Genomic DNA, 60,948 nt, shown 5'->3' with positions numbered 1-60,948 from the left:
CTAAATACTATTTGGGGAAAATATTTAAAAGATAGAAAAAATATCTAAAACACACTTAGTTTGATCTAGTGTGTTTCACAACCATGGCAACTGTAAAATAGTTGAACTGAATTCTGGAATTGCAAGTCCATCCCTCTTAAATTTGCCAAGATTTGTCTAGTGGTTACGGCACAAAGTTAAAATCAGGAGACTGTGAGTTCTAGTTCCACCTTAGGCATGAAAGCTGGCTGCATGTCTTTGGACAATCACTCTCTCATTCCAACTTCATAGGGTTGTTGTTTTGGGGAAAATAGGAGAAGGAAGAGGTATTAGATATGTCCGTTGCCCTGAGTTATTTTTAAAAGTAATAAATAGAATAGCATAATATATGTAGTTCTAATTCAATGGCACCTTGACTTTTAAAACATGTTTGTTTGTTTGTTTGTTTTAAAAGTCACAGTGCCATTGAATTAGAACTGCAGTAATCAGAGGTGGGTATTCCTGATATTTATTTGTAGGAGGCTGCCTGAGAATCTTAATTGATTTTTGTCTTTATTAAAACTATATTAGTGTTTATATTATCAATTTTCACTTTTTGTCACTCCTGGCCTGAAACTTTGCCATACATATTTTGGTAATTGTGCTAGAGAGGGTCTTCTTATACAAAAGCGAATCCATATGTAAACCCTGGATTTGCAAGTTGTTCATCCCTGCTATTAAAAAAACCTCTGTGATTGGATCCATAGCAAATTAAGCCAAAATCAAATTAAGCCAAAATCAAACAGATATGACTGCAATGTGTGAAACCAGTAGTTGACTAGGTTCACATATTGTGCTAAGCCATGGTTTTTAAGCATGGCTTCTTGACTAAACTATAAACAATGGTTCACAAACCATAATGACAGTTTAAACTGAAACCAGATAAACTGCATTCTGGCTTGCTAGTATATGCGATTAGAATCACTGTATATCTTTAGGAGCAAGGTGTAAAGTAACATTTTACTAAATGAAAATGATATATTTTCATACTTAAAATTCCAACGTACACAAAAATATTTACCTTTAGGTTTTATAATCATCTTAAACATGATCAGGTGCACTGATTTAGACTCTCCCAATAAAATGAAACCATTCAAAAGGTATACATTGAGGCAGTGGTGGGATTCAAATAATTTAACAACAGTTTCACTCAAGGTCAGGTTGGCTTTCATGGGAAACGTTGCCCATCCCTGTCCTTGCTATCAAAGTGGATTGTGGGCGCTGCACTAGGCTGCAATGGAGAAATGCAGCCGGCACAAGAGAAGGAAGAGCCGGCACAAGGGAAGGAGGAGAGAAAGCGCCTTCTTCTTTTGTCACTCTGGCTGCTCCATTGCCCATTTTTTCATTGCAGTGAAGCGCCCACGATCCACTTTGATAGCAGGAAGTTGGGTAATTTGACAACCGGTTCACATGAACCAGTACAAACCAGCGGAATCCCACCACTGCATTGAGGACTGTTGTAAATTATCCAATGCATAGCATTTCTTTACTTCCCCCCCAAAATATATAATAATGGGGGGAGGTCTTTCATCTCCCTCCACCCCCACTCCAGTCAGGTAAATTTAGCTCAGATGGCAGTTTTAGCAGCCAAGTCTGCTCGCCACGGCCGATCCAGGTAGCTGAGTACTTGGCGGATGGGGCCCCGTTTGGTAGGCTCTAGGGCTAAAAGATTTTGTAACATAGCAATGCAATCTTGAGACAGAGGACGCCAGTGAAATGGCAGATCTTCATCTGAACCTGATTCTTGCCATATCACAAAGTCATCAAAAAAGGAATCCTCGGGTAGAGTCTTTTCCCAAGGAAAGTAGCCAGTAAGCAGGCAGAAGATCAGCACCCCAAGAGCCCAGGCATCAAGGCTGGCATTGATGGGTAGGCCTGGGGTGCCAGCAGTGCCACGGCTTAGCTCAGGTGCAGTGTAAGGGATGACCCCAGTCACAAGCTGCAGCAAAGTGCCCTGGGGTCGGGTCAATCCAAAATCTGTCAGTTTGATGCAGTGGCAGTGACGGTCGAAAAGCAGGATATTCTCTGGTTTAACATCTCGATACACCAAGCCCCGGCTGTGTATAAAGTCCAATGCACTCACTAGTTGCTTGGCACAGAGCTTGGCTGCCTTCTCAGGAATGCCTGCCTAGATGGATTAGAGAAAAACATGTTTTTACTCCATTAGTTCTTCTCAATGGACTATGACAGTGTTTCTCAACCTTGGCAAATTTAAGGTGTGTGGATCTCAAATTATCAGAATTCCCCAGCGGGTCAGAATTTTGGGAGTTGCAGTCCACACACCTTAAAGTTGCCAAGGTTGTGAAACACTGGTCTATAACATTTAAAACTCAAGCCTTTTTCTTTTCTTCAACACAGAATCCATCCCAATCACAATTAAAATTGGACATATTCTTAATTTTTTTCAGTGTCACATGATCCTGTTGAAAATAGCTTTAAAAACTCTTTTTAAATTGGAATTAGGAATCATCATCTTTTATGGTCAAAGTTCAAAATTTCAAGTTTTGAAGTTCAAAATACCTCATGTCATAGTTTATAACACCTTCTGTGTTGATTTGTTGACTTGTTTCTAATTGATTTTGGAAAATTAAACTTTATATACTATTTTTAAAATGTAATAAGTTAGTAAATAATTTATTGAATAAATCTCATGATTATTTTAAGTATTCTATAATCATATAAATACATACATATCTTAAAATGAAACAGAACATAATAACAGAGTTGGAAGGGTTCTTGGAGATCTTCTGATCAAGTAGGAAGCCCTATATCATTTCAGACAAATGGTTGTCCAATCTCTTCTTAAAAACTGCACAACTTGTGGAGGAAAGTTGTTCCCCTGATTAATTATTCTAGCTGTCAGGAAATTTCTTCTTAGTTCTAGATTGCTCCTCTCTTTGATTAGTTTCCATCCATTGTTTCTTGTCCTGCTTTTAGGTGCTTTGGAGACTAGGTTGACCCCTCTTTATGTCCAATCCTCTAATCTTTTGGTTGCTCTTCTCTGCACTCTTTCTAGAATCTCAACATCCGTTTTACATTGTGACCACAAAAACTGGATGCAGTATTATCAAGGCATTATAAAGTGGTATTAACACTTCACATGATATTGATTCTATTCCTCTGTTTATGCAACCTAGAATTGTGTTGGCTTTTTTGGCAGCTGCAGCACACTGCTGGCTCATATTTAAATGATTGTTCACTAGGACTCCAAATCCCTCTCACAATTACTACTATAGAGCCACTTCTACTAAACCTGTGCATTTGGTTTTTCTTGCCTAAAATGTAGAACCATACTTTTCTCATCATTGAATTTCATTTTGTTAAATAATGCCCAAGCCATTATTATTATTATTAAAATCTAAAAGTAACAAATTGCAGATGTTAAAATATACAGTAAATCTAAAATCTATTAATAATACAATTTTTTTAAACCTTGAAATGTAAAAATATGCCTTACCTTGGGCTTGATAATGGAGATAAGATCTCGATGCAGGGCTGCTTCATAGAGAAAACCATAATGCTGACTGGACTCTATAGCAATGCCAAACATACCAACAATGGCAGGATGGGCAGAAAGTGAGAGTGCCACACAATATTCATATAAGAAATTCTGAAGCTTGGTGCTAGATTTAGGTAGTAGCTTGAGAGCCATCGGGGTCCCTGAGAGAAGTTGGGAGGGGATATAGATAAAACCAAGATCATCAATTTCCAATAATCAGAAGGCTTTTCTGTCTTTTGATCATTGTGCAATTTCAGGCAACTATTCCAGCAATGCTTCCTGTATGCAAAACCACCAAAATGTAGGGTCATTGTGAAAGGTAGTCCTCAACTTACAACCATAATTGAACCTGGAATTAAAGTCACAAGTTGTTACGGTCATAAGTCGAGCCATCACATGACCAGTTTGAAGTTACGAATGTTAAGTGGAAACATGGTCGTTAAGTGAATTCATTTTCCCTAATGGGTGTTTTTGCCAGAAATCAGAAATAAATGCCAGAAACTGGCAAAAACAAATTACAAATCAGAGTCATGTGATTATGAGACACCGCAAACGATCATAAAGGTAAGCCTGTTGCCAGGCATCCAAAATCAGCCTTTGGGGTTTGCGTGGGAGTCATAACTCTGAAAATGGGTTGGAAGTATGTAGGGAATGTCTGCTGTAACTTTGAATAGTTGTTAAGTTGCAAATGAAGGAGTACCTGTATATCCTATATCAGTGATGGCGAACCTTTTTGGCATTGAGTGTGCCGAAAAGGCAGCATGTGCGCAGTACTGAGTGGCAAAAAGAGAGCGCTTTGCATGCACGCTCGTTGGGGCTGTGACCAGGAACCGGAGCTGCCCAAGCGGCATGTGCGTGCCAGAAAATGTACTTCTGGTTTCCGGTGAGAACATGTACGCCAGCCAGCAAGTCTTCCAGTTACTGCCATGCATGCACATGAACCAATCAGCTGGCTGCCATGCACACTCATGCTGTAAAACGGAAGACCAGCTCTTCCACTTTCCAGCACTGACACACGGATAAAGGCCAGCTGATCATCATGTGTGCATGTGCTCTAGAAACCCGAAAGAGGAACTGGTGATGCTGCACATGCCAGGTGACATAGCTCCACATGCTACTTCGGACACGTGTGCCATAGGTTTGTCATCATGGTCCTATATCAATAAATGCATTTGACAAGTACAGTCTATATTTTTCATTTGAATTCAAAATATGGTAAGGTAATTCTAAAATTACATTGTTTTAAAATGTTGGTAAGAGACTGAATTTATTCTGGTTAAGTCCAGGTAAACAGTGGTTAGGTTAATGGATCAGCTAACATAACCAAATATTTCAGCTCTAAATCAATAAGTATTTTTAAAAAGACACTATTGTATATAATTATAATTTGCATGGGGGTGGGGGGCAGAGGGAAAAAGTTAGTAAACGGTAAATGATTGCAGCTAAATGTTAAGAATAACACTAAGTGCTAACAATAACTCAAGAAAAACAAATTTGTTTTCACACTCATTTAGAGACAACCTGTTTCTTAACAATTTCCTTCCTCTTTCTGTAATTTTGTTGTTTCTTCCTTTTTTCATAACAATGCTAAACATAATTTTTACTGTTATATATATTTAAATATACAGTAAAATTGCCCATTTTGTACTGGTGTGTGTACCATGTGTGTGTGTGTGTGTGTGTGTGTGTGTGTGTGTGTGTGTGTAAAAATGTTAAACTCTTCCAGGCTCTCTTTAAAAAAAAAAAGAAATTATGCCTGAAATGTGTATGTTGATCAGATCCCTGGGACGAAGTGGAAACAGCTATCCAATTGCATTCTTCTCTAATGTACCCCAGGCCCAGTGTTTGAAGAGCCTAAAATATAGAATTCTGTACAAATCCTTACAAATGTGATTTTATGCACTATATTAAATATTTTCCCAAATCAGGGAAACCAGTTCGGGGGCATGGCAGGCCCGGGTTTTCTGCCGGTTCCAGCGACCCAGGCCGCCATACTAATACCGGTTCGGCCGAACCTGTAGGAACCCACCTCTGGTACAGATGTGCTGTTCTAACCAAAACCTGGCTCATCTAAAGCAACCAAATCATTTGAAGATAGAACATAGTTTTATTGGAATGCATATAAGCAATCATATACTATATACCAGATAATCAGTAAAACGTTGATACTTTACTGAATGGCCATAAGCAACAGTAAAAACAGTGTGTGTGTGTGTGTGTGTGTATATGGGTGACCTATTTTGTTTATTTGAATCTCATATTTATGATTTGTACAAATAGCTCTAGGCAGCAAACATGCTCAACACCCAACCTCATGGATGTCAAACTTGAGGCGTCACATTGCCATCACATGTTTTGTGATGTTTTCCCCATTTTTTGGAGCTGAGGTGGGCGTGGCCAGTACGATATACATCTGGCCATCAGTTTGACACCTCTGCCCTACTTCCTCCTATTTTCCCCACTACAACAACCCTATGAGGTGGGTTAGGCTGAGAGAGAATGACTGGCCCAAAATTATCCAGCTGTCTTTCATAGTTAAGGCAGGACTAAAAGTCACATTTTTTAGCCTGGTGCCTTAGCCACTAAGACCAAACTGACTCTGTCTTTTTCTACTAGGTCAGCATGACAGCCGCACTATCTCAGTTAATAGGAACAATTAGGATTACTGAGCCACAGGTTCCTGACTAAGTCTTCTCCCTATCACTACTTGGGATCCATTCAGCTTGCTATGAATATTTTCTTATAAGGGCACTTTAAGCACTTCATGTGTATTGGAGGTAGGGGGGGGGGGCGGGGAGATTTGAGTTTGGTAGTGAATGTACTTTACATTTGTATGGTGGGTGGGAGATACATTTACTCTGACCATGGTAGACAATTGCAACTGTCACGGTTCCAAACCAAGCCAACAAAAGAAGAGGCTACACTGTGAGCAGAATGGGTCTCTCTACTGGAGTCTCAGCTTGGTACATGGTGAACAATAGCATAAACTGGTTTTTAGTCAGCATTACTGGCTTCTGCTAGCTAGCTGGCTATATGGACTCAGCACACACCTCCTTCCTGTTCCTGGTTGCTCCTGGCTGGCTCCAGCAAGTACTTGTTTGCTCCAGCTCCAACAAGTACTCTTCGAGCCCGATTTCTCTCTGGCTGGCTCCAGCAAGTACTCTTCAGGACTGGACGAACCAACTACAGCTGGCTTGCCTTCCTGGCTCCTCTCCCAGTGTGAGTCCCATCACCCGACACTCCTCTGTGGCCCCCAGGCATCCCCCTGCCCCTATGCATGTGCGGCAACTCCAAAACGCACTGTGCATTGTGGACACTTTGAATGGCGCCCTGTCTCGGATGTTGACAGCCACATTATTTAGTTTAAATTAAAAATTGGCTCAAATAAGTGACAGCTCATAAAATTAGTGGGTGTTTGTCAGGAAATATTTGTTGATTTTATATTTGTAATGATATTGTTTCTTTTGAGAATAAATTATATCACCATAAGCCACTCTAGGATATTGACTATTAACCAAATTGCACAAGATATTAGAAAAAGTATCATTAATCCAAATATCAAAGATTGGAAATATAGAACTGATCAATTTTCACTTATCAAAAATGATGTTTCCTTTTCGTGCAAGATTCATATCTTAGAAATATAGACAATGTTTATATCTAATTTACTACATTGTTACTAAATGTATACGTGATCATGGATTATATCAATTTAGCTTGTTAATTCTTGAGGTGTTTTATTTGTCTTTTAATATTTTAAGTTAATCATTAATATGTTGTGTGTGTTCATATTATCACTTTTTAAAATTTGTCTTTGCATATTGTCTTCTCTGTGTTTCGATAGACACAGAGAGAAAGAGAGAGAAAATAGATATAGTCAGAGGTAGGATTCAAAAATTTTAGCAATCGGTTCTCTGCCAGTTGCTGGGTGAACATGGCCATGTGGGCATGGCCTACTCAGCCTCCTGCACCGAGACGGTGGGCATTTTTTTCCCTCTTCAGGCTCTGGAGGCTTTACTTGAGCCTCCTGGAGGGTGAAAATGGCCCAGTCGCTTTCTCTCAGCCCAACTCATTTCACAGGGTTCTTGTTGTGGGGAAAATTTTTATATTCTGAGGCGGCAATAAAAGATGAGGCTGCTGTGCAAATAAACGTTCATTAACTTAGTAACTCTGACAGAATGGAACAGGGAACACCCCCGTCTGACAGCTATTTATATGGGAAGCTGTCAGATGGGGAACCAATAGGGAACCTGTGTTTTTCCCGCCGGCCGGCAGGTGCATCTAAGCCAATCAGAGGTGACTCGGACAGCACCATCTGCTGGCCACGCAGGTTAGAACACAACACCCCTTTCCCCTGGCACGCACAGACGTAGTCTCGAAGATATTCGGGCCGTCTGCGCATGCTCTGGGATCCTCTCTCCAAAGGCATGGCCATCACCAAAGAAGGAGGAGTGGCGAGCCCGTCGTGCTGGCCCATCGGCGCTGAAGGCCCCACCCCTAGCATGGTGCCAACTCTCGGAGGTAAGGCAACCGATGAGAATGTAACGGGAGGTGCGGACTCGGAGGTAGCGTTTTTGTGACTGTCTGGTCGGCAGGCGGCGTTGGTAGGGTCTGGTTGTCTTGGAGCGCCTGTGCTGTCCGTAGGCCTCTCTTGGTTGCACCGGCGTAGTTGGTCTATATGCTGCTGCCAATGTCTCCCATCGTCGAGGAGGACCCTGTAGGAACAGGGCCCCGTTATCTCTGTGATGTGACCAGGTAATCATTTTGGGTCACCTGCAAAATTCCTTGCGAAAAACCCCTCCTCCACCAGAAAGGTCCTAGGGAGTTTAGGGTGGGGAGAAGAGAGAGGTGTAGAGGGGGTGTAGGCGGTCTAAAGTTGTGCGAAGCTGCTGTCCCATCAAAAGTTCAGCAGGGCTCTTTGTGGTAGTTGGGCAAGGTGTGGTGCATTGAGACCTCAAGTAGGTGGACACCCTGGTAGACCAGGGCAGAGGAGCCATGCGGCTGAGGGCTTGCTTGGGGGAACAGACAGTGTGTTCCACCAAACCGTTCCCTGCAGGGTGGAACGGAGCAACAGGGCATGGTGAATGCCTAAACTAGAGAGGAAGTGTTGGAATTCAGAAGAGGTAAACTGGGGACCATTGTCAGACACTAGCACATCAGGAAGACCGTGGGTAGTAAAAAGGGAGTCTATGACTTGAATGGTGGCCCCAGAGGTAGTGCTTTTCATAGGGATTAGTTCGAACCATTTAGACCAGGTGTCGACGTTGATGAGGAAGGTGAGACCAGCCATAGGACCCATGAAGTCGATGTGGATGCGACTCCACGAGGCCATAGGCTGTTCCCAATCCCTGGGCAGGGAGGAGGGAGCAGCCGCCTGCACGCTTTGGCAGGGCATGCAATGGTCACCCAGGCCACGATGTCAGCATACATGGAGGGCCACCAGACATAGCTGCGGCCCAGACTTTTCATCCGCACTATGCCTGGGTGTCCCTCGTGGAGATGGGTGAGCACAACATTGCGAAGGGAGGTAGGAATGACAACGCGGTTGCCACAGAGGAGGCAGCCCTGGAGAACAGAGAGTTCCGTGCGGCGGCGGAAATAAGGAAGGAGCTGGGACTCTCGGGAACTAAAGGGCCAGCCCCTGCGGACAGCGTTTATGACAGAGGAAAGTACGGGATCAGACAGAGAGGACAGAGCGATGTCTGAGGTGGACATGTGTCGGTGGAGGTCCTCAATGAGATAGATGGAGTCAATGGGGGCAGGATTGGAGACCTCAATGGGCAGAAGGCAGCAACTTAGGGCATCTGTATGGCCCATATGGCAACCTGGCTTGTGAATTAGGGAGTATGAGTAAGCAGCCAGGAACTCTGCCCAGCAAAACATTCTGGGGGAGAGTATAGGGGGAGTTGGGCAGTCTCCGGCAAGGATCCTCAGGAGTGGCTTGTGGTCAGTCACAAGGGAGAAGGGACAGCCATATAAATAGTGGTGGAGAGGTTTCACTCCCGCAACGGCGGCCAAAGCCTCTTTATCCAACTGGCTATAGTTGTACTCAGGTTTGGATAAGGTGCGGGAATAAAACGCAATGGGGGCCTGTGAGCTGTCAGGGTAGGAATGACTGAGGACAGCACCGATGCCGAAGGGAGAGGCATCACAGGCAAGGAGCAAAGGAAGGCGTTCGTCATATTGTGCTAAAACGGGGGGAACAATCAAAGAGTGTTTGACAGCCGTGAGCGCATGCACCTCGTGGATTGGCGAGGCCCATGGAACGGAGCTGTCCAGCAGCCTGAGGAGTGGCTTTGCCAAGGAGGCCTTATGGGGGATGAAGGAGGAATAGAAATTAAGGAGGCCCAAGAAGGCTTGCAGTTTCACCTTGTTCGTTGGGGTAGGGGCAGAGAGAATAGCGTCCACCTTAGATGGGGAGGAATGAATGTCATGCTGGTCTATTGGGTAGCCCAGGAATTCAACGGCAGGAACCTCAAGCTGGCATTTGGATTTTTTTAAGCGGAGACTGGCTGCGCAGAAACGCAAGATGGTCTGGAGTGTTTTGGCGAGTCCTGATCGGTCACAGGCAGCGATCAGGATGTCGTCAAAATATGGAATGATCCAGGAATTCCTTGGAGCAATCTCTCCATTAAGGACTGGAAAATTCCTGAGGCCACACTGATGCCGAACTGCAGTTGACGGCATTTAAAAGCCCCGCGATGCGTGACAATTGTTTGCGCTGCCGCAATAGCGTCATCAACTGGCAGCTGTTGGTATGCCTGCGCGAGATCCAGCTTTACGAAAATTTTGCCATGGCCCAGAGAGTGCAACACATATTGCACTACGGCAGTGCTTCTCAATTATTTTCTGTCATGCCCCCCCTAGGAAGAAGAAAACATTTCGCGCCCCGCCCCCCCCGCGCGACTGTAAATAGTATCATTTGTCTATAAAATTGTTGTAAGTACACCTCTGCATAACATAGCACACCGGTCTTTCCTCGTCTCCCACTGTAGTCACATGCTTTCTTTCCTCTTTCCCTCTTACTTGTCTATCCTTCCTTCCACCCTCCCTTCCTCCTTCCCTTCCCTCCTGCCTCCCTTCCAGTTCCCTCCTTCCTCTTTCCCCCTGCCTGCCTGCCTTCTTTCCCTCCTGCTTATCTATGCTTTCTTCCTTCCTTGCACCTCCCTCCCTTCTGCCTGCCTGCCTTCCTTCCTCTTTCCCTATCCTCCTATCCTTCCTTTCTCCCTCCCTCCTTCCCTGCCTCCCTTCCAGTTCCATTCTTCCCTCCTTCCTTCTGCCTCCTTCCTGCCTGCTTGCCTTCTTTCCTCTTTCCCTCCGGCGTGTCTGCTTTTCTTTCCTTCCTTCCACCTCCCTTCTGCCCTCCTGCTTTCTTTCCTCTTTCCCTCTTGCTTGTCTATCCTTACTCCCTCCTCCCCTCCCTCCCTGCCAGCAGCTCCTCCAGCATCCCAGCTGGAAGCAGCAGCACAACAGTCACCGTTATCAGGGGCGAAGGGGTGGCGGTGGCAAGATCGGGCGACCACCGCCCCTTTGTCCCTTCCCCAACAGCGGCTGTTGCGCTTCCGCTTCCAGATGGAATGCTGGCGGTGGAGCTGCTGGCGGGGAGGCGAGCTACGCGGTGGCGAAGATGGGCGGTCCCATGCTTCCCTCCCTCCCACCCCCGCCCGAGCAGGCTTCTTGCACAGCTCCAGCCCGCGGCTCCAATGAAAATCCACAGTCCGAAGTGCTGCCACTTCCAGGTGGGATATATTATGCTTCGCCCACGCCTTCGCCGCCGTTGCACCCAGATGGAAAGGGAGCCTTCGCGCCCCCCTTTACGGAGCCCCACTATTTGAGAACCGCTGCACTACGGGCACGGGGTAAGGGTGGGCTTGCAGGACCTTATTGACGGTAGATTTAAAGTCCGCGCAGATCCTAATGGCTCTGTCGGACTTTAAAGGAACAACTATGGGGGTTTCCCAAGGGGAGAAATCCACCAGTTTTGTTTATTTATTTATTTATTCTTCGCATTTCTAAACCGCCCCCTCTCCCAAAAAGGGACTCGGGGTGGTGTACAGTCCACACAACAAATAACAGATAAAAATAAAAATATAAATATAAATATAAATATAAATATACGTATATATATGGAGGAGGTTAAAATTAAGAGCACTGTACAGAAGAATAAAATATGGCTCTAAAAGCCCTAAAATCAATTAGAATTAAAACACTACCCTTAAAATAACCAGTTGAGAGTATACTTCCAGGAGGTAACAGTTGTAACATTTATAATTAATTAGGCCAGGCCAGCTAATCGAAACAGGTGAGTCTTCAATTTTTGTCGGAAGGAGCGGAAGTCCAAGGTGGTTCTAATGTCGGGGGGAGGTCATTCCAGAGGGTTGGGCCCATCACAGAGAAGGCCCTATTCCTTGGCGCCGCCCGCTGGCATTGCCTAGTAGACGGCACCTGGAGAAGGCCCTCCCTGTGAGAGCGGATTGGCCGCAGGGATGTATGTGGGAGGATGCGATCCCGCAAGTAACTAGGTCCTGTGCCATGGAGCGCTTTAAAGATAGTAATCAGGACCTTGAAACGCACCCGGAAAACCACAGGCAGCCAGTGCAGCTCGCGCAGGAGCGGTGATACGTGGGAGTATCTAGACCTCCCCATGACAACCCGCGCGGCCGCGTTCTGGACTAGCTGCAGTCTCTGGGCGCGTCCCAAGGGAAGCCCCATGTAGAGAGCATTACAGTAGTCTAGGCGAGACGTCACCAGCGCATGAGTGACTGTGCGTAGGGCATCACAGTCCAGTAGGGGGCGCAATTGGCGCACCAGGTGAACCTGGTGGAACGCCCCCCTTGCCACGGCTGCCACATGGTCATCCATTGACAGCCGGGCATCTAGGAGGATGCCCAAATTGCACGCCCGTTCCACAGGGGGCAATAGCTCGGCCCCTATGGCCAGCAATGGGGTCAGCTGGCTGAACCGAGGTGCCGGAAGCCACAGCCACTCAGTCTTGGAGGGGTTGAGTTTGAGTCTGTTGTCCCCCATCCAGACCCCGACAGCTTCCAAACACCGGGACATCACTGCGACAGCCTCGTTGGGGTGGTTTGGGGTTGAAATGTACAGCTGTGTATCATCAGCGTACAGATGGTATTCAACCCCAAAACCCCCAAACCACGGATGATCTCACCCAGCGGCTTCACATATGCATTGAACAGAAGGGGCGAGAGGACCGACCCCTGTGGCACCCCACAAGAGAGTGGCCTCGGGGTCGATCTCTGCCCCCCTGTCAACACATATTGCATCCGGCCGGAGAGGTAAGAGTCGAACCACCGTAAAACGGTGCCTCCGACTCCCATCCCCTCCAGCCGGCGCAGAAGGATACCATGGTCGATGGTATCAAAAGCCGTTGAGAGATCTAATAGGACCAGGATAGAGGAACAGCCTCTATCTCTGGCCCTCCAGAGATCATCAACCAACGCGACCAAGGCTGTCTCTGTTCTAAGACGCCCTGAGCCAAGAGCTTGTCAAGCTCAGCGTCCACCTTAGTTTTTAGAGCAATAGGCAGGCGTCGAGCCTTATGGCGAATGGGAGCTATCGTAGGGTCTAGGTTTAAGGAAATGGGAGTCCCTGTATAACATCCCAATGTAGGGGAGAAAACATCTTCAAATTCAGAAAGGAGAGAGAGAAGGTTGTCCCTGGGAATAGAGGAACAGTGGGTGGAGTGGATACCAGAGATGGAGAGACCTAGTGCTGTAAACCAATCTAAGCCCAGTAAGGAAGCTAGGGGACTTTGCATGATAAGGAGGGGCAGTCGCCTCCGGAAAGTGCCATAGCTAATGAGGAAGTGGCCACAGCCCAGTAATGGAATGGGGTTTCCCTGATAGTCCCAGGAGCCAGCTGGTGCTGGTGTAGGTGGGGCAGCAGAGAGTGCAAGGTGTCCCAGGACATGATGGATCGTGCGGATCCCGTGTCCAGTTCCATGGAGCAGGGGTGGCCTTCAAGGAGGACGTTGAGATGTAGCTTACCCCAACCCCCTACAGAAGAAGAGGCCGAGTCGATGGCCCAATCAGGGCACGCGTCATCGGTGTCCCCAAGGGAGAGGCAGTTATTTCTTTTTAGATTTCTTTAGATTTCTTTAGTTTTGCTGACAAGATGAAGGAGGTGCAGATGGGCGGCAAAAAGCCGCAGGCAGGTCAGGCGAGCAATGGTCAGAAGGGTTGGAATGGCAGACTGAAGCCAAGTCACCCTTCTTGCCGCACCTTCGGCAGACGGCGGAGTGGAAATGGCAGGAGGAGTGGAGATGGCGCCCTCCACAGCTGAGGCAGTTCTGGCCATCCTTGTGAGAAAGAGTTTGTAACCGGTCAATGGCAAGGTCTAATTCCAACTTGAAGTTGTCGGAGGCTTGCTGGCAGTGAACCGTAGAGGCAGGAAAAGGTTGAGCCGGAGACTGAGGAAGGCGGCGAAAATCAGGCATGGACTGGTCAGCCATTTCATAGGCATGGGCTTTGTCCACAGCAATCTTCAGGGTTAGCTCTGAGCGAGAGAGAATGCATCTATGCAGATGGACATCTCTGAGGCCGTAGATGAATTGTTCTAATAGTGCCTCATCGAGATCGGAGAACTCGCAGCTAATGGCAGCGGCCCTGAGCGCAGCCACATAGTGGCTGATTGACTGTCCCTCAACTTGGACACAGCGGCGGAAGAATTGGCGCCTCGCAAACGGGGACAGAGCAGGCTCGTAGTGGGTCTTGAGCTTAGTCAGGAGCAAGTCCCACGGCAGAGTGTGGACTGAAGTAGGAGCAGATAGAGCGCTAGCAGTAGCAAACATCTCCGGTCCACAGTAGTTTAAGAAAATGCCCCTTTTCCTGTCCAGAGAGAGGCTAGTGAGGTCATGGGCTAAAAGAAAATATTCAAAGCGTTCAAGGAATGCGTCCCATGCCTCAGCCTCAGGGCAGATAGGAGAAAAAATTGTCATGGTAGCCAGAGGAATAACGTGGTGAGGGTCCGTTTCGCCCGTCTTCGTCACCAGTTTTATATTCTGAGGCAGCAATAAAAGATGAAGCTGCTGTGCAAGTAAACGTTTATTAACCTAATAACTTTGACAGAGCGGAACAGGGAATACCCCCGTCTGACAGCTATTTATATGGGAAGCTGTCAGACGGGGAACCAATAGGGAACTTGTGTTTTTCCGGCCGGCCGGCAGGCGCATCTGAACCAATCAGAGGCTACTTGGACAGCGCCATCTGCTGGCCACGCAGGTTAGAATACAACAAAAATGGGAGATGGAATATATGTAGTAGATATCTTTGGTGCCTTGAGTTATTTGTAAAAATAACAAAGAAACAAGCAAACTAATAAATTTAAAATGGTTTAATGAGAAAGGGAGTGGGATTGTTTGACCATAAAAAGTCATCTTTACCTCTTTGCCTGTGCATCACCAGGACCACCTGGCCATATTTTCCCTTGCCCAGCTCCTTGATGATTTGGTAGTGGTCTGCTACTTCCATGTGCACCAGGCTCTGGGCAGTAATCTCCAACATGTCTGTGAGACGAGCCTGTGCCTCCATCCCCAAATTACGGTTCATGGTGAAACCCTACAAGAAATGCAAAGAACTTGGTGAATATTTCTTATTGCAATGGTATGTGAAAATGACCTCAGGGGATGAGAAATCGAGATGCTGCCTAGGGAATGATCAGACAAAAGAGGGAGGAAGATCCAGTGCCTTAATGGTCAGAGAGGAATTAGACCCATCCTAAATCAGCAGACAGGTATAGTGGCAGTCAAAGATTTGTACTTCAAGAAAAAGTTTAAAAAATGGCATCCATCCTCTCAGGTAAATCAGATAATGGGAAATATTCTGGGGAACAAACTTAAAAATGACACTATCAGTTGCATACAAGGAAAACCAATACAAAATGTTTTATAGATGGCACCTGGCACCAACAAGGTTAGCTAAAATCTCAACAAATACCTCCCCAAAATGTTGGAAATGTGAATTGATACACGGAATATATTACCATTTATGGTGGACCTGTGAGGAGGCTAAAAATTTTTGGAAAAAGATCAAAAATTGGCTGGAGACAATAACAGGGGTTAAAATAGAATGGAAACCTGAAATTTTTTTATTAGGAATAATGTCTGCGAAATGCAAAAAAGAAATCCAGTATTTAATACTACATATAATTACAGCGGCAAGGATTGCCTTTGCCCAGAAATGGAAAAACAAACTAACTCCAAGTGAAGATGAAATAATAAGAAAGGTTATGGATTGTGCTGAAATGGACAAACTAACTAAAGAAATTCAGGGAAAAGAAGAATCAGAATTCTACCAGATATGGGATAAATGGTATAGGTTGATGGAGGAAAGAAACAAGAATCAATGAAGGAATGTAACAAAACTCAAAAATAATAGTTATGAGTAAAACAAGAGAGTTATGAATGGTGAAATCCAAATGAAATACAATAGAAGGGGAAATAATATAAGATGAGCCGTATCGATTGATAATTGCTACTAGAAAGAACAGGAAGCTCCTGTTTGTATTGCATTGTGTAAATGTTTTTACGTCTAAGTTTTGTGTGTGTGTGTATTTTACATGTTTGTTAATAAAATTGAAAAATTGAAAAAAAAAGAAATCTTTTAATTTTCTTTGTAATTATAATTTTATTTATGCCTTTCTACTTGCATTCACAGGGATGTGGTAGCTTAGTGGCTAAGACATTGAGCTTGTCGATCAGAAAGGTCAGCAGTTCAGCAGTTCGAATCCCTCTACTTGTCCCAACTTCTGCCAACCTACCAATTCAAAAGCATGTAAAAATGCAAGTAGAAAAAATAGGAACCACCTTTGTTGGGAAGGTAACAATGTTCAGTGTGCCTTTGGCATTGAGTCATGCCGACCACATGACCACAGAGACGTCTTTGGACAGCAGTGGCTCTTCGGCTTTGAAATGGAGATGAGCACCATCCCCTAGAGTTGGGAACAACTAGCACATGTGTGTGAGGAGAACCTTTACCTTTACCTTACTTGCATTCAATCCTACAGAATTGCAAAATGACAAAATGCACAATTTCCCTTACCGTGTTCTTTATATTAAGAACATTAATGGCACCAAATGGAACTTGAGTGAAGTATGGTCAATTATCACCCATAAGTTTCTTTTCCTGAAGCCCGTGTGTGTGTGTGTGTGTGTGTGTGTGTGTGTGTGTGTGTGTGTGTGTGTGTGTGTGTGTGTACAGAAATGGTTTCCTGCCTGGAAGGCTTCTAGGGTAGAGCTGAAAGGCAAAAGGGAAGCAGTATACTCCCTCCCATATTTGGGCATACCAGGTGCTTTGACATAACACTTACTTATTTCTTTGGCTCAGTTGATAAGGGAGAAGAGCTTGTGGCTTAGAGGCTAATACAACTGCCTAACATGTAAAAACAGCCCAGGTTCGTAGCTGATGAGAGCTAAATAGCTTGAAATAGATCTATACTAATCTCCCTTTATTTATTTATCAGCACAAATGAAACACACATACACACACACACACACACACACACACACACACATTTTGGTTACTATTGTTGTTTGGTTTTGCCCTTTGCTGCTACTTTCTATCCAATAACATGGATATTGCTCATTTTTACTAAGCTTAGATTCCTTTGGCAATACAAGAGGGAAAGAAAGTTGGTGTGCTCTTCCAACTTTCCAGCACATTGCAGTGAAGCATCTACTTTCTATGTTGTCTTACTTCAGAAGAGGCAATAAAAAGAGTCAGAGCTACAGAGGCCCCTGGGGAACCTGGTTTATGACTTTCTTGGCTTTTCCCCAATTTCCTGAGAAACCAAAAGAGGAGAGCACCTTTTCTGCATTCTCCTTGTAGATGTTCAGGTTATTTGCTACAGATTGACCAATAATAGTTTCAGAGAAAAAAAGCCCCTTGTGATTGATAAACATATGCAGTTCTCCTTAACTTGATCTCTTCCTCTTATGTGGAAAATATAAAACTTGGTAAACTCCAGTTCTCAGTTTGAAAAGGGAAAAGGGGATTACCACTTTTTCCATGTGAATGCGACTTTTCTATCTAAGAGGTGACTGCATTATTTTTCACTACGAAATTATTCAATATATATTTATATAGGACTGGGTGAATCAATGCATGAATTGAATTAAGAGCCTTAAAGTTTTTCAGTTGTTTTCCTAGTCCAAACCAATCCATCAGCAATAATAATGGAAATGCATTGGCGGAGTGTTTAGAGGTAACTTTGATTTCCTTGAAAGTTTTTGTCCTACAATCTCTATGTGCCAATCATGGGGAGCTTGATATGCAGGTAGCTGTTTTCATGCACCTCTATATGAACCAAAATTACAATCCTTCATTTGTGTTGTCTTAGAGCACCGTGTCCCATGGGGGGGTCTCTCCATGTCCTCGTCCCCATTTCACACAGGCAAACCTCATTCCAAATTTAGCAAGGCAGAATTTATCAGGTTCACTAAGTATATCACTTTTCCATTTGCCATTTGCAGAATTTTGTCCTAGTTGCAGAACTAGGAAATCCTGGAATAAAGGGTGGAAAATATTTCAGAATTGGGCTTTTTTAGGCGCACTCTCACTCCTCTCCAATTTTAGGGTAGCAAAATCATTGCAAACTGGACCTATGTCATGTTTCTTTGTTATATTTCTAGTGACCCATTGAAAATGAGCACAGTCACTTTCAGCCTCCTTACTTGATGGATCCCAGTAGACATGGCTTCTGATTTCATGCCAAGTGTCCTATCCTACATGTTACAAGGGTTACTGGAATTTGGGGCTCAATTCAAGTGATACACTCCTAAAACACCTTAGAGAATCATAATTAAACTTCTTTCCCTATCCATGAATACTTTTTAGATTTTTTTTCATAGGGACATTGTTACAGAAATAACTATCCATCATGATATATGTTATTATTGTTCTTGCTATTCTTATGACACACTTCTTATTTGTGAGTTCTGTCTGGTAAATATTACAAATAAATGTCACAATATAAATATCAAAACTTACAGCACTTTTACAGCTAGTTATGAATGTTGCATCTTAACTTTCAGTCTTAGACAAATGAAGTCTCTTGTTCCATTAAATACTTAGAAATGGTGGTACTTCCAATTTCTGGAGACAATGGTAAAAGAAGATAGCTCTACAAAACTTGAGCCAACAACCCTAGTCTAATGAAGAATTGGTGAATATAGTAGCTCTTTGTAATTCTTCTCCAGACAAAGCAGACTGGAGACTATCCACAAGATCTCCAGATAGTTGTTCCTCCCAAGATGTAAGATTGTTGTAAGATTGTAAGATTTAGAGCTCTAGGAGATGAGGGAATAACTTTCTTGCTCAACCATCTTTGGCATCTTTAAACAGATTTTAGGTTCTCATAGTTCCTTTTCATCACTTTGGGAAAATGCTAGTTAACTGCTTTTCAGCTATTAAAAATAAGAATGTTTTCCATATGAAAATGCTTTTGTCTTTTTAAAAAATATATGTAGGAAGAAACTAAAGATTAAAATTAAAAGAGAAAAGCACATGTACTTTACAGATACAGAATGAAGCAAAACTTAACATTTAACACTGGACATATTGAATGATATTTTTGAATGATGAAGCCAGAATGTAACTTTTGTTAACTCTTAACTTTTAGTGACTGCTCTACAGATGGACCGCATTTAAACAATGTTATAAAAGAAGAACAATTTTACCTGATTAAGTTGAGACTAATCTGAAAGTGAATTTAAAAATGACAGGTTACAATAATGACTTGGAAAAAGATGTCACACTGGACACTGAAACCAATTGATGTTGTAGTGTTTAAAATGGATATACAATTAACAAACTAAGAGAGTGACCTGGATAATTTGTTTATATTGGATTTACAAAAGAGGCTTATTAGACCTTTGAATAATTTTGTGAAAATGGACAACAAATTAAAAGAAAGTTAGTTTATTTGAACATGACTAAAATAAATGTTGATATCTCTGGCAACCCTTAATGGGCGTTTTGCTGAAATGCTTCTTCAGTAGAACATTTGAGAGTAATCCTCTTATGCCGAACTTCTAAAAGAAAGCTAGATGTGAACTTTGCTGTTCCTTGCTCACAATAAAGTATCTATTTTGTACATCTATTTTCTAACCCAACTATCTTTTTTTCATAAATTTCTAATTCTAAGACACTGAGGTCTATGGTGAGCAATCTGTGATCACACATATATGAAAAAGAAGTGTGCATTTTGCATGCATGAACTTGATATAAAAATGGTTTTTTGTGCAATATTCAAAGAAGACAAATTCAGCCTACAAATCCACTCTTCCATTTTGAATGGGTGGCATCATCTGAATCTATGGTACATCTTACTTGGCAATTTGATTTCCCAACGTTGCTTCAATTTGTATCGGCTCCCTCACTGAAAAGACATGTACAGTATCTGGCAATACATGTAAAGCTGCATAAAATTGGAAAACTTAAAAATTCTTAATTTTGTCTTTATTTAAGCAAAAGGAAAAAAATCAGTAAGAAGGGGCCAAATATACATTCCTTTTTAAAACAGTATTTCAAAAGGGCCAGGCTTGGTTTAGGGCAGAAATGAACAACCTGACGTTTTTAGACTTGTGTCTCCAAGTTGTTATGGCTTCACTTGAAGTACATTGCCATTTTTAATGTGACAGAAGGAAGACATTATTCAATATTACTGAATTATTAAAATGTGGTTGGATTTAAAATGATTAAAATTGTTGGTAATTAACTTAGCTATTTAATAAATTCATTTATATTTTAGTGCAAATTAAATTGTATTTTGAGTTCATCTTTTTCTCTCTTTTTTGCTTCTGAGTCCACCTAAATTATGCACTGTTGCTCTAGGACCTCAGGAACTTTGCACCCATTCTATCTCAGGCCAAAGAGAATGAAAATAATACCTTTGAAATTGCAAAAGAAAGAAAGAAAAATCTATTCTCCCATTTTTCCAGTAGATTTTAATTTTTTTTATTTCATTTTGTTTTGTCTAGAAGGCTTAAAAAACATGCATCCTTGGGCTAAAGGTTGCCAAATTAACACTGAATAAGGAATAAATAAAATTCAGGTTAAATGTTGTTTTACCCTTCAGCATTTGACAGTCCTTGAAGTGAGATCCAGTCCGTACTATTTATGATGGCTTGTGCGACCTTTTCACCTTTTTCACCTACTTTTTTCTATATATATATTTTAATGAACCAAAACAGCTTCTTTTTGATCCATGAAAATGAACACAAACAATTAATTGTAGGTGACATGACATGTTATAGGACAGGTAAGTTGGTCCGCACCTAAAGCAAAATTTCCTCACCTCTGGTTGCGGTCCCTACAATTTTTCTTTTTTAAAAATTCTGAGGTTAGTATGAGAGAATTCCCCCTCCCTCCCACTTTTTTTTTTTAAACTAAAGGTAAAATTCAGGCCAAAGTACTCATTCTTAATCCCGAAGTACTGAATAAAATTGGATTTCTAAAGTCATTTCAGAGAATTAATATTTGCAAAGGTCAAATGCTTGACCTCTTCAAGTATTTCTTGATGCCAAGATCTTTAAGAAGCTGTGAATAAAAATGAAGGAGCAGAAAAAGCCATTGTGATTGTCACCTAGTAAGGACAGTGGTTCTTTGACAAGAATGTTGTGAGAAAGAAAAACATCCCTAGGTTATACAGAGACACCACTAATTAACTGCAATTTTCCTTCCTCATAAACAATTCTGATTAAATTATCAATTAACCAAATTATTTTACCCACCCAACTGACACCACATTAGTCTTTAAGGCCCAATTCACACAATAGATCTGAGCAAGGCCAGATCTGAATCTCTGATGATGATTTAGCCAGGTGCTTTTAGTCAGTACTAAGTCATTATTTCTCAAGACCATATGTCTCATATTTAGCCAGCAAGAATATTGTTCTGAACTGATTCATAAACTAACTAATTTGAATGACAAAATGGGTGTATGCATTCCAGAAGAAGCCTTTATTATATATGTTACCCTGTTTTAATTCAAATGTTGGGTTGCTTTTAAATCAAATGCCCATTCGTCTACTAAAGTTTTGGTTATATATTTGTATATTCTGATTATTATTTATATATTTATTGTAATATATATGGAACCAATTGGTTGATTGATGCAAAAAATTAAACAGACTCTTTTGCACAAAGACTTTTGTACAAAGTCTTGAATTTTTTTGCTAATCCTCAATTTAAGTGTTACAAAATCTCCAAAAATATAAGAGCACCTCAAGTGTGAAGCAGCCTCTGACAATTCCATTTTATATTTTGTTAGCATTGGAAAAATGTAATGATTAAGCAACTTAGAAACAAAGATGGACATAAAGCATCTATTCCTCTTTTTATTAATGTTCTACTATCTGGACACTGTGTTAGACAGACATAAGGCAACATTTATTGTGAGCATTGAATGTAGGGAGAATCTTTCACATATTTATGCATTTTTTCCAAAGTCCTAAAATTTTGTAAGCCATTTCTAAGTAAAAGTGGACATTGCAAGAGACTGTTGCTGCTCTGTGTTTATTTTTCCATTCTTCCCCCATGTAATACAGCATATGTGATCATATACCATTGCTCTTTACTGTTAATTCTGTGACTAATTGTGCAGGTGTGCTGCAGGTCACAACAAGGAAATAAAATGACATCTCAATGCTTCCCATGTGACACCACAAAAAATATAACTCAGCGCAATAACTGATAAATAATTGTTTTATTGGAATTCAGCATTAAGCCATTCATTCACACCTGCCCATTTCTGCCCATTTTTGCTGCTCTTTGTAATTTTTTGCATACTGGATGCCTGGATGAGAGCCCAAACCATTTTTTAACAAACACTTTCTGACAAATATGCAGTATCAATAATAGATATATGATTAGACATCAAGAGACAAACCCTTTGTACTAACCTTGATTGCTGCATGGAGACGTTAGCTCACTCTTCCATACATCATACACTTTTGCAAAATGTCATAATGCATGCATAAATTTACAGACAAAAGCAGTTACATAAATTCAATCCCACTTGAAGATTGTCGTGTCGGGACCCCATCTTTGCAGCCCAGGTAGCAGAGTCCTCACTGTGGTAACTGGCACCACAATGGCATCAAGAACTTACCCACTTCCTTTTGTGCTGAAGAACCTCTGGGTTGTCTAGTCTCTCTCTCTCTCTCTTGCTTCTGTTGCTGTCTAATGAGGCTATGTGAAGTGCAGCTGGGGTGTCTGTTAGACATTACTGGTCTAAGTGTGACGCTCCGCCTCTTCTCCTGTGCCACACACCCTACGGAGCTAAAGTTTGAAGAGGGGGATTGGTTGAAAATGCAAGGGAAAACCCTATCTATCTTTCCCGGACAGATGAAAGAGTGAGCATGCCAGGCAGCCCGCTCTATTCTGTTGCATTCAGCCCTAACAATGACATCTGCCAATATAAATAATCCTCAGGAAGATATTGGACTCCTCTTTCTGGGACTTCAGTAGCCTTTCATTTTTCTCCCATGCTCCTTGACCATGCCCCATAATCCTTCATCTTGTACTTGTGATAGAGTGACATCCTGTGTCCATCTCTTTTCATTGCATGGGGGAGAATTGGTGAAAAGAACATGAGGGTACCCCTCTCTGAACCCCCTTTGACTGTTGTTGTGTTTTTCACATTGTTCATGCTCTTTGTGCCGCAGCTTGTTCTGGTCTGATGGCTGCCAACAACCTGCCAGTTCATCAATGTGAATCCCATGGAAATCAGGTTGTTATGGTATATTTCTCATATAAGAACATTTCTAGATGTCTACAAAGCTAATTTGGAAGTTTCAAGAGGAAATAGTCTGAACAGAGTAGCTTCGAGTTTTTACCATTCAGAACAAAACATATTTTATAAATAAATATAACAATTTAAATATTTATGATTTAAATATAAATTAAATAAATAAACTAAAATGGAAGCAATTGGAAAAGATGACTGCACTTATGAATATAAGGAATTGTACTGAATGAAGAATATTAAAATGGGATTTGTCAATCAAAAGAACTGGCATGAGATTTAGGATCAACAGTTTGTCACCAAAGGTGACAGAGAAATCTGAAAATCAAAAGCCAGAAAAAGAATGCATTTCTCTAATTGGATTAATGCAGCGTGTATGAAGATGCTGAGAAATTCTACACATACCCAATGAAGATTAACTGAGAAATTCTGCACATACCCAAAGATGCACACCCCTTTCTACCAACAGACGTGTATATCTGTAGCTCAGTGTTCAACTGTGGAGTGCTTGATGGTCTCTGAACATGTTTATTTTCTTGCAGACTATTTATTACTCGGCTACGCATTGTTGCTTATGCAGATAATCAAATATCTGCAAGGAAACAAACAAGTTCAGACACCCCCAAGGACTTCACAGATAATAAAGCTTTTTAGAGGAAATCCATGAATTTATTTGTCACTTTCATATATTTTAGTGGTAGGCTCTGCTTCCTTAGAATGCAAGTGGACTTCTGCCTTTATTTTACTTTCTATTTTTCTACCACTAAGTTGGCTAACTTCAACTACCATTTTCTCTTCTTCTGTTGGAAGATGCACTCTGTGATTGTACATCATGTATTGCCAGCCCTTGATTTTACTGCCATATGTCCTGGGGGGTGGATGAGAAATGTTGAAGTACACAATATGAAATATGGACTGTGCATCAGATGAAAGACCAGTAGCTTCTAGGTGAGGCATTTCACATTTAACTTCACTCCTTTCTTTCCTTCTATCTTTTTTTCCTTGTCAGAAAAGAAATCCAGAAAGGAGGAAGGAACCAAAAAAATAATCATGCTGTATTTTCTGATTGACAATATTATCAGCCATTTTTCTGAAAGTATCTAAAATTCCAATCTAGGACTAGAGATTTAGTCTTCTGAGCTCGTGCTGAAGACATCCTAGGAAACTTCTCTCTACCGGAATGTACATCTAAAATTCCCCTTAAAATGTCACAAATGTATATAATAAGAAAGAAATGTCTTTTCCAAAATTTCCATCAGGGCTTGAGATGGCATTAGCATTTGATAGGTGGATTATTTTCTTCCTATACAGAAATCGGCTGTTTTTCAGTTTCATCCTGGCTTTTGGAAGAGCAGCAACTATTTCTCACTTCTAATCCTTAGAACCTATATTGCTGGTTCTCAGCACTCTTGGATAAACCAAACAGGAAACATAATGAGATGAGTTCATTCTACTTTTTTGGGAAGACTACAGAATCTTGCAAGTCTGAAGATACAAACTTCCTGCTGTCACTTTTAACTGTCTGATCAATTAGGGCTGAGCTTTCCTAGGTTTCTTCCTCTGACTGTTAAGCCCTGGGCCCTCCTTTCTCTTCTCTGATTGTTTCATAGGCAGTATCTTTTTCCCTCATCCCCCAAGGTCATCCACACATTCCTTCAGGCTGGCAGTCTTGTTGGTCCATCTCACTTCTATCCTTAGCTCAGATCCCCTCCCATTTTTTTGCTTTGCATTAAAGCAGGACACAGTCTCTCTCAAGAAGTGTTAATCCTATCATTCAGCTGGTTAACACAACAGCAGGTGGATGGACATATTCCCAAGGTGCAGAGTGTGGGCAGATGCTTCTGTCCATGCAAGAGGCCCAGAAAAGTAGTGGTCGTCTTTGAGGAAAACGTGATTTGGCTAAAAGAAATAGAAGTAAAACTTTAAACTTAAATGTCAGTGACTTGGCACAGTCTTTGGTTACTCCTTCAGTTTTAAATACTACTGTGTCTTAGCAATGCATTCCACTTTATGCCAAAATGCAATAGTTCCAGCTTTGGAAACATATTTTCATCCCTGCTCTTATTTGGAAACAGTCTAACATGCAAGTGTAAGAGACTCTATCACAATAGTTCCAATGTAGTTTGTTGTCTTTTCTGATATTATGACACAATTAAAGGTTCTATTTCAGTCCAAGAGTGAAACTTATTCTAGGAAAGCATGCAAGAGAGGCTAAATCTCAAAGTAAGCAGCTATATCCTTGTGTGAGTTGTGGCCTTCCTCATTTTTTTGTCCAGACACCTGTGATTCACACACTTCAGTCTTTCTTTGTCCTATATAATAATCCATTATACCCATACATATATACCTACACACACACAGAGCTCCCCAAATCAACAATTTTATCCACTTTTATTTATGAGAGAAATGGATATTAGCTAGTGATTAGAAATGTGTGTGTGTGTGTGTCCCTTCAGTGCATAAGAGAGAGAATTTAAAAAGGAATTTCTGCCTTCATATAATGAATTAGGTATCAGTATAGAGCCTAACTAATCTAAAAATGTACAAATCTGCAGATAGGCAGATTCTGTATAATTTGTTTACCTGGATTATTATTCTCAAATTGTATACATAGATAACCCTCATTTTATGACCACAATCAACTCATTGGTCACCATGGTGATTTAAGAATGAGTCACCACAATTGTTAAACAAAATACATGGTCATTGAGTAAATCGTGTAGTCCTAAGTCTGAATCCATCTTATCAAGTGAGTGTTTTTTGCTGAAAATAGCAATATATGTGTGTGTGTGTGTGTGTGTGTGTGTGTGTGTGTATGTATGTATGTATGTGTGTGTGTGTGTGTTACAACCCCTGGTATGACTAATACATACTATTTCCCTGACTCAACTGATAAGGAAGAGAGCCTTTGGCTTAGTGGCTAAAACTCCTGCCTAAGATATATACAGCCCGGGTTCAAATCCCAGTAAGGGTATGGCTAGCTGATGAGAGCTAATTAGCTCGAAATAGATCTATACTAGTCTCCCTTTATTTATTTATCAGTACAAATATATATATATCACAAAACATGATCAGGTGACTATATAATGTGGCAATCATTGTAAATTCAAGCCAGCTGCCAAGTACCCCAAATGTGACCAGGTCGCCATGAGGGATGGTATAGCGATTGTAACTTCAAGGATGGTAATAACTTTTTTGAGTCAATTGTAACTTCAAATGGTCATTAAGCAACCGGTTGTAAGTTGAGAACTATCTTAGTTGCACTTGTCTGCAGAAAGAGTTTCAACGTGTAAATAACACAGTACGTGTGACTTCATTATTCTAGCCCACTCTAGATATGGACAGAGCAAGAATACAGGCATGGATCTAACTCTAGTTTCTTTATAGACTCCATATTACTGTCCCTTGTAATATACTATATCACAAGTCCCATTATCTATAGTCAGCCTCTGAATACAAGTAAGCTGAAGGACAGATTAATTTGCACTTTTCTTTTTGTGCCACCAAATGTTTGTGTCATGATGCCTTCATGACAAATTATATTAAAAACATAAAAACCTGACTTGCTTGCAACTCTATATTTAGGGATTCTAATTAAATATAGTGCTCTGAGTAAGGCAGAAGATGTAGAAAGAATATAAAATTATGCATAACCTAAGAAAATACACTCATCCAACAAAGTTACAGTAAATGGAGAAAAGACAATGACATTCTGAGAAGAGACACTTTAAATCTGATTCAACACAGATGTTAGGGTGAGTTTTATTCTCATCCTGGCTACAGCCCAAGTATCTGTCCAAGTTCTTCCATTCTCTCATAGAGGACATGCCATATAGTATTAACACAAAAGAGAGTTTCATTAATTAGCTGAGAAATATAACACCATGCCTTCACACATTCATCCTCCTGCTGCCCTCAGAGCTGAAAGAATCTTAGTAAAGTTACACATATGTTGCATAAAGATTTGTAATTAATCTCATAAAATGGGAAACAAAAACTATAGTACAGGCCAAAAGTTAGAAGATAGAATCATCTATGTCATTTTTGTAGATGACTGTTAATTAAATTATGAATCAAGAAGAATGTTAGGTTTTTTTAACAGAGTGTAAGATTTTGTAGGTCATAATCTGTATTTCTTTTAGATTATAAGTATCCCCTTTCTTACTATAATGCCAAACAACATCTATAATGTACCTAAAGAGTGCTCTTTCTAAAATTTGGGGGTGAAGGTTCTGCAACTAGACTTTCATAGATCTCAGTTTCAATAAATCCTGAATCAAAATGCCTATGGAACAGGGACTTTTCCCAACATCTGAATACTGTCAATCAAGAGATATTAGGCAATGATTCCATTTTCCCAAATTTAGCAAGTGTTTTTTAATGTTTTGAGATTTCTATAGGAAAATAGTTTGTGTGCGCGCATGCATGCACACGGAGGAAGAAAAAAGGAAGATGCTGTGGAAAAACATGTAGTTATCCATGAGAAATGCCATCTAGATTCCTGTTTCTTTACTGTTATGATATCCATATGCTGAGGCACCCCATGTTTCTGCATTGTTGTCTTCATAATAGTTTTTTGTTTCAGAGTACCATATCTTTGCTTTTGATACTTTTATATGCCTTCACACTTGCCTTGAAACAAAGTAATTTCTTGTTGATCAACTTCCATTCTTTTTCAGATTTTTGCTTTGCTTGTCTTTCATGGCCATTGTCAGCTTCTGTATTCATTACCCATTAATTTACCATATTTATATCGAAAGTTTATTTTATTTTCCAAATACTATCCAGATCTTTTTCTATGGCTAACAATGAATCTGCAGGCTTCTCCTTTCTGTGCCTCATCAAATTTAATTCCTGAAAGCAAAGACAGTTTCTGAGTTCTCTATAGCTATAAATTTTATTGGAATTAAATAAGCATAAAACAATGGTGCATTAGTCAGAAAATATAATGCCCCAAATCAGCCATTTAAGCTCAGTAGCAGAGCAAAGAATTAAATTTGTTTTCATAAGTTCAGAATGTTATACTGCAGCCGGATATCTGTTGCTATTGGAGTATTATCAGTTGCATGAAACTAAATTTCAAGTTCTGAATAAATGCTAATAAGGTAGTTCTGAAAATCTCTGCCCCACCGTCACAGTCATACCCTCAAGCTGAACCTTGAAGAATACAATTTAATTCTGTGTAATACCCATACATTAGCAATTTGAATGCTGCATTATTAGCTGCTATTCAAAAATGTAAAAGATTCTTCCATCTTGTATGCATATTTCCCAGTTGTTGCAGAGGGGGTGAATTGGCTCTGGAGGTTTTCCTGAGCCAGTTCACGTTTCCAGAATACTTTTAAAACATTGCTCTTGGTTTGACATTTAGTGGTTGAGATTAAACTGACATTGTGCCAATAGAAAGTTTTGTATGTTATTTTGTGCTCCTTGTTTTGCTTTCAACTGTTGCTTATCCACCTGGATCTGTTTAATAAGGTTACTATATACATTGAATTAAATAAATATTAACCAACATTGAAGTTTACTAATATCTGGGAACACCTTTTCACATTTTTGCCGTGCGTGTTCGTCATTAGGGTCACAAGGGAACAGCCCTTTTTCTTGTCCCATCCCTTAATCACTGAGGGAAAATACTGTAGTTCCATCATAGACCTTCCTCAACCACATAAAATGCCCCAAGCTAAACCTTCCATTTAGTTCAGGCAGATTAACTCGATCACCACATGGAATGTGTGACAGTCCAGTGGGCTGTTTGTTGATCCATCAGTAGCTGAGGTCACTGCAAAGTTTTTCAATTAGCCATTGAATGATCTGGATAGTGTGTTACCCTGACAGCTGTCTTGACCCGGGTTGGGTGTTGTTGCAGAGGGAGTGAACTGGCTCAGGAGGGTGACTGAAGTTCTGTTCCCAGTGTTATAATCACATCTAACGTGATGTTTCCCTGTCAACATTTAAAACATGCATGTGGGGAAGCAAGCTCAGAAATGGTCAAAAGTGCACATCTTAATAACAGATGGAGGGCCCTGGGAAATTTCCCTGCATGCAATTTTTCAGAATGGACTTCTACTTACGTTAAATAATCTTGGTCCCTATGACTTTGGAGTGGATTGCTACAAGGCACAGCAAAAAATTAAACACCATATTATAAAGCACCAAACCTTTAAAAAGTTCCAGGAATTTCGTGAAGGATCTCTGTGTTGCAATAGGAATGGACTCTTGCTCTTTTTCCCCCCAATAGTTTTCACTGCCAGGGCATGCACCAACACTTATGTTCATTTTTTCAGCTCCTTGTTATCAGGGCTTTTATTTTCCTACCAAAGATGCTCAGGTTTGGTTATTGATCAGTGGTCGATTTAAGTACGCACTCTGATGATTCCAGGAGGATGAATTAATATTACATCAGTTACCAGATTTGTTTTTTGCTTAATTTCATGGCAGCAAAAACATTTTATATATGAGAATCTAACACTCGTGACAGATAATAAAGAAAACAGTGCATATAAAACAAACCTAGAGCCAATAATTTCTTTTTGGTGCCTTAGTTTGATTAATAACAGATTTCATTCAGAAAATAGGTAATAGGCTCTACTACCGGTTTGTATGGAGGTGGCTAGTAATGATGAAAAACTAACTAATGTTGCTTTCAAGACTATTATTACAGTTACTTTGCTTTACAACTAGAAAAGTTTATTTATTAAATTTATCTTATTCATTCATTTATTTTATGTCACCCATCTTCTCTGCAAAGTTTGGAGCTGTTCAGTTTGTTTGATCTAAGGAGGGGTTAGACTTTTTTTTAAAATAGAACCTGGCTGAAGTTTTGCTATGGGAAAATGTGTGGATGACAATGAGCATCTAGTGCTTTTAAGGGTGTGTTTGAAAATGTAGGGACAACTGAATTTCCAAAAACTGAGAGTGATCTATAAAACTTTTTTCCTAAGTCTATTTTTTCCTCAGATGAATTGGACCTGCAAATTTAAAATTGCCAGAAAGGTTATGGGGGATTATATATATATATATTCGGCCAACAGATAATTTATCAGCATATGAGGGTGAGCTCACTTGTTATGCCTGTACAGATTTCCCCTGTTGCAGGAGAGGAAATAGCATTACAACAATTGAGATATTGGGCAATTGTTATCTCTGGCAGTTATTATTTTGTGAAATATAGCATGTCATTTTCCCTTGCTGGCCTTAATTTCCTACTCACTTGCTCAAAGGGAGCATTATAAAATGTTAGCCTAACTCCAGTAAGGTTCTAGGCAGGGAAATTCTAGTTACTTGTTTAAATCTGTGCAGTGTCAGGCCGTGTTATGCAAAGCAGTCCCTTTGTATGCCAAGTATCTAATGGAGGTTTCCCATCCCCAGATTTCCCACTGTGAATTCTATATGTAGATAACTTGTGACCATAGAGGTATTTCAGCGTGAAATCTGAGTTGTGTTCTCACAGTATGGAATTTGCATACTAGTGGACATAAGGTGTGACCATGTTCTGAATTACACACGTCCTATGTTTGCAATATAGGTGGCAGTATTATCAATGTAGATATTAATTTTTTTAATCCTCTCTTTCCCCAGTTTAAATTAACAACACAGTTCCCGCTGAAGATCTGCATCTGTTATAAATTGTTTTATCAGGAAGATATGATCATGTCTGTAACCTGATGAACTATACTTTGTAGTATCAATAGCCATTTATAACTTCAACTATTAGAAGTTTGTTGTCTTTAAATATCATTCTTAAGGAAGAAGAGAAAGAGGGTGCTCCTGCTTAATGGAATTTAGATCTGACCTTTTGATATAATCTAGCAAAGTTTCTGTTAATTTTTCAAAAATGCACATATCTCCTGTGCCATCTACATTCATTTTTTTCTATCTGCCTGTGTTGGCTGCTTCAGTGATATATCTTTGCCAATGGAAAACCAGTGGTGTTGCAATTTCATGCACATACTATTTTCAGCACAAATAGTGAAGTGGAGTTATACAAAATTCTAAATTTTAGGTAGTAGATAGTACACAATAACGTACCTAAATCAAAATAAATATTTCTTGCTTGTTCAGTTTTTCCTTTGGTCCTTCCCTCCCTCCCATCTACATTTTAGTTAATTTTTGTTCAAATTCTCAGAAAAATATAAATTCCCAGTCATTTATTTCAATAACTGACGGAATTGACTGTAGCACCTTATAAATTCACAAGTGAAAAGTAAGCACCATTAAAAAAAAAAAACCTTGCTGAAAAATGTAATGCCTACACATGTGGCCGTGGAACAATTTTTTAGGAAATTATTTCTACAGCTTTGGGATGATTCAATATTTCAAGTATAGATAAAGCAATAAATAAATATATTTCAAGATGAACTCTAATTTTGAAGATATTTAATTGTGTTTTTTTTAAAAGATATGTAATACTGATGTGCGAGTTTGTATTATTGTGTTGCATTAATACATTAATTTCCTTGGAATATTGGATAGAATTATGAATGCTTTATTGTCTATCTTTCTCTAAATCTAAATAATTCAATTTAATCTAAATTCTTAAATAGATTCCGATGAAATAAAAATAAAGAAATTAATTAAGCAAGAGTTTTCTGCAACAGTTAATATAATTTAGCTATCTATTCATAGAGAGATATTAATAGCCAGATATTAATGTCATGTTTTAAATGTAGTATTAATATCATCTAATGGTATGAAGCCATAAAGGATAGCTTTTTAAAGTGGCCTCTTGTATTTTGGACCAGATTCTCACGTTCACTCCAGATAGGGTAAGCATAGCATCTTCCTTTTAAAGCATTCCAAAGCCTTCTCTTACCTCCTGCTGATAATAAATCACCAGCACACACAATAAAGTGCTCTCTTCCACCTACCCCCTTCCCATCTCATCCTTTTCCCTCCGAGCAGGTGCTAAGGGGATGAGAAGAACTGTGGGGGTGACCTAATGACTCCTTTTAGGATCCTTTCTGTAATTGCCAGCTCTTGAATATAGCCAGCTGCTGCTATTCCCAACTGAAAGTGCCTCTTGCCCTCTGAGGTCATCTCTTTGGAGTCATTGTTGTGGAATTTCCTGGCTTTCCTCCCAAGCTCTTGGCTTCTGTAATCCTACCAACACAAGCCTTGAAGATTTGGGCTTCTAGTGCAGCAGGATATGAGCTTCTCAGCTCCATATATGAGCGCTTCTTAGGCTTTCTGGTTGGGTAGCCTTTAACACTATATGTTCTTTGTGTAGATGGGACTTCAATTGTCATTCTCATCAAATAAATTTCTTTTTTTTAAAAAAAGATTTTTAGAAAGGAATGTGGAAATTTTCATTTAGGTATAACTAGGGACAATAAAATAAGTGTCAACAAAAAAAGAGACATGTCGAAATAGCAACTGGAACAATTCCTTCATTTTGTACTTCATATGACTATTACTTAACAACATGTATATTTCCAACAACAAAAGTGAAGACTGGTTTGAACAAAGCTGTGAAAAGATTTGCCATAGTGGACAGGCAAAATATTATCGGTTTTACCAGCCCAAATAAATGTATCTGGTATACTAAATTTAGTTTGCTTTTACTTGATTTAATCTAGTTACTATTACATCCCAACTATTTAACAATTTGTTTATTTCTCTCCACAAAGATAACATTTTGGCAGCAACTTTTGGTAGTGTTGGCATTTTATGAACTAAGGTTTAATTTCTACAAGACATGTAATCCTGCATTATGTTGATTATGAACAGATAAATCTATGAGCAACACAAATGCACGCGCGCACGCAAAGAGTGAGAGAGAATTGTGCCTTCTTTTTCTGAAGAAATAATTCTGAACCAAGATCAATCCTACTAGTTAATGAACAAGCCAACATTGAGGTAAGAGACATTTGTTTTATCAACACAACTATTTTCAACAATAAATCAAAGCACAGCAAATATTTATTTCTATCTTTATTACCCCAAATAGTACACACATTATCTATAATTAATATGAAACAAATATTAACCTGTAAAATGTCATACACACACACACACACACACACACACACACATATAAATGCACAAATATGCACACGAGCATACATATTTACATTTAATTTTTATTACACTTTTAAAACAAAAGGATAAACATTAATGCAAACTAATATAAATTAAGAAAGAAAGAAAAAGAAAGTAATCAAAGAAAAAATAAAGGAAAAAAACAGAAAAGAAAGAAAAAAGCTATGGAGAAGTAGATTATATTCTTCATAGCACTTATAAGTAAAAAATAAGTTTTGTCTCTAAAGTTGCATCATATTACTCTTTCTATAATCTGTCCTATTTTTAAGATAAAGGATAGATTTATTTGTATCTAAAATTTGCCATCCAAAATGGCAAAAGTGACTATCTCCAGGTTGGTGAATGAAGGAGAAAAGATTGCATACTGTCCCCCACTCCTCCCCATTTACTTAATTTATATGTGGAATATATATAGAATTCAGATGCCAAGGTTTATCTATACCTACAAAGATCAAAATTGTGCAAGCAACGGCAATGTCTTTGACACTTAAAGAAGCTAAAGTTGGACTAAGATAGAAAAAATGTTGATGCTTTTGAACTTTTGTGTTCAAGAATATCATGGACAGGCAAGAAAATAAACAAATAGATCATAGAAAATTTCTCAACCTGAAGTTCTCATTCAACCACCAATGATCAGACTCAAAAGATCAGACAATACTCGGGACACATTTAGCAAGCTTCTTGATGTCTGGAGAAATTTAATGCTGGGCAAAATGAAAGATAAGAGAAGATATGTGGGGTTTTTTCACATTTTTTAGTAATTATATTTTTAATGTAAATTTTGTTTTATTAATTGTGGTAAGCTGCCCAAGGTCACTTTTTAGACTGAGACTTAGATTTAGAATAACTTTAGTGTCAATTCGAATGTACACTAATCAGCATAAATTAAAATGAAATTTCACTGCATAAAGCTCTAAATCAGCGATGGCGAACCTTTTTTGGCTCAAGTGCCATAAGTGGGGGGAGTGCAGGGGGGTCGTGTGAGGGTGTGCACCCATAATGCAATGTGCGACCCTCCAGTGCACATGCATGCACTACAGGCGCTTCCCCCCCATTTTTACATGCTTTTTTCGCCCTCCCCCAGGCTCCAGAGGTTTTATAGGAGCCTGGGGAGGGTGAAAACAGCTTCCCCCCCGGATGCCCTCCAGAGGCGTCAGGGAAGCCTCCGGACGGTCCCTGAAGCCTTTGGAGAGCTCAAAATGACCCGCCAAAGGCTTCAGGGACCGTCCAGGGGCTTCCCTGACACCTTCAGAGCACTCAAAATGACCCTCCGAACAAACCAGAAGTCACTTCTGGTTTGCTCGGAGAATCATTTTGATTGCTCCAAAGGCTTCAGGGACCGTCCGGAGGCTTGTGCGAGCCGAAGCATGAAGCCGAAGGCACCAGCCTGAAGATGGCAAGTGGGACCTCGTCGAAACGTTGCAAATATACTCTCAATCTTACACGGGAAAAGACCTGAATACGCCAAGACCTGCATACCAGATGGCTCCCTAGACACACCATCTACCAGAAAAAAACACACACCAACCACTGCTTAAATGCACAATCCTATCACCACCCTGTACAGATCAATTCTGTAGTCAAGACCCTCATCTTAGAACCAAATGCCTATCCGACAAAGACCACCTGAAAGCTGAATTACACACCCTCTCAAATGTATTAATTTCCAATGGATTCCAAAAAAACAATTACCAACCTAATCCAAAGGGAGACATCCCCCAAGAACCGAGACACCGAACAGGACAATGGCATCGCCGTGCTCCCTTACATCAAATGCACCACAGATAAAATCAGCAAAATTCTCCACAAACACAATATCAAGACAGCCTTCGGCACTGACCAAAAAATAGGCAACATTTTAAGAAACCCCAAAGACAAAATCCAGCTAGAAAACGAAAGAGTCTACGAAATACCATGCAAAATCTGCCCTGCAACATACATAGGACAAATGAACAGGAGAATAAATGCACGGTTTTCATGGGTGTAGGTATGCTGGTCTCAGGGCAGGATTTAGATGAAAAGAGGCCCTAGGCTATTCCACTTTTGGGGCCCTTTCACCTCCCATTTTTAAGTTTGTAAATTACATGAGAGATAATATAATACATCATTACTGTGATATATATCAATATATTAAATGAAACATGTTGTAATTGGTACTAACCTTTATAAAAAATGTGGCACGGATAAATAAAAGGCCACTCTTGATCTTGAGGCCCTAGGCTGAAGCCTTGTTAGCCTATAGGAAAATCCGGCCCTGGCTGGTCTTGTTGTTTTCGGGTCTTTTCCCTTGTAAGATTGAGATTGTCTTGGCAATGTTTCGGCGAGGTCTCACTCGCCATCTTCAGGCTGATGTTTTCGGGTTTGTGTGAGTAAAGTGTAGTTGGAGCTGCCACCTTTTTATAAATCTTGGTGGGTGGGTGTGGAGTGTTGGCCTTGTTTCAGTAAGTTTTTTTTGTTTCTTCAAAATTAATTTCATGTCCTGTAGCTTTAAGGTGCTGGAAAATGAAGTTTTTTCTTTTTTTTTCTTACTGCGTTCTTGTGTTCTGCGATGTGTGCATTTATTCACCTGTTAGTTTGTCCTATGTATATTGCCAACTTCTTAAGAAACCCCAAAGACAAAATCCAGCTAGAAAACCAAGGGGTCTATGAAATACCATGCAAAATCTGCCTTGCAATATACATAGGACAAACTAACAAAAGAGTAAATGCACGCATCTCAGAACACAAGAACGCAGTAAGAAAAAAAGATAAAACTTACTCCCTTTTCCAGCATCTTAAAGCTACAGGACATGAAATTAATTTTGAAGGAACCAAATTAATCTCCAAAACTGAATACTTCAACAAGAGAATAATTATGGAAGCTATCGAAATAGAGAAACACCTCCACAACATGAATAAATGTGATGATACCTCCCGCCTACCAGACATCTGGAAACCAGCCCTAGTCAACAAATGAGCCCCACCCACCACCAGGCCATTACAACACAAAACAACAAAGGACACACAGCCAGCACCAATCAGCACCAATCTACCAATCATGATACAACCACACAGCCAATCAATCCACTTACTGAAACAAAGCCAGCACTCCCCACACCCCCCACCAAGATTTATAGAAAGACAGCAGCTCGGCCACACTTTATTCACACAAACACGAAGCCAAAAACACCAGCCTGAAGATGGCGAGTGAGACCTTGCTGAAACGTTGCCAAGACAATCTCAATCTTACACAGGAAAAGACCCGAATACAACAAGACCAGCATACATACATACATACATACCAGTGACGTGCGGTGAGGTTTATGACTGGTGAGGCACTGACACAGTGCTGGGTTTCAAATATTTTTAGACTTGTGGACTTCAACTCCCAGAATTCCACAGCCAGGCATGCTCAGTTCCAATTTAAAGTGACAGCATTTGTTTTTCTCCTTTGCTCCTTCTTTCTTTTTCTTTTTCTTCTCCTTCCCCTCCTTCCTCCCTCTCTCCCTTCCTCCCCCTCTCTCAAACACACACACACACACACAGACACACACACAAGTTGGATTGGACTATCTCTCCTACCCCTTCCCTCTCTCACTCACTCTCAAACAAACACACACACACACACAAAAGTTGGATTGGATATCTTTTCCAGTGGCTTGAAAGCAGCTCCTCTGCCATCCCCCCCCCATTCCCCTGCTGCCTTTCCCAAACACCTCCACCATTGCAAATGCAGCTTGCTGTCTGGGTGGGAAATGCCTGGAACACAATAAAGCCCACCCACCACCTCCTGCTGGCAGGCTGGGGTGAGAGGAGAGGCAGAGAAGCCAGAGGGGAGCCGAGCCTTCCAAAAGAAAGAGGCTGGGGGGAAGTGTGTGTACTACAGCATGGCTCTTTGCCTGGCTTCCTGCCTCCTCCTGTGGTCTCCTCAGTGCTCGCTTGTGCTCTCCCTCCCCAAGTGTAGTTTGATTGCAGGTGGAGCCACTTGCCTTTTCAAACTTGTAATCAGTGAAGCTGGGCTAGATTTTTATATAGTTTTATCCAGCTATGTGTGTGAGAGAGAGAAATGAATGGGGGCCTGGGGAGGAAGTCACTACACTTGGGGAGGGAGAGCACCAGTGAGGTTAAGCAGAGTTGATTGCAGGTGGAGCCACTTGCCTTTTCAAACTTGTAATCAGTGAAGCTAGGCTAGATTTTTATATAGTTTTATCCAGCTCTGTGTGTGTGAGAGAGAAATGAATGGGGGCCTGGGGAGGAAGTCACTACACTTGGGGAGGGAGAGCACCAGTGAGGTTAAGCAGAGTCATCCACGGTGAGGCAGCAACTAGCTCAGCTTTTTCCTTTTACTTTTTTTTTCATGATGAGAGTGGTGAGGCTGTGCCTCACCTGCCTCACCTGACTGCACGTCACTGATACATACATACATACATACATACATACATACATACTTACATGCATACACACACACACACACACACACATCACCATTCTAGCCATTGTCTACCCTCTTCTGCATATTTCCAAACAATATGGTTATATCTATCTATCTATCTATCTATCTATCTATCTATCCATTTTTGTGGAACCTTTTAATTTTATAAATTGAAATCAGTTGTACCTCCTTGAAGTTGGTATTCACTGCAGCTAATATTTTCAAGATAGAGAGGAGTTAGTGTGTTGGGCTGAGATAGAGCAACTGGCCTAAGTCACCTGGTGAACATCCATGGCAGCTAGACTAGAAACTTGATTTTTCTGTCTGAGTTGTACATCTTAACTACTCTACCATGTTCACCCTTTACTTGAGTCTGTTGATGCAAGGACCAAGTATATGATACTTTTTAAGTCATATATGTGGATATTGCTGAGTTTTAATTCTTGGACATCTTAATGACTTACCAATAGAAGAAAGTGTGCTAAATGATTATTTCCATGCTGGAAACTCTAAGCCTCAAGAAACATTGTTTATCCACTTCACTTTTGTTTCCTTAATAAAAAGTAATGGTAAGAAAATAGATGAAAGAACTGGATGGAAAATAAAGGAGGTCAGTAAGCTGAAATTAAATTCTCCTAGAAAGCATAGCATGCTTTTGAGCAAGCCAACATTAAATTTAGAATATGCCTATTCCCATACAATTGTATGAATGAAGCAACAATCAAATGTTGAACTTATACAGCTTATATACGTAACAAAATTGTTATGCCAATTTGTGCCACACGAGGGCAGTAAGTATTTTCATACATTATACTATCTTATTTACTGCACACATTCCAACCATATATATATATATATAAGCAACAAGCTAAAGCAAGGAAATGTGTCTAAATGCAAGATAAGAATCATATTAAAAAGAGACCAGTGATGGAATATTGCCTGTAATTCAACACTTTAGTGTAGCAGGATCTACACTGGAATTCCTTTTATCTAAAGTGATATTCACTCTTTTTCTTCAGAGTACTATTACTCAAGATATAGAATAAGAACTTTTTTATATGGGCTCTTTCCATTGTTTCAGAATTATCTATTTACCATCAGTTAGATGAGATTGGCAAGGAAAGAAAGGAAGAAAGAAAGAAAGAAAGAAAGAAAGAAAGAAAGAAAGAAAGAAAGAAAGAAAGAAAACTACAAACTTGTAGTGACCCTACTCTACACTAATGGATATCAGTGATTTTTTAAAAATAATGCATTAATTAAATCATCCTGATTTCCAGGTTTATATAGACAAACCTTAACAGCTCTCTCACATGGTATCTTTTTCCCCCCATAAAGCAAAAATGGAGTACCAAACGATAATAAAATGTATCTTTATCTAAAATTGGGACTTTTGGGTGTATTAATGGAAAAATTACCAGTATGTGAAGCTCCTTCAATGAATTCAGCATAATGTCTGTTGTTATTAAAAATGAAAAAAATGGAAACCTGATTTTGACTCATGGCAACTGCCTTGAAAAGCCCTTGCAAAAGATTTCAAAAGTAGTTTGCCATTGCCTCCTTTCTAGGATTGAGAGTGAGTGACTGGCCTGACTCAGCTGTCCTTGTGATTTATTTGAAGAACTAAAGAGGATCTGTAGTCAAAGAAAAGCTATAGCTTCTCAAAATCTCAAATTATTTTTGTGGCCAATTTTCTTCTGTGTATATTACAATCTAGCTTATCTCTACTGAACAAAAATAGAAGAAAAAAGTTATAGCCTATATTGTCATCTTCCATTTGATCTCCCTTGCTTTCATATAGATTCTTTCACATTTTCCTTCTTTCCAGGCAAAATATACATTAAAAAGAGGAAAAGGCCTGAAGATTCCCTTTTTTTAATTACAAGTGCTAAAATTGACTAACTGAAAGATAGTTAGGATAAAGATTGGTTTGTTAAAATAAAGTGCTGAAAAGAAAAATGGCCAAGCATGCAATTTGAGTATTATGATTAAGAGGGGAAATGAATTCTTAACAGGTTTTGACTCCTTTTCTGGCACTTTTTAAAAACTAAAAATCTCCAAATTACCAAATTATGCAAATGTTTAATGGTGTCTGTGGATGTAGATTTCACACTGCATAGATAAGATTATCAGGTGGTTTACAAAATAAATAAGTGTAATAAATAAATGGAAAACCAGAACAAATATGTGTTTCCCAGATCCATATTATGCATCCCACAACATTGTAATTTACATTTCTCCATTAATTGCATTTAATTCAACTTGAATTTTATCATATTTGCTTTTACATGGCAGGGCTGTAAGAATGTTCTTATAAGACTAAGTTATTTGCAGGTTTGCTATTGTTATGGAGAGGCTAAGCAAGCTATAAGGTTCCTCCTCTGAGGATCTCAAGGAGCTGTTGGTATGGTAAAAATTTGTAAGGTTATCTAAATATGTCTGTGTTTATGTTCTGCTGCGATGACAGTCCCAGGATGAGACAGTAGCTCATCATTCGTCATTCATTAGCTCATATTATATTTCAAGGGAATTCTAGAAAGTTTAGAGCTTCTGTTCTCTTTAGATCAGCAAGCTGGGGGATTCCAAGTGTTGAACTTCACACAGCTTAAAGTGGCTGAAGTTGAGAAACCCTGCTTTAGATCAAGGGTAGACAATTGATGTTGGCTTAAGAACCAAACTGCATTTCATTCAGCAAGCCAATAATTATACTTCAAAAGCAGGCGCAAGTTTGTGTTTGTATATATACACAATATATATTTTATATTTGTTTTTGTTTTTTGAAATTGTTACGCAAGATTGTTCCCAAGGTTTTTTCCTTTATTATTAGAGAGGATACCAAGAATCTTTTCCCAGTGTTTTTGCTCCCTCTACTGTGATGTCCTTCTCTTTGGTTCAGTCTGAGCCAAGAATGGGTATTATGGAAACAGATGCCTGACATGGAACAGACAGACCCTTCCTTCCTGAAACTTGATTGCAAAAGCGAGAGTTTATGGTAGACAAAGCTGTTCTGGATAATATTATGGAAAGTCTTTATAATATCCATAAGACCTTCTTTGTGATCAGCTGTCATGCCCTGGCCAGTTTCTATCCTCTTTTGGGATGAATCCGGTCACGTACTGTCTTTTGGCTGAACAAGAGGACACAATGATCCTGCTGTTTATGGAACATGATACAAGCTCTCAACCTGTCATCATCCAGCCAAGCCAGTAAAGAGGTAAAGAGGAAGGCTTATCTAAACTGGCCTAAAGGTCCAGGGCCCCAAATTTTCCTTTGGACAGTATCAGCAACATGGTGTTAGGGATCAAGAGATTTAAGTATTTTATGTTCTGAGACCATGGTGTGATTTTATTTATACTGGCATCTGAAGAGCCTGATTTAATTTTTGTTCCATTTTTACTTCAGAATCTTGATAGTTCATGGTAGTCCCTTTTCTAATATATTAGTCACAAAAGCATCTTTCTTGCTTATTGCCCAGCTGATAAACCAGATTTTGTAACAAAACCAACCAAAATAGATGCATGTACAAGTATCTGAGCTGCTTCAGTCCATCCTAAAAACATTATCCAATATACTTATTGTTTCATCACTAAGACACAAGAAGATGAAGTTTCAGGTAATACATATTTTAGACCTGAGTTTGTGAAATATGAGATCGTTGAAAAGGTATTAAGTGTCAATTACAGAAAGAACTTTCAGTACATATGCAAGATTATTAACAATTAGTGTCCTTAGATCTGATGATGGGAAAGGTTGAGGCCTCTCTTGTATAAACTTCCCATGAATCCTATGCTTAGAAGTCAGTCGAGATTTTCCAGAGGGGAGAAATTATGAAAAACAAATTATTTAAAAAATATTACAGAAAAGCCAGTACCAGCAAAATGTAGCAAATAAAATTCTTTAACTTGGGGAAAAAAGAATAGTCTACACAAATCTACAAGTAGGCCAAGATAGTAAGATTTGAAATAGTTGATACTCCAAATGAGTGGTGATGTTTGTGTCCTAATTTTGACACTTCAGTTGACTTGGTCTAGAAAAAGCTGATAATGGTATTCTCCCAAATTCACAGTTGGTGAGCTAGCGTATCTCCAAGCATGGAATACAAAAGAAGGTATTTGTCTTGAGTGAGTTTAACCTATTATTAAATTACTTTAAAAAAATTAGTGCTGCTAAAAAACCAATTAAAGGTATAATAGAGGAAATACACCTAACGAAGAAAACAGAAGTTACACTCTTTTTCTCTCTGTCTTGTGGACACGACCAGGGTGAAACCCAGTTATCTCTTTTCATAATCTCATCAACACAAATTTGCCTTATCTTTCCTGCCCCCAAACAAAGCTGCCTGCAATCCCATCAAACAAAGGTGCAGAAGCCAAGCAACCAGCTCAGAGTATAACCAAGGACAGGCTCCTTGAAACCTCCAACCCCTCCTCCACCAACGGATGATTCCAGCATTCCATTTACCTCACAATGAATTTTCTCAGCTCAGCTGCCCATTTTGAAGGCCAAATTGATTTTTTAAAAAATAGAAGTAACCTCAGATACACTGACAAAGTCCTGCCTAACTTCCCTAAACTAGCCAGCAAATCAATCCCAAGATTCCTGCCTTGCAGATTCAACTTCCCAACTTCTTCTCTTCTTCTTTTTCTCCTCCTCCTCCTCCTAGTCGTATGCATTTCCTCTTCTCAATAGTAATGATACCTTCCTCACACCAAAAGCAAGTCCATGCTTTTGGATGCAAGTATTAGTAGATGACAATACCTATCATTAAAGGCCTTCTATTCATATAAGTGAACCATAACATAGATTGTGGGAGTGGCATTTTAAATTAAAGATTCTGTGAGACTTAACATTCCCGTTTTGAATTTGAAATCATTCCCATATTGCCAACACTACTACTCTGAGCTTAATATTTTCTACTTCATTCCCAGCGCTATAATCTTGACCCCACTGCTCTCCCTCTGTATGGCCAAGTAGCCAGAAAATATTGTCTCTATGAGTGTTGAGGCCAAATATGATGCATTTGGTTCTGGATTAGCATGTTCTACATATCCTAGCAACTGTAGCTTATACATCACAATGGCAATGGCAATAACACTTAGACTTATATACTGCTTCAAAGTGCTTTACAGCCCTCTCTATTGGTTTACAGAGTCAGCATATTGCCCCCAACAACCTGGGTCCTCATTTTACCCACCTCAAGGAAGGATGGAAGGCTGAGTCAACCTTGAGCCTGGTGAGATTCGATCTGCCAAACTGCTAGCAGCTGGTGATCAGCAGAAGTAGCCTGCAGTACTGCCCTCTAACCACTGTGCCACCACAACTCTTGTTGAGTTGTGAACAGGTTGTGGTTCAGCAAATATGTGCAAAAATTGTGGTGCTAGGGAAAATCCTTACCAATCTGACAGCGTATGAGAGATTTAATTATAGACTGTTCATTTTAAAATTTTATTTTAAACCTGGAAATCAGTTGAATTGCCAGGTAAAATAAATTATTGCAATAGTGTGTGTATTAAATCTGGTCAGGAATATCACTGGAGTTCTGATGACTGCACTCATGCACATATCCACCATATCCATTCAATAGTCTTGGCAAAAACATTGAAGTGATAAAATATTGTTTTTCCCCTCTAGAGTTTATAAATCTCTAATCCAACCTCTGTTTAATTTTTTTAGGATAACTGAAGGTTAGCTATGTGTTGCCACAGCAGGTTACAACAATTAATTCATCGAAGAATAGCATTTATGTTAGTACTCAGTTAAAATTTTGTCTTGTCCACTCACATTTTCTTTTCAACATTGCCTTTAGTGATTTTTGATGTGTCAATATATTACAGCAGGCCTTGTCTTGATGCAAGGAGAAAGTTGAAAGTGTGACTGCTCCTGCAATGCATTCTTTCTGTAGCCTCCTTTGTTGGAGGACAGTACTGTGTGTGTTATATGATAAAAAAAGAGGCGGGCGACACAGACCAGACTAACTGCCCAAACTGCATTCTGGATAAACTTCTGAAACAATTCTAAACAGCACTTATCATTGCTTGGAATATTGCTAGGAAATAAGGAATTGCAAGTGTATAGTATTTTTTAAAGAACAAGTTCAGTTGCTATTCTAGCAGAAAAAGAGCAATAGGTTCCAGTGTAGTTTATACTATGCTAGCTGGATACCCATGCTCCACTAAGAAACGGTGTGATTGATTTGCTAAACCGACACTTACAGCTTGAAAATTAATGAGTACGGCCTCTCCTCTCCCCTTCTCTCCCTCAGGTTTGCCCCAAAGAAGCCTATCTTCTTGATTCCCCTTCTCTCCCGCAGGCTTGCCTCACAGAAGCCTCTCCTATCCTATCCCCCTTCTTTCTTTCAGGCTGGTCCCATTGATCCTCTTCTATTCCCTTATCTCCCTCAGGCTTGCCCCATAGAAGCCTCTCCTCTCGATTCCCCTTCTCTCCCTCAGGCTTGCCCCACAGAAGCCTCTCCTATCTTATCCCCTTCTCTCCCTCAGTCTGACTCCTTAGTATCAGAGCATTTTTCAGGTGGGGAGGGGGAATAGAATGTCTAAGCTCCCAGCCCGCAGACCAGATGTCCATGCCCATGCAGATGTGCTGGCCATGCCCAAGCCCAAGTGGCAGTTGGAACAGAGTTCTTTTCCGGGGGGGGAAGTAGAAGATATAACTCCTTAGCATCAGAGTGTGTTAATAATAATATAGAAATACTAATGATATGATGTCATCCAAAAATCCTTTCTTAGTGAGCACCTAAAAGCCCAGAGGAATATACCTGCCAAATTTCAAGTTTGTAGGCTTTATAGTTTTGGAGATGTGATGATGTGAGATATATTTGTGTGTGTGCCCGTGTGTGTGCCCGTGTGTGTGTGCCTATGTGTGTGCCCGTGTGTGTGTGTGTGTGTGTGTGTGTGTGTATACACACACACACGCATACATACATACATACACACACACATATACGTATACGTATACATCACACACACACACACACACACACACACACACACACATAAAATAATGGGAGAGGAGAAGATAAACTGTTTTATTAACTTATTTCTTGAGCTAAAAAAATTTATCTGAAACCAGAACAACCTTTCCCCACTTCCCACTTTGAATCACTGCTTTTTAAAACATTTATTTCTTAGGGGTGAGAACACTTACTCCATTGGCTGCCTCTTCTAAAATTCGTGCCAACAGTTACTTTCATCTCCCCGAGCATAGAGCCTCAGCATCCCATTACTAGTTCCTGTTCATAGGTGTTGTTGAGAAGGCATTCCTATTACTCCATTCTAGCCACCAAGGAAACATCCACCTATGCTTATAATTATTGGGAACAGCAGCTTGCAAAAATAGCAACATAATAACAGTTTCACTTTCAGGGCTTGCAACAAGCTTTTAAATGAAGCAAAGGAATGGCAGTTTGGCAGGTGGACATCACTTCATACCAACTGCTCAGATATTTTTTGCATACAAGAAAAAATGCACCCAACGCACACACAAAAATGTGGAAGGTTAGAACCAGGAATTAATTTTCTTTTGGAATTTGTATTAATACTTGTAACTCATTGAGTAGGGTAGATTGATTGTGTCAGGGGTGTCAAACACAAGGTGCGCGGGCTGGATCCAGTCTGTGGGATGCTTAGATCTGGACTGCAGGGCTCCCCTGGAAACAATGAAGGACCAGCATGCGGTGCATTTGCCACTTTGGTTTCTGCTGGCAGAGGTTTGCAGGAAGCTGTCGCAACCAAAAATGGAGCTCACCAGGGGTACATGGCCCCCCCAAGCTGTTTTTGCTGGCAGAGTGTTGCAGAAAGACGTCGCAGCCAAAAACGGAGCTTGGGAACCCATTTTTGCCGGCCGAGCACTCGAGCCACCACAGGCACCCCCTGAAACAAGTGATGTCAAGTTGGCTATGCTCACCCTGGCCTTGCCTACCCTGGCCCCTCAAGGTCAAACACAACCCTGATGCAGCCCTCAATAAAATTGAGTTTGACATCCCTAGATTATGTGATTGGTTTACCATACTCTTACTGCTCAGCAGGACAGAGGTTACTCTTCATTGTGTTTCTTTGAGTTTAGCAGAAATAAAACTTACTATGGATGGCTACATATTGCTTTGTGAAGGATGGACTAGGAACCATGATGATATGTAATCCAATAAGTAATTTGAAAATAAAAATAGCAAAAGAAGTGGAATGGAGTAGCCTGGGGCATGGGACAGTTCTCTGGATGAAAGTAAGCAGATGGAGTGTATTCCTCTTAGAAGGAATACTTAGAAGACCTAACATTTTGAGTCAGGTTTTCATTCAGGATTGCCTGTATCTGATCTCAACTCACTGATAGCAACGTTCCTGGGGGGAACTTGTTCATAATTTCCCATTTGGGGTTTGTAAGGGTTATGGAAACTCACATATGTTATTTTCCTTTTGCAGTACCATTATTTTGGAACTTTTTCAGCCACGGCATTTGAGCAGCTCCAAAAGACGCACACTCACACAAATACATATATTTTGAGAGTATTTTTAATGTTACTTTTAATTTTTGATTGTTTGATTGCATCTTAGAAATTTTATTGCAAATTTCTAACTGTATTTCACCAATGGGCTCTAACCAGCTATAACTATATGAACCTTCCATATAAAAAGAGGAATCATTATGACATTGTGTTATTTCTGTGTGACAGAGAAAGTGCTAAATTTTGCCCTAAGCAAAACTCAACTTTAATATATAAACCCTTTGGATATATGCAACAAGACAGAGAAAAAGACTTTTTTTCCCTCAACAGTTGGCTGCAGGTCCAATCTTTATTTTAAAAAAATACATCAAAAGGAAAGAGCTCCTAGTAAGGTAATTGAATACCTGTTTCTACAACTGTCACAATCTCACTCAAAAACTCTAGGGTCTAGGATAGGGATTATGTTCCCTCTGCAAGAATTTCTCAATTAATTTGGAACCCCATAACATTAAGCTCTCCCAAGCAGCCAGCTTTTGTGATAAACAATTTATTATAGAAATTCAATGATACAATCAAATAAACAAACAAACTACAGTATATCTTATGTAACTCATTACTTCAGTATATCATACTTTCCAAAGTTTATCTATCTTTTTTGGTTCAATGATTAGGCCATTGCTACAGATGTAAAACATGAAATCTTGGATGCTTCCATATTAGAACCCTTTGACACTGCAAAAATTCACTTCCTTGTGAATTATTTCATGCAGAAATAATGTAAAAAAATTCATGCAAATAAAGTGTCACTATATTATCAACAAATACCCTTTTCCTGTGCAAAAGATTCACTTACATTTACTTATTAATCTAATTGAGCAAAAGTTATTTAAAACTCAATTAAAAGTTAATTTATAGGTTACAGATTAATTCTTACTGTAGGCTGTTAGTTTCACTTGCCATTTGTGATGAAAGACTATTATTATATTATTATCTTCCCTGAGCCTATTTCTTCTTTTCTTTTCAAAAGAAAAGAAAAAAAAGGATTCAAGGAAAACATTCATGAAAAGTTTCCAATTTTAGGAAATTCAGGAAGCTATTAACTTTTTTTTTCAATCTATTGATCATTAATTCCCATCCAGGAATTAATGCATTATTGCAAACAATTTTTATATAATGTTATATGCAGTAATTAAACAATACATAATCAATGCAAGAAAAATTCATAGGATTGCAAAGTGGAAGATATTAAATGAATAGCATCCTGAGAAGTCAGAACTAGTTCGGCTACTGCACCTTCTTTCTAATCTGATATATTTTTGAAAAATCCATTAGAGGATAAAGCTATAAATACTGAATCACAATGATTTCTTTTTGTTGCATTATCTGGATATACTATAAAAAAACAAGGGAAAAAGGAAGGTTATTCCAGGGGAAAAATTCTCTAGAACTGTTTCTAGATATCATGATGCTACATTGATACTATACAACTGAGCACTCCTATTCTGAAAATCTCCCTACAGAGTGACTAGTTCTACTCTTCCTTAATAGAAAGAAGGTAAGGCAGCTGGAATCCTTCTTGTCTTTCCCTCATGAAAGGAGCCATTATTTTCAGAGCTGATACTTTCTTCAGGGCTCAAGCCCAGGTCCATTTAGACTTGAACCTTCATGTGGACTGGGGTTGCTTCCAGGATTGGGACCCATCTGTATGGTATGAGTTTTCTCTGGGGGAATGACTTCGGGTTGCATTTGCTGGAGGCAATTGTCCTTGGGGTTTCTGCCTAGTTCAGTATTGTCCTCACCAGGTCCCTTAAGGCAGGCCTCAGAACTAATTGTCTTCAACAAATCATCCTGGGTATTTTCAGAACTTCCCACTCGCCAAGGCAAATGCAAGTATTTGTTCACTTCAATAGCAGGACTACGACGGTTAGGGTCAAGAGCCATGATGCGACGGAACATACGCAAGGCAGGAGCTGTAAAAACTTTCCACAGGCCTGGAGCCTCACCTGGTATTGTGCGATTTTGCCAGATGCTAAATTCTTCAAACTTAGGATCAGGGCTCATTGCCATATCCCAAGGGATGCAGCCAGTACAAATACAAAAGAGCAGCACTCCAAAGGCCCAAATATCAAGGCTTGAGTCCAGAGCTAGAGACTCTGTCCTCTCTAGTAGGCACAGTTCTGGTGGGGAATATGGCAAGACAGCAGACATAGCAGATATGCAGGTGCCTTCCAGTCGTGTCAGGCCAAAGTCACCTAATTTTATCTGCTGGCATTCTTGGTCAAAAAGCAGCACATTGTCTAGTTTTATGTCCCGGTGCACTAGGGCTTTGCCATGCATGAAATCCAGGGCATCAGCTAACTGGGCTGCACACCGTTTCACTTGCACTTCAGGAAGTCCCTTCTGTTGAAGAAAAGAGAAATAGAATTAGAGAAAAGCTCCACAAAATTCCCAGGATTTCAATGGAGCCAATTTGTAAACATCCTCCCTGCAATTAATCAAGGAGTCCTTGTCTTGAATGGTTATGAAGAAATGCTTTTTCAAGTATGCCACAGAAACCATGCATAAATGACCATGATTGGCTAACACTGTGATAGGCTAAAACTTTCTTTAAAAAATTACTGTATGTATATTTATATAATTGTATTACCCAAAGTATCATCTGCTCAACTTGGGAACAGTTTAAAGTATCAAAAGAAGAAAGCAAATATATGTATGGAAAAGTACAATTGTGACTTTAAAGAATAAAAGGGCACCTAGCCCAGTTGAATACAAAAAAGCCCCCAAATAAATGAAATAGTATTTAATGCACTATCAAACTCTGTTTGATACTATAATCTAATAATTACCCTACCCTTAATTGTCCTTTTGTACCCACTCAAAAAATATCACCCTATGATATCCCATGCTTGATGAGATCTTGCCAGTTGTGGTGTCCTTAAAGTCTTTAAGATTTTATACCCCTGAGTTCAGGATGCTGCAGAGATCTCCAGCTGGTGCTAGCTCCTGTGCAAATCCATAATGAGTAGATGATTCAAAAGCACTGCCAATGGTTTGAAGAAGTGTAGTGTGTGAAGAGAGGCAGAGAGCAATACAATATTCCCACAAGAACTCCCGTCTCCCTGTGTGTTCCTTGGCCATCAGTTTCAAAGCCATTGAGGTTCCTGCAAGCAAGGATATATGGCAATAAATTAAGGGATGCTGAAGTGCTATATTGTAGTTAACAAATGTAGCACCAATTATATTTTTATATATGTATTTGTGTTACAACCCCTGGTATGCCCAAATATGGGAGGGAGCTCATTACTCCCCCTTTCTGTCCTTCGGATCATTACAGAAAACCATCCAGGCAGAAACCCATATTTTTATTTTTAATGTTGCCTTTTTATATTTGTGTTGTATTTGTGCTGATAAATAAATAAAGGCTTCAAATCCCAGTAAGGGTATGGCTAGCTGATGAGAGCTAAATAGCTTGAAATAGATCTATACTAGTCTCCCTTTATTTATTTATCAGCACAAATACAACACACACAGACACACATATCTATATCTATCTATCTATCTATCTATCTATCTATCTATCTATCTATCTATCTATCATCTATCTATCTATCTATCTATCTATCTATCTATCTATCTATCTATATATATATATATATCCATATATATATATCCATATATATGTGTCCAAAGCAGAATAAGAATACAGACTTCTGTTTTGTTCTTTAGATTGTACCTTAACCATACACCAAATTAGCTGACTGCTACTGTGTTTAATACAATAATAATCAGATGCAGCATATGTCAGGATTATATTGTGTTTTGCTACAGGAGAAACTTTGCTGAAATCTTGACCTGCATACAATATTATTTTTAGATTTTCATCCCATAAGACCAAACAGAGACATTACTTATCTTTGCAATGCATTTTGACCTGCAGATGTACTTCAAAAGCCTTGTCTACATCTGGTAATGTTAATTTTCTTAATCATTTGTTCAAAAGTGTGAGGCTGACACATAACAGCTTGAACAAATCCTTGCAGAGGAAGAAAGAGACTAGACATGATTGGGATTTCCTGAAGATGTGCTAATAGATGCAAACAAACTGATGAAATGCAGCTATTTCAGAGGCCCTTTCTCTTTGCAAAACAGGAGCATCTTTTAGAGCTGCTAGAAATATTTACACTGAAAGCTGACTAATTCAATATTGTTTTGATTCTGCAGAATAAGCTTCCAAGTAATAGCAAAGACATTCTTCACCTTCTCCCATCCAGAGTCCATTTTAAAGGAGAACGAAAAATGGGAAAACAAATGCTTTTGGCTATCTGCAGTTTGTTAGTTAGTTAGTTAGTTAGTTAGTTAGCTGCTTCTGACATCCTTAAAGTCATATTGATTCAAAGAAAGGAGTTTGGGAATCAAAAGATATGGAGTAGAGAGGTTAATGTGGGCACATTTGTTATTTTATGTGTATCAATGTCTTAGCAATATCTGATTGATGCTCTATGGGGTCCTGAAATTAAGTAGTCTCAGTCAGTACATCAATGGGAGACCTTTCTTAGAGTCCCAGGACTGGAAGGCAAACAGGGGAGGAAGGTAAAATATTGGGAGATCAAACTTCCCAACCTGGAGGTGTTACTGCATCCCACTAGGTGGCACTGTGAAGCTAGTTAATTAAACAATAAGGGAAATCTTTATAATAGGGGAAATGGCAAACACCCCTATTCTGTGCTCAGACTTTTCTTACATGGGTGCTGGGCAATCTGCCATTCATTTTCATTTTTTCTTAAAGATTGTTTCCTTCTGTATGCCTTACAGTTGGGAAGCTAGCCAATTTGCTGCTCTATTTGCTGGGTTTTGCTTTGCCAAAGCAGCACCTGCTTGTTGGCAGCTGTCCACGTGCCTGGGATGACACAGTTAATTAATTGCAGGCAGTGTGAACTGGATGAGAGCAACAAGCAGTACAGGCTAAACTCAATCCAAGTCAAGACTTCATGAAATAAAAATGTAATCCCAACCTGAGGAACCCTTAAATTCCTCATAAATAAGTGAATTCTTAAATAGGGAACCTGTGAATAAGACTTTCCAATATGGTCTTCATAAACCTGTATCTATTGGACAACAGAACAAACTCAGATAAACAGTAGCATGATATATGCTGGCTTCATACATGATGCTAAGCTAGAAAAAGATTTGTTCGGTTTTGGCTTAGTGTGTTGTGTAAATCCAGCCATTGGAATTTATAAATCAATATTTATGGATTATGACTGTCTTGGTTAATACTCCATGGTTAAAATGAACCATAGGCTAATTTAGAAATGTATATTATTTGCATTTGGTGTGGGGAAAAACTGCTTCAGAACCAATATTGGCACCTTTGCTGGATACACAATGGAAGTTATTTGGTGAAGAAGCAATCCCTAGTGGCCATGTTGTATTACATGATAGGCTTAAAAGTATTCCAAAGGAGTTTTGTTCACAAAAGGCTAAATAAAGATAGCTAATATTTTGATTCAAAGAGGGGCAAAGGTGTGTCGGCCCTCACTGCACCTGTAGACAGTTTCTTAGAGAAATATCACCCTAAGAATCTATGGCTTCCGTGTCACCTGCTGATGGGGCATAATCACACTCAAAATAAGCATCTGCCAGAAGATAAACTAATAAGGACATTCCCCTACTTCCTATCAGTTCCCCAAAATACTCCTTAGCACATCAGGCTGGCCTTTTGTTCTTTAGAACATAGACTATCAGAGTTGGAAGTTGTTCAATCCTCTGCTCAAGCAGGACACCCTGAACCACTTCAGACAATTGGCTGCCCAATCTCTTTTTAAAAGCATCCAGTAACGGAGCATCCACAACTTTTGAAGGCAAGCTGTTCCATTGGTTGTTCTCGTTGTCAGGAAATTTCTCTCAAATTCTACTTTGATTGATTTCCATCTGTTTTTTCTTGCCTTGGGTGCTTTGGAAAATAGGTTGACCCTCTCTTCTTTGTGGCAGCCCTTCAAATTTTGCCAAAAAATACAATATCAATTTTCCATACATTTCCATACCAAAAATAGAATACCAGTTTTCAATAGATTTTTTTTTTTAATTGAAAGAATCTGAGAAATAATGGAAATGAGGACCCTGATGCTCCAACAGATATATTGGCAAACACATGTTGGGTCTTCCTGGCTGTCCATATTATTTAAACCCAATCAAATGTTTACCACATTTATATAGTCTTACCTCTCTCACGATGCTGAACCTGCAGAACATGTCCATAGGAGCCACTCCCTAGCTCTCTGGTTATGTTGTATCTCTCCTCTACCTCCAGTTTCGGTAAACTCTTGGAAGTAATGGATATGAGCTTCTCGAGGAATTCCTCATTGTCTTCAGTGTCTTCCATATTCTCAGCAGAATTGACATCTTGCTCACCAGCAGCATCTGAGGAGAGGGATATTAAAATAAGCTATTTGCAAGTCAGATATAAAGTTCCAGTTTATCTTAGCATTGATTAGAAAATTTAGTGAGATTTACAAAAGTTGTCTGATTTCAGCTGAGAAGAGTCTGGGCATTTGATGATCCAATTTTCTTTCCACTGTGATTTTTACATCAGTTAGTATTATGCAAATGGTATGCAGATATCAATGGGAAAAGGTTTAAAGGAAAAGGTTAAAGCCAGAAAAAGTTTGAAATAATTTTACTATCCTTAAAATGGAGATTAAAACAACCTTCCTATATTTGTAGTTTGATCAGCAATGGCATTATAAATGTATGTATATGAGTGCATTCGTTGCCTTAATTTACCCAAAAGAATGGACTAAGGAACAAAACCGTAACATTATGGGAGCAGTGTAAGTCCACTGTTCCTACTTGGCTATAAGCATAAGACCTTACAAAGACTTTCTGAGTACTGATTCACATAAAAGGTGAGACTTCCCCCCCCCCCGTTGTATCTGTAAATGAATTAATTCCTTTCATGAAAGTACTATATTAACATTATTACATTATTATTAACATTACATTATTAACATTGCATTATTGACATTAATACATTATTATATATTTCAAAATAAGAGCAGTATATTTACCTTTGCACTAAACCATAATGTGATTTGTTTGGTTTTGATTATCATGTGAACTTATTTGATTAGAAAGCAATATATAAAATTAGTCACTATTAACATTATGCATTTTTGTTGTTATAATGTTAGTTACTGTTGAGGAGAACCAGTATTTGTGGTATCTGTCTCCCAATGCCTGGGTAACTTTATAGTTTAAGGTATTGTGAGCCACAGTTGGGGAAGACCATAACGTCATGCTCTGTGTCAGGAAAGCAAATTAATTCACCCTGATTTGAGAAATGTATTTCTCCTATTAGTGTGTTTGGAAGCCTTTGTGGTTTCCTCAACCTAATATTCCATTGTAAGGAAATAATACATAAATCCAATACTATGGGTTTATATAGCAAGCAGATTTCACAATCTGGGCTCTCATAAAATAGTTTTAAAGCCTTAAAAGTGTTTCTCAACTTTGGTGACTCTCAAGATGTGTCAACTTTAATTCCCAGAATTTCCCAGCCAGCTAGGTGGGAAATCCTGGGAGTTGAAGCTCATATATGTTAAAGTAGCTAAAATTGAGAAACACTGTCTTGGATAAGTTGCACCTTCCCAGAAGATGAGGTGGAACTGCTGGATCTTTCTTTTCTTTGCCACTGGAGGAAATGTAGGAAATGAAGATCCCAAATCTGATACCTTCCATGTATCCCATGTTACAAATTCTGTATGAGGTCAACAGCCTCTTTGTTTTGGAATCATTTGGAAGAGGTGGTAGAAGAAAACTTCTGGTACACAGTAAATGGGGGGGGGGGTTGAGATTGGATGGGGGAAGCAGCCCTGGAACAGGAGCAACCTTCATTGGATTGCTGACCACTCCCATAAAACAGCATGGCTGCTCCCTCTTCCTTCGTGATTAAGAATTCCCGCGTCCCTTCTTTTTAACTAATTGAAGTTTATGGTATATCGCCCGCTATTGCCTAAGATTAAAAGCAGCCCACCCCTGCTTTCAAAGACCTCTTTGGAAAGAAACAAAAAGACAACAGAGAAGCTTTTTTAAAAAACCTACTTCCCTTTATTTGAGAATTTCGGACTTGGCGTTTACAAGCTTCCCAAATAGTTCAATGCCCTTGTCTTCCAAAAACCGCCGCTATTTTCCCCAAAAGTCCCTTTCTTGAACGCGGGGAGGGGGGGTGTCCGACCTTGAATCTAAGCCTGGCAGGTAAGGATGCGCTCAGCACAAGAGAACTCAAGCCCCAGCGGGCTAGGATACAGCTAACCGCCGAGAGACGAATCTGAGTCAGCCAAGTGGCACCCTTCCACCGTCCCGCACCCAGCGGGGGGGACATTCCCTTCGTGCCGCTTGCGTGTGTCTGATCGACTGACTTTGCAGTTTCGAGTCCCAGGAAGACCTTCGGAGAACTCAGTTCAAATAGCGTCGGAAAAGCATTCTAGTGTGAAGCGAAAAAACGGAAACCCGTAGCGCAGAGAAATCCTAGTAGCAGTTTCTTGAGGTTGGATATTTTTTCAGCCAAAAGGAGGAACATTTGCCTCTGTCTGTTGGAAAATCAACTATTTGAAGACAGCTATCAGGTCCTCTCTCAAACTTGTCTTCTGTAAACCATTAAAAATAAACCATTTAGGGGACTATAATTTGCTCCCTCTCTTATTACAGATACTGTTGGAACTATGTCTGTTAGAATAATATTAATATTTCAAACTAGAATCTTTTTTTGGGGGGTGGAATCCAGTGTTTTAAGATTCAGTGGAAAATGAAGAAGAAATAAATATGAGTCTTTTCATATATGCAGTGCAGCATTGAAAAGTTACCTACTCATATGCCGAAAAAAATCCTCTGTAGTCTTTTCAAGGTTTAGTCATTTGGGAGCTAGAATGAATCACTTTTTAAATTTGGCATTGTAAAACACAATGACAAAAACAGGCATCACTGAGGGATTTTGATGCTAACTCCAAAACAGCCAAAAATCTAAACAATGTATGGAATTTAACTGAAGTCTTACCTTATCTTTTGTAACCAAATTTTCTTATTCATGTTCCAATATACAATTTCTTGTTCTAAGCTGAGAGGAAAACTTCCCAGAAATGATTTAGTATAACTATTGAGAAAAAGTTTCCTGATTTTTTCAAGAGCCTGAAAGAGTCTACTGAAGAGGTATATAAACCACTTAATCTTAGAGACGGCTGAATTAATTTTAGAGAGATGAGGTATGCCTATATTATGATTCATTTTGTACATGATTCAGAGGAGAAGACATCAGGCATGATTCATAGCAGAATTAAAATGCACCATATGTTAGCTACAAAAATGTTTTTACATTTCAGTGGGCGAACATCACTTTGTAACAGCAAATACCACACAGCAACATTGATCATCTTTCACTGCACCCTTCCCCTCTTTATTATGATATAGTAACTAAAGAAATGTGAGTTTAAATGTGTGAAACTGATTTGAAAGATTATGTGGACTTGGAAAAATCAAACGTTGTCCCAGTTGGATTTATATTATTGGAATATTTGTTTGTTTAAAACATTGTATTAATAGCCTTTAGTCCAATAGAAACAGTTACAAAAGTATAAAACACAAATATAACATATTTTAGAATTTTAAGGTCATCAATCTTGATTTTCTGGAAGAAGGATGGGATTGAACTGAATGTCAAGAATTAAGGTATTTTTCAGAGATATTCTGTTGATAATAGTCATACATAAGACACTTCTGCATAGAAACTGATGGCTCATCATGTATTAATAAGTGTACCTACCATTCATTTTTTAGGTCCCCTTCTTTCTTTCTTTCCTTCCTTCCATCCTTCCGTCCTTCCTTCCTCCCTCCCTCCCATATTTTAACTGCTTTACTTTTAGCTCTCCATCTTTTTTAACTACATCTGAAAGAGATGTAGATATACGGTAATTATGCAGTACAAATATACTTTTTCTTCAGATTGGAACTATTTTTTTTCCTGAAATTAATCTGAAAGAGAAAAGTGAGTGTCCAGAATCACAATGAGTATATCATCACCTTAAAATAATATTACATCTCAATGTGTCACCAAAATTCTGTAGTGAACATTTCAAGCAAAAACCTTGTCACAGAAATCAAAAGTAGCATCAAACATTACACTGTAAACATTTACATTGAAGCTACAGGTTCAATGTAAATGTTTATAGCTCATATAGTTAAGAACTATAGACATCCAGCATTTATTCCTCTCACAGAACTGCTACTAATCTGATCAGTCTCCTTTACTTAAACCCAGCTCTCAAAGTTGTTGTGATTATATAAAAACAAATACATTAATTTAAACTCCGAAATCAGAGTTTAAATCTATGTCTCAGATTAAAATTGAAGAGAGAGGTCTGAGAAAGGGAAGTTTGAGTAATGGCTGATTGGTTCTTTTTTCTCCTCTTAACTGGTCCATTTACATCTGTGAAAGTAAGATGACTTTTCAGAGCACAGAGTTTGGTTTCCAGGGCAGCTTACTTACATAACACGTCTAGTTTTAGAATGTAACTTGGCTTAGCATTTTCTCTGTAAAAAACATATGCCTAGGTAGGAATCTGTGGACCATTGGTTTCAGTATTAAGCAGACACCAAGGGAGATGAGAAAGGGTTGTTTGCACACCAAACTGAGGGGTAGGTTTTCTTTTTCTTGTAAAAAAAAATGCTGATGGGGCATTGGATGCCACTGTTTGATCCTGAGCAGTGATATTAGAGCTCCTGCTGAGACAAAATCTCACACTTAGGGGGCCGCTCTCAAAAACATAGGAACAGTGTTTAGACCACTTGGAAGAAATGTCAACCACTTGTCCAATTAGTTTGTAAACAATTGTGTAAGATAGCCATGTACCTCGCCACACTGTCCACCGGCTGCATCAAGAAAGCTACATTATGTTCCAATCGTTAGAACTGTTTATTATTTTACTAAATTTATTTGCCATCCACCTTGCCACAAATTGATCATTATTTAATCTTTATCAGAATTCATTTGAGCTTAGTCTGGAGTTTGCAAATTATCTCCATCAAGAGGAAAAAATTAAATTCAATGGATTAGAAAACTTGGTTTCCCTAGATGTGGACTGAAAGCACCTAGTTGACTTCTAGATGACAGCAAAGAGTTACCTAAAGTTTTCTGATATCATCCAGAGTTTTGCAGCTCAGATCTGGTTACTTAATATAGTTGCTATTTCTTCAACTGCTGTATTTATTACTGTGACTCAATGGTGTGTCGTGATTAAACTGAATATCACATTAATATTTCTTAAACATCTTTAGATCACAAGGCATTATAATTCCAATATTAATCTGTGTGAAATAAATCTTAGTGATCAGTGAAAGTTAAACTGAATAAAATGGTATAAAACAAATACAGGCATACATGACAGTCTCAAATTGGACAAATACTCTAATAATAAGAGGAATAGGATTAGCTCTTTCTTACAACAGGTAGAGAAAAGCTAGACATACATTTGTATGCTAATCTCCTTTCTTCAAATAATAGTTTTACAACTAGCTAGAATTGGTGTAGTGGTTAAGGAACCAGCCTAAAAATCAGTTCAAGGTGGTTTTTGCATTCTAGTCCTGTTTTAGGCATGAAATTCAGCTGGGTAACTTTGGGTCAGTCCTATTCTCTCAGCCCAATCCATTTCACAGATTTGTTGTAAAGAAAATAGAAGGAAGGAGTATTGTGTATGTTTATTGCTTTATTTATAAAAAAATAATAATAAAGGCAGAATATAAATATCTTTTTCCTTTGAACAAGGAAACTTTCAATGCAAAAAGAGAGAAGAAAATCAGGAAGTGCAACAATATATTTAATAATGGCCATGTTATGTAATTAAGGCAATGAATAAGTCTTATTTTTCACTTCACTAAAGACAGCTGCCCTAAATATATAAATAAATGAAAAGGCAATGCAGGAGAATACAATTACAAAAGCAATATAAATTTTTAAGAGGGAGCATCAGCCTTTCTGATTTGCATAGTCTTTTTCTCCTGAAATTCTATTCAACACAGAAAAATCCTTAAGATTGGACAAACATAAATTAAATCTCTACACGCTAGAAGTTAATTAACTGGGTACATTTTGCCTAGAACAATGACCTTCTTTTCCACTCCTTAGTTAAAATATGATGCAAAAGCAGAGCCTGCTTAACTTGCTTTTGGCTCAGATAACAGGAAAAAAAGGCTTATTTGAATCTGCTATCAGAACTTCCCTTAACATAAATCCTGCTCATTTGTATTAAGAGGCATAAGTCAACCAAACAACTATCAGCTTTTACATGTGTTCTTTTCCACTCACTTAAGCTGGAACAAGATATCTTTGTGACGTGAAAGATGGCTTAAGCATTTTTCCTCACGTACCAATTCCAAGATAAACATATCACCTTTTCCTCTATAGTTTCTCTTTCTACATTGTTCCCCCTCAGTTCTCAGCTGTTGCAGGCTAAAGTACCATTTTAATCTCTGTATTACACTATCACTAGGAGATGTTGATAGATAGATCTTATGTGAATATATCTAATCCATTTCTGGTCTATATTATTTTTTTATCATTGTCAGCATCCTGGAACAAAAAGAATTTCTTTTTTTTAAGTCTTTTTTTGTTTTTAGTGATGGTCAGTGATGTTCAGGTTTCATTCTTATTTCTTTTAATTTCCCAAATGAGGTTTTTATTTTTTTTAAAAACCAGAAGTATCTTTCCCTGCCCCTGCCTCTGTAGCTTGTAGCTGAACTTCTGTGGAGAGAGAAAAATGACAATACTAACACAAACCATGGATACGGCTTTGTTCGTGCCTCAAAATAAGTATGACTATGATCAGAAAGTCATAGTTAATTCTCAGCTAGGATTAGATGTGTTCAGTAATGAGAGACCTGAGTATTAATCTATGCACAACTGTGAAGATCATTGAATAACGTGTGTACCATCCCTCTTTTTCAGTCTAACCTATCTTATAATATGGTTATAAAATTAAATCAAGGAACTATCAATACAGTCTTGAATTCTTAGGAAAAAAGCTCATGCTATAAATATATAAATAAGAATATTTAGAAATTGCATATGTACATGATGAATAAAGGAACTTTCTTGCAGAAATTTATTAAGTGATAAAAATATAAAATATATTTTTAATACAAAGCGGCCTTCAGTTAATTGTGTTAATTTATTATGCTCTCATCCTCCCCCAGCACTATCCTGGAAGACTAAGATATTGATATTCTTGTAGCAAAAAGATCCCCACCCACTGCTCATCTCATTTTTATGTTGAGTTGCCTTTATCTGCAATATCAGTTGCCTTCCCTCTTATCTCTTTAGCCATCCATGCTGCTATTGTCTAGTGCAGGGGTGTCATACATAAGGCCCAGGGGCCAGATCCGGCCTATGGGGTGCTTAGATCTGGCCCACGGGGCCACCTGTAAATGGAGATAGGACTGGCCCATGGTGCCTCTGCCAGTGAAAATGGAGCTCGGGAGGGTTTTTGCTGGCAGAGCACTCGGGCCACCACAGTTTCCCCCAACACACGTGACATCCAGCTGGCCATGGTCACCTGGCCATGCCCCCCCGCCCCTCCAAGGTCAAACACAACCCTAATGCTGCCCACAATTAAGTTGAGTTTGATACACCTGGTCTAGTGCCTCCTTCACCAATATGGTGATTGAATTATTTATTTATTTTCCATATTTATTATTTTTACAAATAACTCAAGATGGTAAACATATCCAACACACTTTTATTTTCCCCCCAATAGTAACTCAATAGTGAGGAGGGCTGGGCTGAAAAGAATGACTGGCTCAAAGTCATCAGGTTGTTTCCGTGGCAAAGGCAGAACTTGAACCCATGGTCTCCTATTTGCTAGCCTGGTATCTTAACCACTAGACCAAACTGGCTCTCTATCAGGTCTTTTCACACCACCTGGCTGCCATGCCTTATGGGAGTGGCCTTGAATACTGCACTGAAGTCCCAGTTTATCTGTTTAATCACATACCCTCTCCCAACATGAACTCTTGAGAAATAATTAATGGAAGACTCCTCTCTCAGATCTGTGAGTTCCAAGATAAGAGGAAAGGGCCATAGGGTCTTCTTTCTTGGGGTTTGTCAAGGGCCCAATATTTATGTGAACTGGCCTTCATAATTTCTAAATTACACAGTGCTAAAAAAAAAATTAAACCCATTGATTAGTATATTGGACCGTTTCATTCATATAGCTCTTATTTTATATTTTCCTGAAAACATCACCCTTAAAATAAATGTTCAGTAAGATAAGACTTGGATGGAACTTTATCTATTCAGTGATCATGGAAGAGACACCATACTAAAACTAATATATGAATTGAAATATTAATGGACACATTAAAAGAATTTGGTATATTAGAAGACTTTAAGTTTAACAAAAAGAAAACAAAGATGTTAACAAAAATAGAAGAGCAAACACAAATGAAAAGTAAAATGGATATTAAGATTGAAAAGAAGGTAAATTATCTCAGTGTCACCATGATAAATATGAACTGCACATTGTTTTACAATAACTATATTATGACATAGTATAAATATAAAATTTCAAAAAAATATTAAGACATGGACTGAAGTAAAAAAAAAAAGACATGTTAAAAAAACAGTTGCTTTTTGGCGAGATGGGTGGCAAACAAATTTAATAATATTCCAGGTCCTTCGGAAGGACTCAACAGATGAACAAAAATGCCAAATCAAGTCTG

The 60,948-nt window shown here is 39.3% G+C and overlaps 2 protein-coding genes across 5 annotated transcripts in view; both read right to left on the bottom strand.

Moving 5' to 3' along the window:
- Nucleotides 1–1,558: 1,558 nt before the first annotated feature.
- SBK2 (SH3 domain binding kinase family member 2) lies at nt 1,559–22,760 on the bottom strand (the record flags this gene model as incomplete). Of its 2 annotated transcripts, none has more annotated exons than XM_081932492.1 (3): nt 1,559–2,146; nt 3,476–3,678; nt 22,646–22,760. In XM_081932492.1, 3 exons carry the CDS (start codon nt 22,758–22,760, stop codon nt 1,586–1,588), a joined length of 879 nt encoding a protein of 292 aa, XP_081788618.1. In that variant the 3' UTR covers nt 1,559–1,585. The 2 variants fall into 2 exon arrangements, with proteins under 2 accessions (XP_081788618.1, XP_081788617.1); XM_081932491.1 differs by lacking the exon at nt 22,646–22,760 and adding an exon at nt 14,919–15,084.
- A 23,334-nt stretch (nt 22,761–46,094) lies between these two features.
- SBK3 (SH3 domain binding kinase family member 3) overlaps nt 46,095–60,948 on the bottom strand; it is an 18,092-nt gene continuing 3,238 nt past the window's right edge. The window contains exons 2-5 of one of the 3 annotated variants that reach the window (XM_081932484.1): nt 56,000–56,208; nt 52,408–52,605; nt 49,144–49,346; nt 46,096–48,585 (exon numbers count right to left, since the gene is read on the bottom strand). In XM_081932484.1, coding sequence (XP_081788610.1) covers nt 47,812–48,585; nt 49,144–49,346; nt 52,408–52,605; nt 56,000–56,006 — 1,182 coding nt within the window. In that variant the 5' untranslated portion in view covers nt 56,007–56,208 and the 3' untranslated portion in view covers nt 46,096–47,811. Of the gene's footprint in view, nt 48,586–49,143; nt 49,347–52,407; nt 52,606–55,237; nt 55,261–55,999; nt 56,209–60,948 lie in introns of those variants that run through there. The other 2 variants (XM_081932485.1, XM_081932483.1) reach the window with 2 other exon arrangements.

Source organism: Natrix helvetica, assembly GCF_964273705.1.
Source record: "Natrix helvetica genome assembly, chromosome: Z".
NCBI lineage: Eukaryota > Metazoa > Chordata > Lepidosauria > Squamata > Natricidae > Natrix > Natrix helvetica.
The sequence above is the reverse complement of the archived record's forward strand: the minus strand, read 5'-3'. Positions and strand labels throughout refer to the sequence as shown.